Here is a 70,984-nt window from a genome sequence, read left to right as displayed (position 1 = left end):
CTGGGAGTTCACCTGGCCTGCTTCCAGGCAGCAATCGCGCCCCTTCAGTGATGAAAACCAAATGGAGAGAAGCACCCATTGAAGTAGCCCCCGGGAAGCCCCTGAGTCCACCTCCCCAGCCCCCTTGTTCTGTGAACTCCAGCCCCGGATGCAATCCAGCTGCCTGCAGTCATCCTCCACCCCGAGTCCGCCATGCACATCAGCCAAGACCTGGGTGGGCTCTAACCCCTGCTCCTGTGACTCACACATTTTCTGCATTCCACAGAGGCTGGCCGAGCGCCCGTGGCTGCAGCTGGCAGGGCCTCCGGGCTGTGGGAAGGGTCGCGGTACCGCCCAGCCTTGCGAGCCGGGTCCGAGTGCACGGACCTCTCTCCCATGCTCAGCCCTCCAGCCAGCACATCAGCGGGCTGATGGGGGTGGAGGGGGGGGGGTGCAGGTGCCCCTCCCTACCCTGCGCACTTTCCTTTTATGACTTTGTTCTCCTTCCAGACTTCTTGGTAGGACCCTGGAACAGAAGTTAGTGGGGAGGAAGGGGGAGGAAAAGCAAAATGTGCGGAAGAGCAGCTGACCCTCTGCAAAGCCCTTTTCCGACAGTTCCCATGAAGTCCCCTGTGAAACCCTACTGCACCCGGCAAAGGGCCTGCGGGACCATCTGCCGGGTCGGGGGGCAGCTGTGGGGATGGGGATCTGGGGAGACTTTCAAGTGGGAGGAAGAAAAGGAGCCTTGTTCTATCTTCTTTTGGCTTAAAAAAAAGTCCTGGCCTACTTCATCGATTAGCTGAATTCTAAGGAGATGAGCAAAATTATTGTTAATTAATTTAAATGAATGTAAATGCATCCCGCTCAAAGTATTTGCAGCACCTGTGCCCCCTGGGGGCAGGTGTGGAGGGAGGTGGAGTGTGGCTGGAGTGGGGACCATCCGTGGCAGATGGCGCCCAGGCCTAGTGTGGGGTGGAGTGTCCACCCGCAGGGCCAGCCCTCCAGGGTTCATCTCCTCCACAGCAGTGAAGTTCAAGGGGCCGAGTCAGGGGTTCTGTTCTGAGGCACAAATAGGTTTAGGGCCTCAGGAATACACACGGGGCTTCCTGAGAACTGGCGGGGCTGAGGAACTGGCCTGGGGCAGGGGCTCGGGTCAGCCCGGGCTCATCACAGGCTCCGTGTCCTCTGAGCCACACGCGTCCCTGCCTGTCTTCACCTGTACTCGGGACTGAAGCACCTCCTTTGGGGGGGAAGATGCTGAGCCCCAACTTCACAGCCTCCCAGCCTTGTGTCCCCAGGAGACAGTACCCGCGGGTCCCAACTTCCTCCATCCACCCCGGAGAAGTGCTGGCAGCTGCTGACCTGTGCGGGCTGCTGGGATCCCAGGACTGGTCTTTAAGGGAAAGACGAGACGGGCAGAGATGTGTGGACAAATGCGTCATCTACCGCCACGCGGCAGGACTTCACGCCAGCAGAGGGGGCGGGAGGGCCGCACAGTTCAGTTCATGCGGAGGCAAGAGTTCTGCAGACAGCGAATCGGTCTTGTGTGAACTGGGAGGAAAGGCGTGCTAGGCTGATGCTGTGGGGGAAAGGTTTGGGCCGCACTGCCTCCCACGGACCTGCTCTCACGGACCCAGACACGAGAGGGGGACTTGGCCCTTCCCTCCTGGACCCCCAGGAGCTTCCAGGGACCTCGTCCAGGGGTTTTCAGGGAAAGCCCTCTGCTCACTGGGCTCCGAGGATGTTCCAGTGAGTGGCTCCCGTGTCTGCGCCGGGGTAGCATGGGCTCTAATTCGGACTTCCCTACTGTCACTAAGAAGTTTGACAGTGAGCGTTCCATCTACTGGGGGTTGGACTGGATCTTTTTAAGAAATATATCCAAGTCCTAACCCCCAGGACCTCAGACCGTGACCTTATTTGGAAGTAGGGTCACTGCAAGTGTGATTAGTTACGATGAGGCCACGCTGCAGTGGGGAGATCCCGCGAGACTGGTGTCCTTATAGAAAGAGGAGAAGACACACACACACACACACACACACACACACACACACACAGAAAACCACGTGGAGACAGACATGCAAGGAGGATGGCTACGTGAAGACACAGGCAGAGACTGAAGTGAGACTGTCTTGAGCCAAAGGCCCGGGGCCACCAGAAGCTGCAAGAGGTTGGGAAGTGTTCTTCCCCAGGAAGTTCAGAGGGTGCACAGCGCACCAGCCCGTGAGTTCAGGCCTCGAGGGAAGCCGTCTCTGTCGTTTCCAGCCGCCCGGTTTTGTGGAACTCTGTTCCGGAGCCCAGGCCGGCGCACTGTCTCGGGAAGCTGCCTCCTTTCAGGAACGTTGGCTTTGAATGGTTGTGCTTGGTGGTCCCTCTGATTATATCCCCTCATCAAGTCTTCTTGATGGGTCCTGGGCACCCACGTCTCTCACAATTTGGATTGGAAAAATACCTTCTATTTGTAGAATGCTTTGGTTGTAAAGCAAACCTCTGTAACGCTTGTTCTGTTTCTTCAGTTTGTGGGACTGTCTGCCAGGAGCAAAGCCCTTGGCCAAGGTGGTTTCTAGCACATTCTCTGGTCCTCTGCTCACGGGTCCCTGCTGCGTGAGCTGAGACATCAAAGGGGGAGGGGTCCCGGCTCACACAGAAGTGCAGGGCCCTGGAGGCTTCTGTGATTCCAACCCTGCCCCTCTGATCTCAGGGATGGAACCACCTCCAGCCCACCCAGGAGGCAGGCGACCCCCACGGCTGACCACAGTGGGGGAAGCTATGCTGGCCTTGTACGTGGCCTACTCAAGATGTGATTCCCAGAACCTACCCTCCTCCTACCTGGGCCAGAGGCTCCCCTGGATGCAGCATGGAGCTATCGATTCCGTTAGAGTGAAAAGGAGCAGCGGACCTGCTGGGGTTTACTGTCAGGGGCCAAAAATGTGCCTCCGTGAGCAAGGCCAGGCGGGCAGGCAGGAGATGCGAGTGAAGAGGCGTTCGGGTCACACTCCTCTGCAGCCCAGCCACCCGAGCCAATGAGGCTTGCTTCCCGGAACCCGGCGTCCTGGGTGAGCTCTGCGTGGGGAAGCAGGGAGACCGCACAGCGGCTTCCCACCCTGGCTCAGCGTCAGAATCGTTGGGTGCGAGTCCTGAATGCGGTTCCCCGTTCCCCAGAGGTGGAATGCAGTCAGGCCCCAGACCGGGAGGCCGGAAGGAGCCTGTAACAGATGCTCTCTGGGGCGCTGGCTAAGGTGCGCACAAACGGGGTCCCCTCTTCTCCCAGGAGTGGAACTCAGCCTTGCTCTGTGGGAGAAGCCACAGCTCTGAAGCAGTGAGCTCCAGGAGAGGACAGCCTCCATTTGGTATTTCGTAGAACTGGCATGGTCCCTTCTCTCTCCAATTACCAAGCACTATCTTTCTGTGTCTTCTTAAATTGTTTGCCAGGCCAATGAACGTGATTTATTTAACGTGAAGAATCTAGATGGCAACGCAATGAATCAACCTATCCACATGCTGAGTTTTAAATCACCTTTACTGCAGCCTCGCGTAATGAGGAGCCTCGCTATGACACCTCGACAACAGCCGTTTAACCAGGGAGCGCTGCTTCGTGCCCACACTGGCTTTCCCAGCCGCAGCCATGGTAACGGAGCTGCATCACCGTGAGCGAGATGAAGGGGAAGTTAGGAGGCAGCCGTTCAGAACTGAGGTGCATGTTCCAACAAGTGGAGAGAATCATGTCAAGTTCAACGATAAATATTTCAAATCAAAATAAGGGAAAGATCGGGAAAGGATGACAAAGAGCAAAACAGGACACTGTGTACACTGGGTAAGGTGGGGGTGGCGCAGCAGGAAAAGACAGGAGTGTGGAATAAAAAATTCAGGTTTCACCCCAATGCCAACCACGGTGCAAGCTAATCCGATCATTATTTTATGATTTAAATAAGAATGAGAATGGGGAGGATTAAATGAGCAAGTGCGATGTTGTGCAGTGTAATGCCAGTCTCAGAGTAATTCATATGGGATTTCAGTTCCTCTTGTTAGAGTAAGGGTAGCACGTATCTCTGGAAATTCCTGAGATAACCCTTTATTAGAACCACGGACCGTACGTGTGGACAATGTGCGGACACCCAGACCCCCGCTACGGCAGGTGTGGTCTGTAGGCCACCAGACACACTGGAGCAGAGCCTGCGCTCTAATAAGGTTTCCAGCTGAATGACGTGCACATTCAAACCGAGAACTTCTGTCCTGGGGCACTGCCGGGGGGAGAGGCCAGGGAGAAACACGGAAGTCCCTGAGAAGATAATACATGTGTATGTATATATGATAGAAGGCAACACAGCATAACACACTCCAACATGATACCGCATAACATGCTCTAACATAGTATAACATGACACCGCGCGACACACTCTAACACAGCATAACATGACACACTCTAACACGGTACAAGACACAACATGACACACTCTAACATAGTATAACATGACACAGCATAACATAACATAACGTATTCTACCAATTTTTAATTTGGTGAAACACTCATCTTTTTACTTATTTACTTTTTAAGATTTATTTATTAGTTTAATTTTAGAGAAAAGGGGAGGGAGGGAGAAAGAATGGGAGAGAAACATCAATCTGTGGTTGCCTCTCACATGCCCCCTACTGGGGACCTGACCCACAACACAAGCATGTGCCCTGACTGGGAATTGAACCAGTGACCTTTTGGTTCTCAGGCTGGTGCTCAATCTATTGAGCCACATCAGCCAGGGAACACTCATCTTTTTACAACAAAGAGATTGTTCTCATCCGGGGAGAGCGTAGTTCTTCATCCTGCTGGATCCCACATATAAACAGACAGAGCATCGAGGAGCAAAACCAAAGTGGCTGGACATTTGCCACACGGCTAGGTGACAAGGTATTCCTCTAATCTCTGAAGTTCAGTTGACGGGGACATATGAGCAACAGCTACAAGAACAAGGCATTATCAGCAATATGAAGCCGAGTGGAGGACCGGTGGACCTCAGACAAGGAAAATGCACCAAGTACCCCACAGGCACTCACGGGAAAGCACGGTGGACCGACCTGAGAGAGTAGGTTGAGCAAGAACATGGCCCCACTACGACAGCAGGCAACTGCTCGGCCACCTCCGACTGAGGGCGCAGCCCTGGCGAGCGCTCGGCCCTGAGCCCCCAGAGCTCCCTTTTGGGGCAGGTCCCCTGGGCTGGAGACAGTGCTGGAGCAAGGATGAGGACACAGGGATGGAGGCGGAAGGTTGTTCAGATAAAAATAGGGGAAGGAAACGAAACCAGGACAACTCAGAAGCGAGTCACACCGTGCCTGCAGCGGTGGACAAACAAGGGTTTACAGCCGTTCACGTGGAAAGAGGCCTGCAGGTGACGACTGCGACTAGAGCGTCACTAACCCTGTGTTTCACATAGTCCCAACCATAAGCCTACTGTTGCTCCAGCCTGTATTTAATGTATATGGAAGCATTCTAAAGATTCAGGACAACCAAATTCAGAGATGAGCGACAGAAAAGCATCCGAGTCAAATTCCATGCAAACTTACTGTAGGAAGAAAAGAATAAGAATTTGAGTAGCGTCCCCATTAGACCAGGAAAATGTAATGTGCTAGAAGTACACAGACTGAAGCCGTACTGTGAGTTTTCAAAAGGAGCTCAGAGATGTTAAGAAGATAATGCAAAATATGAGCAACAAGCCCTTACTATGCTGTGTCACTTCCTTCAGAAAGGCAAGACTCCAGTAGTGGTGTTTGGAGGCCTTTGCACACACACGTGCACCCCATGACCGTCCACTCCTGGCACCTGTCGTACACCAGGAGCGGTCACACGTCCTGACAAGATTGTTAGCTCACTAGAGAAGACCTCAACTACAGCCAAAAGTAGAGTTATAGTACTTTGATCCTTCTCCAACTGTAAACCATTCCAAAAATCCAATATGTGTGGATTTGCTTTACATTCTTATAGCAAATACTGAATTTTTTTATAGTGACATTGTCCCCATCAATATTGACATTGACTCTTGGACCTGGACCTCAGCATCATCACCCGCCTGGTGCCCCTCACACACTGCTCCACACTCTCACTCCACCTCAAAAACCGTCATCATTGTTTCCTCTGAGACGCACCTTAACATGTGATGCTTACGTTTTGCTTCTTTACTTGCATTGTCTGCCAACTCAATAACGTAAAATTTTAAAAATGCTGCACTTAAGTTGGGATAAAGATGAAATCTACTATCTCAGCTTAAGACCCAAGTTAGTGGGTGGCGAAGGGATTCCCAGAATTGTCAGGATACAGGTTTAGTTCAATGAAGATTTTAAGCCTTTAAAAATTAATTTTACTTACTTAACACAAGGGTTGAGACTCATGTGGTATAAACGTCCAAAGCTGTGAGAGGGGCGAGGGGGAGGGGAGGGGGAGGGGAGCCTTCCCCCAGCCTGTCCTCAGCCCGAGTTTCCTCCCAGTGGCAGTGGCCGGCCTCACGGTCCTGGGCGACTCCGAGGGGGACGGCGCTGTGCGGTGAGCGCGGGACACTGTGGGTGTGGCTGGGTCTGCCCGGGCAGGGAGCAGCAGTGCTGCTGAGCGTGTATTTGATGCCCAATGAATGCGTAATTTATAATTTAATAAAGAATAAAAACAAAGAAGAAGGCACAGGCCAGTTCCGGGAGCAGCATGACCAAATGGCATCGATTTTATCCAGAACACCATTTCGTTTTTCAATTTAATCTTAGTGATAGTTTATAAAACAGTGGAACAGCCCAGATAAAAACCTTATCACCGTAGCCATCTTCTCCCGCTACCCAAATGGTTTGGAAAAACAATATAGCCAAATAACGAAATGGGAATAAAAACAGGTATAATACAGAGGGCTCCAAGGTGCAGGCCACTCTGCCTGTGATGTTTAACTGCCTTGGATGGGTCAGCTAACATTCCACTGTAAGAGAGTTTTTCCCCCTCCCTTACTAATTAATTAATTAATTACTAACTAATTTATATGGACTCAAAAGAGTTACACAGTGGTACCTTGGTACTGGTCATTAATTGATTCTGGAACTCAAAACCGATGAGTACCGCACGATGAAGCCTTTCCTCTTGAGAGGCGGCGCAGCGACTCAGGTTCTAGCAAGTGTGACGAGTCCCAAGCAAGCACCTGGCGCTGAAACATATTTTTCCTCGTCTAAATGTGACAAGGACAGGGTTTGACATGTTCTGAAGCTGGCGAGTACTGAGGTGTGACCGGACTCCATGACTATCATTTTCTGATGCTCAAATCGGCCCAGACTTGGCCAATGGGAGCCCCTTCGAAGTGCCGCTTTGGTTGTTTGGACACAGCCCATCATTCCCTCAGCGCATCCACAATTTGGGGCACAATGAGACGCACACTTACCCCCGGCCTCCCCTGCCAAGGTCCGGAAGTCAACCATTGTTAGTGATGGAGGAGGTATGTTAAAGTGACTTTCATTTCTTTTTTTAGGTCTGTCAAAATTTGTTCTCTGTACAGGGTCCAGTGCCAATAACACCCTTTTTATTACAAAATCTTTTATTACAAAAATCATAAGCAACATACCCTATGACATTTTAGGTGAAATATTCAAATTAAAACTATAAATTATTACAGTTGTGTTATTACCCTACAGCCACATCAAGCAGACCTTACTTCTGCCGGACCCTGTATTTTTAAGCTCTGTCAGTAAGTCCGTCTGCCTTGTGAACTGTACGTGCGGAATGAAATAGTAACCTAATTACTAGCAACACTTTCTTCTGCCTTAAGATTTAGTTTATCTGCTATTAATTACATATCACAGTTTCTTTGCTGATTAATATTCTCCTGGCAGCTCTACCTCAGCCTTTTATTTTCAAACTTTGTTTTATTTTGTAGCCATATAATTTAGTGTGTCTCATAAAAAAGAGGTAGCTAGATTTTTTAAAAACTTAGTCTGCTCCCAAAGTATAAGTTGGTATCTTCTTTTAACCTGACATATCCAATTCTCTTTTTAAATTGCAGTAATTGATATATTAGGATTTATTTCTAACATCTTCATTTTGTAATTTCTCTTTATTCTGATTTTCTGTTTTTACCCCTCTTTCTTGTTTTCTTTGGAATTATAATTGAGTAATTTTCTTTCTTTCCCTCTTCTAGTTTGTTAGTTATATACTACATTTTCTTACATTGTCTTTATTTTGGAGATGAAATTTAATGTAAATAGTTACTCTTTCAAAATCTAAAACTATAAGGGCACTAGAATAGTTCGACTTTAAGTATTTTCTTTCCAAATGACTTATTATGCCTCTCAGTTCTGTCTTTTAAAAAATGAATCTTTCAAGAAATTATTATTATCCCTTTATGTAGTCAATTTTGTTAGTTTCATCTATGTGTTTGCCTGGGTTTTTAAAAATATATACTTTATTGATTATGCTATTACAGTTGTCCCATTTTTACCCCTTTATTCCCCTCTGCCCAGCACACCCCCTTCCCACCATCACTCCCCAGCCTTAGTTCATGTCCATGGGTCACATGTATAAGTTCTTTGGCTTCTCCATTTCCTATGCTATTTTTAACCTCCCCCTATTTTCTACCTACCAATTATGCTTCTTATTCCCTGTACCTTTACCCCCATTCCCCCCTCCACTTCCCCACTGATAACTCTCCATGTGATCTCCATTTCTGTGATTCTGTTCCTGTTCTAGTTGTTTGCTTAGTTGGTTTGGGGTTTTTTTTTAGGTTTGGTTGTTGATAGTTGTGAGTTTATTGTAAGTTCATATATTTGATTTTCTTCTTTTTCTTAGGTAAGTCCCTTTAATGTTTCTTATAATAAGGGCTTGGTGATGATGAACTTGACCATTTAACTTGACCATATCTGGGAAGCACTTTATCTGCCCTTTCATTCTAAATGAAAGCTTTGCTGGATAGAGCAATCTTGGATGTAGGTCCTTGCCTTTCATGACTTGGAATACTTCTTTCCAGCCTCTTCTTTCCTGTAAGGTTTCTTTTGAGAAATCAGCTGACAGTCTTATGGGTACTCCTTTGTAGGTAACTGTCTTCTTTTCTCTTGTTGCTTTTAAGATTCTCTCCTTCTCTTTCATCTTGGGAAATGTAATTATGAGGTGCTTTGGTGTGTGCTTCCTTGGGTCCAAATTCTTTGGGACTCTGAGCTTCCTGGACTTCCTGGAAGTCTATTTCCTTTGCTAGATTGGGGAAGTTCTCCTTCATTATTTGTTCAAATAAGTTTTTAATTTCTTGCTCTTCCTCTTCCCCTTCTGGCATTCCTATGATTCAGATGTTGGAACATTTAAAGTTGTCACAGAGGTTCCTAAGCCTCTCCTCATGTTTTTTCAATTCTTGTTTCTTTATTCTTTTGAGCTCTGTCTGTGGGGAGGGGTCCGAGAGGGAACAATGGCACTTGCTCAGCTCTCTGCTGGTTTTCAGTCACTTCCCCCACTTCCCACAAGCAAATTGGGCCCTTCTGGTGCTGATTCCCAGGTGGGTGGGTTTGTGTACGTTCTAGGACCCTGTGGGTCTCTCCAATAACTCTCCTGTGAAGCTGGGAGTTTCTCCTGCTGCCACAACCCCAGAGGTTTTTATAGTCAGAGGTTTGAGGTTCTATTTCCCTGAGCTGGAACCCTGGGTGGGCAGACTGTCTTGCCCCCCCAGTTTTTCCTCCCAGTTTATCTGCACACGAATGTGGGACTGCCTGCTCTGCCAGCCACCACCTTGCCAAGAGTCCTCTCTGCCCCAGCTGCCCATCTCTGCCCCTCCTACTTGTCTAGATAAATGTTTCTTCTTTGACTCCCTGGTTGTCAGACTTCCATGCAGTTTGATTTTCTGTTCGTTCTGGTTGTCTTTTATTTTTAAATTTGTTATTGCCCTTCTTTTGGTTGTGCAAGGAGGCACAGTGTGTCTGCCTACAGCTCCATCTTGGCCGGCAGCCTGCCCGTGCTTTTAAAAATCTCACACCATCAACCTGCACCCGCTTTCCTTCTGCCCGAGGCACTTTCACTAGAACCGCCTTCAGTGGACACCTGTTGGTAGTAAACTTTCTCCATTTTTCATGATCTGAAATAACCTTATTTTGTCCTTATTCTTGAAAGCTATGATTTTCCTCACACAGGACATAAAACTATATCCAACTGTTATTTTCTCCTGATTATTGACAATGTCATTCTACTGCCTTCTAGCATTTTTAGTGCATGTGAGACTTCAGCTATCAGTCCAATTTGTCACCCTTTGCAAGGCAACTGGCTTGTACCTCTCTGTCTTCAGTGTGCTGATGATCACACTGTAATTTGTTCGGTGTGGATTTCCTCTGTCCGTCTGGGGTCAGAATGAACCCAGCTACTGCCTTTCACTCAGTTTTCTCCACACCACCGTGACTACTGGTTGTTTCCCGGCTCACTACGTCCCCAAGCTCCCTGACTTCTCTTTTCTGAAGCTCAGTGTCCCTGTGCTGAGACTTCCTCCCCATCTGTCGTTTAGCTCATAGCTTCTCTCTTCAGCCATGTCTAACTGAGTTTTTAATTTAAATTATTGTGTTTTTATATACACACGTTTAATTTTGCTTTTTAGAGATTATTGTTCATATGGATAACCCCTGTGCCCTAATACAAGGGTATTGTATTTTCCATATTGTTCCTATGGAAAGCCTAGTACCCTAATACAAGGCTTTCATTTTGCTTTTTTCCTTGAAATTATTAAACTGCTCATTTTATTCGCTGTGTCAGAGGACCCAGCAGCTGAAGCCTTTGGAGGTCTGACTCGGCTTGTTGAGGTTTCTGCTTTCTCTGGGTCACGTCACCTGGCTTCCATCTGTGCTCTGTGGTGTGTGAAGGTGAGCCCCTTTCTCGGAACTCCGTGCACTTTTAGGAGTTCTTTGAGACCTGGCTGATGGTGGGCACCCACGAACGGACTTGCAGGTGCTTCTGCGTATAGTTAAGGGACTTCACCACCTGAAGCCAAGTCAACCCCACCAGTTGGGGCGATGAGTGATGAGCAGGTCCACATTTTTTTAGCACAGTAAGATTTCAGATATTTCAATTTCTCCTGCCACCATCCTGGCATCGGCCATCTTTAATGGTTAGTCAATTAATGATGGGAGATGCATGTTAAATACAACACTGTGATGGTGAATATTTTATTATCCAGTTAAACTCAACACCTTAAAAAAGGAAGAAAATCAGTTTTTCTCTGCCTCCTGAATAGGCATGAACAAAAACTTCTAGCATGTCCATCCGTTGGAAGGTGCCCAAATTATTCACCTGCCTGGCAGACAGAGGCCTGTGGCCTCAGGAGCAAACAGGCAGTGACAGATTGTCCTGGCCACATACCATTTTGCCAGAAGACTGACTCTTTGGGGGTTTACTTGTAGAGGAAAATTTATCTTGTGGATCCTTCTGAAAGGAACATTAAGCAAGTTAACAGCTGATGTCTTTGTGAAGCTCTACAGAAAATTGAGAAACATTTTCACGCAGAGGGTTCTAGATAAAGGAAGCCCTGAGGAAATCGGAGCAGAGCGGACCGGGTTACTGCGATGCAAACCCATGGTGTTCCTGGGGAAGACACCAGAGGCCAGCTCTGTGCCCGGTAGTAGACGGGGCCCCGAGCGTCAGAGACGCTCAGTGCAGGTCAGGACTTCGAGCTGCGTCACGGGGTCCAAGGAATTACATGAAAGAAGCGAAACTAGTCAATGGCAACAAAATGTATTCACTGAGGAGCAAATAAGTTAGAATACAGTAAAAAATGCGGTCAGATGTGAATTTCTTCATTCTTCTTGATTTCAACCTCATACTTTGCTCATTATTTTTATGAAATTGAAGTTATCTTGATGTTTGGAATAGCATGATGATTTTCATCGTCACTTTGTCTTTACATTTTTGTCAAAGTGATCTGTGCACATAAGTGTGTGCGCAGTTTAGGGGGCGGGTGCTGTGAGGCGTAACTACGGTCCCCTGTCCCTCTCCTTCTGGCCTGACCCCTCAACTCCTGTCCTGATTCCTTTCAGGGTTCCCGGTGGTTTGATCCAACCCGCACTGTGCCCTTCTTTGTCTCTCTCCTCGACCCCCCCTCCTGTTGGGAGAGAATAAAAGGAAAAATAGAGCTTCCGGGTTGTAGAAAAGCATGTGCAGTGGGCTCCCTGCCTTTGCACCAGGGACATCGGCCCCCACAAAGGAAGAGCCCGAACGACTGGAGAACAGACGCCTGCTCCTGCTGGAGGAACCCAGATCGCAGAGGGGCTGAGCCCTCCACGGGGGATGGGCCGGGTGGGGGGGGGAACACGACCTCCCAGCTCTGCCCCTTTGTGCCGTGGCTGCGGCAAGATGGCCCAGCGGAGAGCGAACACGATGGAAAAGCAAAGTTGTTTTCAGAAAACGAGCGCGAGAGGAACAGATGCCCGGGCTTCACTGTTGCCATCACTGCATCGTCTCTGCATTAACATTTCCCCTCAAAGATGTTTGAAAAGCTTTGGAGTCCCATTCCTTCAACATGTCCTGGCAGCGGGTGGGCGGGAAGGAGGCAGCGAGGCAGCTTGTCCTGGGGAGAGGCGCTATTTCTAGTGGGGAGTGGGATCCGGCTGCCGGAAGGGGGTTGGCAACGCGTTTGTTCAAGTGGGTGGGGCGGGGTGGGAGCCCCACAGCGAGAGGTGCCGTGATTCCTCCATCCCTCCCGCAAGTACATATCGGGGCGCCCCTGGTGCTGGGCCCTGGGTGGGGTGCTGAGCAAGAACAATGACAAGGGTCTGGAATTCTTTTCCAGAAGTTAAAGGAAGACATTCTAGAGGAAACAGGATGGGTTTTATCAATGATATTCATACAGAAGAGAGCCCAGGTGAAAAGCACTCTGAACATAAATAGTTACTGTGAAATATGAGAGTTTCAAATCTGAAAAATACTCTTTGATGGCTAAATGGAAGAGCAGAGAATTTTTAAAATTCTCATTTAACTTTTTGAATAGCTACTCTTTTAGGGTTTAAGTTATTCACACAACACAGACAGTGACGGCTTGAGGAATCTTGATCCCCTGGACCCTTCCGCTCCTCCCTCACCTGTGGGTGTGACACTGGTTCCCTTTTGATGCTTTCAGAGTTCTTTATGAAAATTTAGGCACGTGTGCATGTACATTACCACTGCTTTCTCCCTTTCTTGCGTAACTGATAGCAGACTTCATACAATAGGCGCATTAGTTTTCTGGGTTGCAAAGCAAACTATATATTTACGACCTGTGGGTCGGGCGTCTGGGCCTGGCTTGGCCGGGATCTCCTAACAGGGTCCCACAAAGCGGCATCAGTGTGTTAGCCGGGCTACGTCCTCATGGGAAGCTTGACTGGGGTGGGGCCTGCTTCCCGGCTCTCGGAGCTTTTGGTCGGCTTCACCGCCTTGCAGCTGTGCAGTTGTGGCGGTTTGCTTCTTCAAATTGGACAGAAGAGAGAATCTCTAGCCTAAAGAAGAGCCTCTGATGAGCAAGTTCACCGGATTGGGTTAGGACTTCCCAGGACAAACTCCCCTTTGATTAAGAAATGAATGCCGGCCAACTCAGAGAGATACAGTGTGTGTGTGTGTGTGTGTGTGTGTGTGTGTGTGTGTGTGCACGGGCACACACACGTGTACCAAAGAGAGAGAGACATACAGGAACAGAGAGAGAGAGAAAGCGAGACAACCTGAAGGCAGCGGTACTCCCGTTGGCCTCGCTGGCCTCCGAGCCTGGGAGCCGCTCATCCTCCTTTCCCACTCAGGTTAGAGTTGGTCGCTGCCCCTCACAGGATCTCAGCTTGCATTTACTCATTTCCAAAGCGTTCAGCGAGGTGAGGCTGATCGTGCCCCCGTGTCTCCGGGTCCATGTCTGGAGGGGCACAGCGCAGCTCCCCAGAAGGCCCCGCCCGCCTCCTTCCTGAGCTGGAGGGTTTGGAAAAATGATGACGATTTGACTGTAGATTGGGAAGTGCGGTGTTAGCACTCTGGTCTATTCGGTTAATGTCCGAGTTAACAGAGCGTGCTGGCCAACTTTAAATGGCAGGAGTGATCATGTCCCGGAGCTCTCTGTTTTGGGGGAAATCGTGGTTTTCCCAACCAGGGTTCCAGCACTGCCCTGAGCAGCATTTATCCTCAGCCACACGGTGGCGAGTTCTGTGAAGTGTTTAGCAGCTCGGTCAGTCCACCCCTCCCTTGGCACACTCGTTTTGGGCGTGAGAGAGTTTCAGCTTCTAGCTTTTATTAAAATGGAAATAAACATCTCACCCTACATAGAATAGTAGGGGCAATAAGAGCATATTACATTAATCACGTTCTTCCTTTTGGACTCTTTCCACTCAACCCCGTTTAACTAGTCAGTAAACACTAAGTCACTTCTCTCTACACACCCACCCAAGTGGGGGTTGCTGTGCACACCCACTTTTATGCACTTTGCACCCAAGGACGCCGAAGTCGTGTGTGGCAGAGTTCTGCCTGCTGTTACTCACCTGCTCTCTAGAAACGTCCAAACCCTCTTTAGCTGTTTCATTTGTCCTTGCCTTGGATACCTGAGAACCTGGTTCCACCCCGAACACGGAGCTGAGACGCTTCATGAAGCTTGAGTGCTCTGTCACTCAGTTTGTGAGGCGGGGGGGCAGGTGGAGGATGGATAAGATGAAGCCCAGGGTGTTAGCCACGCAAAAGCAATAGTTTTTAATGGGAGTCTCCATGACATTTTGGAATGTCTGCATAGGCGTCATGTCTTCTTTAGGTCCAGACTGAGGGTGCTCTTTGTGGTGACCGTGACCTTAAAAACTGCTCTCTGAAATCTGAGACTCCAGGTGCTCTGCTCCTGGCCCCGTGGCTCCTGGGTGGTCCCTCCAGCCGATGGGACGTGGCCTCGTCACACCTCCCAGCACGGTGGCAGAAGCTAAGGCTCTCGTTGTGACTGCTGTTGGTACAGTCTGAGGTCACCGATTCCCATGCCACTTCTTGTGGCCCCCTATTGCTCTGGAGGCAACTGGGAAGGACCGCCCACCCACCCATCCCAGACTTCCTAGCTCTGTGGCCCTCCCTACAACCCCATAAGCTCTCGGCACAAATGTCCCTCAGGCACGGCTGAGAGCACCAGGCGTTACGCAGCCCTGGGGACCCCCATGTGCCCAGGTCTCTGATGTCATCACTAACTTGGGAAAGCAGATGACCTGGAGGCTCCCCCCTGAGGAAGAGCCCACTTGATGAGGGTCTTTGTGAGACCTCGTGAGAGTCTTGGTCTGCCTGGCCCTGAGCTGGTTCTACAGCATCTGTTCTTACCCCCAGAGACTTGGGCTGTTCCTGGGGCGAGGAGGCTCCACCTCCCAGGGTGGGCGTGGGGTGGGGTTCCTGCTGGGATGCTTGGGGACCTAGGATCGTGGAGTCACGGGGAAGCACCTCACCTCAATTCAGCGTGGAGGCTGCGCCCCAAGCCCGTCCACAATGGACTGGAAGCTGGGCTCCCTGCTCCCCTGCCTCTCCCCCTGCAGTGAGATAGAGAGGAGTGTGCATCATTCACAGAAAGTCACGTTCACGGTCAGGCTTCTCTCATCACCAAGAAACAGCCCCCTTTCATTGTGCCAAATTACCTCTTCCTGCCACTTCTTACTTCTGACTCCAAGTTCACTGCCAGAATCATAACCAACCATAAGCACATTCCCATTCCACTTCAAAGATGACCCTCTCGGCCCTGCGGACCCTCTCTCTTTAGCCCAAATGCCCCAAATCCTTTCAGCTAGTCTGCAGCAGCTGCGTTGGCACTCCTGCTTGTCTCTCTGTAACTTGTGGTCCAGGCTCTAAAGTCACAGGGGCTCTGGAACACACCCTGCTGGGCTTAAGCTCTGAGGGTGGCCCGTCCTGGGTGGGGTCTGCACCACAGCAGACCCCTGGACTTCTTGGTATTATTCCTCTTCTATTGTACTTAAGCATATTATTCTAGAGTAAGAGTTACGGCTTAATATGTAAAAGCCCTCTGACCCGGTACTGTCACACCAAGGCAAACACCAGCCAATAGAGTGGAAGGACATTCCTCAGAGGACCATTTAAAATGCAAAAATATGCAAAGTGCCCACATGCTTAGTCAGGAGGAGCCAGCCATGGCACAGCAGTGTCCTGGCATAAAGGCAGAAGTAAAAATATTTCAACATTGTAAAATGTAGGGGACTTCATAAAGTGATCTTAAATAACGCAAAGCAGCAAACAACAAACTTGTGCTTATTGCATGATTACAGTTCCGTGACATTGAGCTTGACTCTGAGCCCCATGGAGATTGACCTTGGGGCTAGTGAGGACCCGCCCCCAACCCTGTTGTGTCTGTCTGCCTGAGTAACTGCCAAGGCCCAAGCAGAGGGGGTTTGGGTAGGGGAAGTTCAGGCTTAACATGCATGGGGCTGTTTTTCCCAGAGACAGATGGCGACGTGCAGAAGAAATTAGGACAAAGGACGTTTGTCTCTTCCCTCAAGGAGTGTGGACTGGGTCTGAGGCTGAGTGTGGCCTGGGAGAATGCCACTCCATTTGTCCCTCAGAGCATGGGGGGGTCCCCGGGAGGGTGGTGGTATCCTTCCGGGTGGCTGTGGCTGCAGAGCTGAGGGGTGTCCTTGATGCCCTTCATGACACCAGGTGGCCAGAGAGAGAGAGAGAGCAGGGTCCTTCCCAAGTGTGAGAGCACCCATGGGTGCAGAATTAATGGGGTGGGGCTACAGACCGGATGTGCATATCCCCTCCAAATCCAAGTGTTGAAGTGCTAATGCCCTGGGGGAACGTATTTGGTGTGGGACCTTTAGGAGGTGATTAGGTTTAGGTGAGGCCCCGAGGGTGGGGCCCCAAGACGGGATTGGTGCCCTCGTAGGAAGAGACGCTGGGTCTCCCTCTGTCTGTGAGTGACTCCCCCAGGAAAGGCCCTGTGAGGACGGACCCAGCAGAGGGCCCTCCCCAAGGACCACCCCTGCCAGCGCCATTGGCGGACTGCAGCCCAGCACGACCTCTCCTTCTCAAAGGCCTGGACTGCATCGCACCCTCCTCTCTAGAACATCCCAACCCTCGTTAGCTGTTCGATTTGTCCTTGTCTTGCCAGATACAGTGACACGGTGGCAAGTTTGGGGGCTCAGACACTGACGTCACATCGACTGTGGCACACTGGGCTCGGTGGGAGAAGGTCACACAGAATAGGACAGCTGGGGGATGGGTGTGTCTCGCCAGTGGTGGAGAGGGGCGCTGCTGCCCATCCCGACTGGATGGGGAGCCCACGCCCCTGGAGAGCTGCCTGTGGAGAAGCAAAGGAGGCCCACCGGCATGGACGGGTTAAACAGAGTCCTGGGTGTTGCCGCGTATAATGTACATGTTTTTGCCCAAAGTTTCAAGGTAAACAAGGATGTACGTTATACACGGGTAGTACTAATTCTGTATCTATATAAATGTTTTTAATTATTTTATTGATGCTTATGCATTAAGAATGTAACTCTAGAAAGTGATAATGAGAGCTGTGTGCAAAATAATATCCTGGAATAGGATCATTGGTTTTGTTTCTAAATATAAATAAATAAATAAATTGAATTTTAAAAATTGAGACAAGAGATTTTTTTTCCCTGAGAGTTTCAGTCAAAAACACAGGTGTGTGTTATACACGACAAAATACGATAATTAATTCCGCTAGAAGACTGAATCTCATGAGTGGCTTTGTTGGTGTGGGGGTTTGGGGGGTGGGGTAGAGAGGTAAGGCCCAGAGGAAAAAATTAACAATTAGTTCTCACTTAGGCAACTTTTCTTCTTGAGATCTTATTTATCTTAAGTCAGAGCTAGCCAAGTGGGGATCAGAGCGAATCCTAACCAGTCTCCTCTTGTACACAGGGCCCATGAAGAGCAGGAGAGATGGCTGGCTGCTGGTGTGTCCCGCCAACCGCCCCGCAGAGACCTGCATGGGTTATGTGCAGACACAGGGATCTGCGTGAGGATGGATCCGTTCCGCCGGTGGACGGTCTGCGGGCCGAGCGTCGTGCTGAGTCTGGGGAATGAACACCTGCCCAGCACTGTTCCCGATTAGCCCCGGCGGGGTGTGTGCTCCAGTGTGGATGGGCCATAGACAACACGCACGTGAATGTTTAATGACCACTGGAGTTAATTAGCGCTCATGGCGTCCCTAAAAGGCAGGGCACGGTGGAAGGTGAGTGACGATGGTGGACGTGGTGCCTGTTTTCCCAAAACAGCGCCACTTGCCATTCTTCTAGGGACGAGAGGAACAACCACGTGGATGAGCTGTGGGGACAGGTCCCCGTCCCCAGACACCTGCCCGATGCCAGGTCCCCTGTGTGTGAGACCGTGGGGAGAGGCAGGGGCAGTTCTGGTCAGCACCTGGGAGTCGCCTACTGCCCCCCAACACCTTGTCTTGTTAGACCTGGGGATTGTGCGTTTGGGGATATTTGTTGAGTGTCTCACTGTTCCTCGGTTCCCAAGGCCTCCGCATCTTCCTGGGCCGACCTCACCCAGACACGCTGCCCCGATTTTTCACACTAAAACCTAATCGTGGCCACAGCAAGCTGAGACCAAGCAGAAAACTTTTTTCCTTTTTGCCTGCTGAAACTGAATTCTTTGTGGCATGGTCTCTCATAAAGAAGCTCAATTATTTTTTGAATAGAAATAAATGTTATGTGATTATATTTATGAAGCCGGGGCCTACACAGCTTACATCTGAATAGGAGGCATTATGCTTTAGAAGGTGAAGAACATCACTCCGAATTCCAAAGAATTCACAGCTTTTATCTCATCGGATTTGAATGAGCAAACCAATTTGAGCTATTCAAATCTATACAAACACACTTGCAAATAATTACCGTAATCATGGACACACCCCTGATCAGTTTCTGTCCTCGTTTCTGTGCTGTAGTTGAATTGCACACCGGGGTACCTGTCTGGTCCCAGAGCGTCCCCTGTAGAAGCTGTGACATGGGGCTCGTGAGCAGAAACCTCTCCAAAGTGACTGGGCTGAAATGCTGATGCACTCAAACCGTTTGCCGCGCCCTTGCAGCCACAGGGAGGGGTTTGAGCGTCTGTCTGCTGGAAGCTGGATCTCAGCAGAAGTGTTTGGCACTGACGCAGCATTGAGGCTTTGAGGGACGTGGCACCAGCTTGAACACCTAGCAGCCATAGTTCTCACACCCCTGCACCTTCGAAACATCTGGGAGTTTCTGAAAACCACAGTTGCCCAGGCCCCACAAGCTGACCCCGAATCTCCAGGGATGGAGTCTGGGTTCCTGCAGCTTTTTGGAAACTTCCCCTGCACTTGAGGTGCACGGGAAGGAGTGAAGAATAAGACGCAGTTTGTCAGCTAGATGAGGGTGGTCTATCGTCCTTGGCCGTTTGGAAGATCAAATCAAGCTCCTACTGGAGAGTCTTGGTAAGAGGAAGAAGCATTTTACAGTAGTAAGAAAGTTAAAAATAATTTGCATTCTACTGCCTACTTTCCCTTGCTTCAGATTTATTTTGGGGACTGGTTTGCCAAACTTGCCGGAGCGACACTACCACGGATTTCCACGAGATCCTGGGAACGGACATTGTTTCTTGCTCGTCTACAGTGAAGGTCAATCTGGCCATCGGGCCTTTGTGCAGAAACGCAAGTGTGGGAAGCCCAGTCCCTCCTTTATCTCTCCCACCCGTCACCCACTCCCCCCCAGTACCAGGTCAGCTCGGCACTGGTGCAAAAACTGGACGTACAGATGAGGCAGGTGCTCTGAAGTCCCCAGGACGCCTCTGTCCTTGCCTGGCCCAGGCTCCTCATTTCCCTCCCTCCTCCTGCTTCCCTCCTCGCTCTCCCTCCTTCCCAGGTGGGGCCACTTTCCCTCCCCCAGAGCAGGGTGCCCGCCCACATATAGCCCTCAGGGGACCCCCCACCCCCAACCACTGCAGAAGATCCTGAACACAGGGCAGCCTGTACCTCAGAGGACATTGCCGCCAGATCTTCAGATGACAAGCATTTCCCACTTCCTCAGTCCCCTCCATCTGTCACGCACTCATCCCAGGTGTGTCAGGCACCACATGCCGGCGGTGTGCTGAGCATTGGGCACCAAATGGGGATTGAACGCAGCTTCCCTTAGCTCAGAGGAGCGAGTCAGAAACTCTCTGACGTTCCCGCAGATGAAGGTGACTGTGTGACTCTGACAGGGGCTTAGAGGAGAAGTACGTGGCCCACCGGGGACTTCCACGGGGGAGGGACCTCACTGTGGGGTCACGATGGCTTCCTCCAGGGGCAAGGCCTCTGCTTATGGACCCTCTGACCTCAGGGGATGGGGACTGCAGTGTTTGTGAGTGTGTGTGAGCCAGAGGGTGTGTGAGTGTGCAAGAGGTACCCAAACTAGGCTTTGTGAGGGTCTGAGGGTGTGTGAGTGTGAGCAAGTGGGCAAGGGAGTAGAAGCGCATGTTAGTGCAAATGTGTTTACACAAGTGTGCAAGGGCAGGAATATGTATGTGTGAGAGTGTGCAATTGTGCATTCAAGGATGCATTCATACATGCTCACTCACTCGTGCACTCATACACCCTCAAACACCCACACTCACTCACACGTGCACACTCGCATGCACCCACACACTCAGATACCCTCCGACACACACTCATGGAGTGCGAGGCTGCATGATGAATGAGCAGATGGCTTTGGGACCCACCATTAATCCCAGCGGCTGTAGGTGACCTCCTGGGTCAGGCGGTACCCAGGGACCATCAGCTCTCCCACCCAGGCCTCTGCGGGCCAGGCAGAGTTGCAGAGGTGCAGGCGAGCTGGCCGGGCTGCCCCTCTAGGCAGAGCCCTGGGCCCCATAGGGTCCCCAGCATTCACGTGTCCGGGGAAGGTACTGGAGCCACCACGTGCCTCGGGGCCCACCCACAGCCATACCTCTGACCACGAGGCCACCTCCCGCCCTTCTCCCTGTCACTCACTGTGTTCTAGCCACACTGGCCTCAAACTTGTCCTTTCCTCCGTGCGCTCTGGTTTGCATTTGCTGTTCCCTCTTCCCGGAATGCTGTTCCCCACAGTGTTTTTGGCTTCCTCCCTCACTTCCCGCATTCATGCTGAGCAGCCCTATTCCCCGAGGGGCCTTTTCTCAGAAAATGCAGAGGCCCTGTCCCGTCACTCAGGAGTCCCTGGCCCACTGCTCTTCTCCTCGTGGCACTGGTCACAGTCAGGTTTGTGCCTTCCCCTCAGCCCCACCTTTGGAGTGGGCCCCACATTGCCCTCCTTTCTCTGGGTCCACCAGAACCACCCGCACATCTCTGCGGGGCCATGGCAATGGCTTTTAAGCGTCTGCCCTGAGATCCACTTTCTGCACAGCATCCCTGGTGCCTATGAAACCCGCCAGATGCTGCTGCTGCGGACTGTCAGGGGCCGTCCCTTGACCTTCTCATTCCAAATCCCTGAAGGCCCTGCGGGCGCCCCCAACCCTCCAGAGTAGCCACCTGCTGCTCTCTTTTCTTTTGATTTCTTGAAATATCAACATCCCCATCGACCAGAGGATCTTCAGTCCTTCTGTACATTCTAGTTGGGTGAGTCACACCTTCTAGTTGGGTGAGTCACACCCAACTAGAGCTCACCCTACACCCAACACCCCCTCCTCCAGTTCCCGTTCATCTCCAGGACCAAGTTCCCAAGGACCTAGGCCCTCCTGAGGCTGCCCCCCTTTGCCCACCTGGGGTAGGTCTGAGCCCCTCTGCACCTTCTCACCCGATGCCCACCTCTGCTTGTAGTGACCCTGGTACCTACACGTTTGTCTGTTAATGCTTGTCACCCCTCAAGGCTGCGAGGTCCATGGGCTGAGATCCTGTCAGTTTTGTGACCCACCACCCTAGTCTGTGTGTGAGATCTCAGTAATTATTTAAGTGAATGAACGAATGAACCTTCATATAGCTGACCTCACATCAGCCCTCTCGTTCAAGGCCTTTGAAAGCCTCCCATTTCCCACAAGGCTCTGGCTTGAGTCTGGAATCCAGGCTGCTTTTGTGCTGATTCTTCCAGCTTTGCATCCCAGGCCTCCACCCTACCCCACCCCGCCCCAAGCTCACTGCCAGTTTCACGCAGCCTGGCCACAGTGTGCTGGGCCTCTGTGGCTCTACTTTTCTGATGGAAACTTTTATCATTTTTCAAGTTCAACTCCAATTCCATCTTCCGTGGCCTGCCTTTCCTGCTTCTTGAAGCCCCTAGCATTTGTTTGCAATGAGTTTGTGCTTCTTTCATATCTTCCCTTCCCACTAGACTGAAAGAGAAAAATCTCTTAGCTGTTTATATTCTTTAAAGTTTGTAGCTCATAACTTTTGCTAAAGATGAGCTTGTCGAATTAATAAAGGCGCTACTTAATTATTGTCTTCTGTGTTATCAATTTCGCGGATCTTTTAAAGTGGGTATATTTGCCGTGCAAAGCTTCCGCAAAGGGACTCGCTCTAAACCCGTGGACGACTTGCCCTGGGCTCTCCATCAATCACTGATGTGTGGGGACCTGGTGGGGACAGCTAAGGGGAGAAACACAATTCTGCCCCAGGCGCTCCATGGCCTTTGCAAGTCCAGCCTTTGAGTCGACTTTGCAAGTGGGAGAGAGACGCAAGGTCAGGGCTGAGAAGACAGACTGTTCCCATTTGTTCTACATTATACTTAGGAACCCAAAGAGAAATATTTCTCTCATCTCAGCATTACTTGGTTATGGAAACATAATCGGGATTGTTTAAGAGACACAGGCAGCTTCTATTTCGGTCCCAGCACAGGAAATTCAGCCTTTGTCCATTTTCACAGTTTGATTTATGTGAGGTTAAAAATTCATAAGGCAGGAGCCAACCTCGAGCAAATATTGTTCTTTGCATGAGCCAATCCAAATAGACTCTCATCTCAGGTTTCCTGTTCCAAGGTTCAGTGATGCGGAGTGGAGCTGCGGCTCACCCATTTGATCTGCTGGAGGTCAGTCAGCCTTTGCCGTGACCTTGAGGTAGGGGTGGAGGGGCTCTATCAAAGACAGGGATGAAGCCACCCACATTTCCAGAACCCCCTCTGTGTCAGGCGCCTGACATTCACTATCTGTTCAATCCCCCGGTGATCCCGTGACGGAGGCCCAATTATCCTGCTGTCCCAGAAGAGGAAAGCGGGCCAGGTCGAGAAGCCCGCCTGAGCTCGTGCGGCTGTGGGCAGGACAGGAGGCTGCGTGTGGGGTTCGCGGCTGCCAAGGGGACGATGGAGCTGTCGCAGCTCCTTACCGGCCATCCTGGTACCAGCAGAAACAGGGACACTAAGAACAATACTCCAATTAATACGGAGACTTAAGATTTGGAGTTTGTGAACAAAGGATGCATGATATAGATAAGAATTATAAAACAAGAACATCTTTAAGAGATTAAAAAAATAAAGGTGAAGTCAGGAAAATCTCCCCCTAACACAAAAAGGTGGAAAGTGTGAGTGAAACGATGAGTCATAAGGGTCCTAGACAGTGGAATTAGCAGATGGGATGGGGGAGCGATTCCAGATTGAGGGACAGGAAGCAGCAGATGAAAGGACCCACTCCGTAATGGGTCACAAACAATTTCACATTAGGGCGAATCTAATGGCCTCTTTGATCAGGTGATTGAAGTTTCCCTTTGCATTGATTTCTGAGAATTGCAAAGACAAGTTTTTAGCTCATTTCTACAAAAGTAGTCAGGAATTCAATGTTTTGCATATTATGCCAGAGTATCTATTGTCAGCTCACCGCTGCCAACATCACCTCCACCATCACCACCATCATCACCCCCTCAACCACCACCACCATCATCACCACCTCCACCTCCACCACCTCCACCTCCACCACCTCCACACCTCCACCTCCACCATCACCACCATCATCACCCCCTCAACCACCACCACCATCATCACCACCTCCACCTCCACCACCTCCACCTCCACCACCTCCACCATCACCACCACCACCCCCACCACCTCCACCTCCACCATTACCACCTCCACCATCACCACCCCCTCAACCACCACCCCCACCACCTCCACCTCCACCATCATCACTTCCACCACCTCTGCCTCCACCACCTCCACCTCCACCATCACCACCTCCACCATGACCACCCCCTCAACCACCACCACCACCACCTCCACCTCCACCATCACCACTTCCACCACCTCTGCCTCCACCACCTCCACCTCCACCATCACCACCCCCTCAACCACCACCACCACCTCCACCTCCACCATCACCACCTCCACCACCTCCACCTCCACCATTACCACCACTGTCATATGTGTCTTAGACTGGAACTACATTTCCCAGAATCCCTTTCCTTATGCAGATTTGGTTGACAGTTTGTCCGTGACAAGAACTCTTGCAAGATTTGGAGAGTAAATGTGGCAGCTGCCAGCTCTGATGCCTCAAAAGGCATCACGTGTCTTCATTTGCCTTCATGTGCTCTTGTCATCACCATGAGACGGATGGGCCCAGAAGGAGAACCAGAGAGCCGAGGGGCAGAGCACCAGGGCCTGGAGTCAGGGCTGACCATACTTCTGCAGGTGTCACAAAGATGTCTGGGCCAGGGCACCATCGGATGCTGTCCTTGCCCATCACTCAGCACTTCCATGACCCTGGAGGGGGGACGCACACACGCAGACTTTGTCTTTTCTACCCTTTTTCCTGTTCTTCAAGCTGTTTGCTTTTCTTACTGCAGAACAACTGAACTTCATTGTATGGACAGCAGCGAGAGGCCTCAAACACTCGGCGGGGAATGAAGTATAAATAAGAATAGGAGTGAAATATTTTGGACAGGACTACTTTGTCCCTTTCAATGTCTGCAGTGGTTTGGATGGTTTTCCGAACAACGTTGTGTGACACGGTCCCTCATAATAGTTGGCACACAGCCATTAAGGAGACGTCTAGATGAAGACGTCAAGTGAGAATAAAGTCAAACCGCTTCAGCCATGGAGGGAGGAGGGGTCTGGAGCAGGAAGCCAGGTGGCATATTGTATTGGAAAGCTGTGCAGAAGAGTCAGCGACCCAGCTGAGGGTGACCACGGGGGCGTGGCTCTGTCCTTTTCACTCTGAGGGTCCGTGGGTATGTGTGTGCATTTACAGCAAGAATTGTCTTCTGTGTTTATTCACTGATGCCTTTTATTGTCTTCAAATTCATTTCAGTTATAAATTCTGCAAAAGGAAATCTCAAAGCCATAGCGTAATAAAATCTTAAAAAGAACTACGTTATAAATGATTACAATTATCTTCATTATTTCAGGCAAAAGTGCTAACATGCTTTAGGATGCCTTCCACGTGTCGCCCCTCGTTTTCCAAACTTGATTTCATTCCACTTTCTGTTCCTGGGATTGGAATGCAACGAAGGCCCAGTGACCTGAGAACGGAGCGTTGAGTGATACGGAGAGCAGAAGGGAATGAGTCACTGCCAAGACGCAGCCCTCGGGAAAATCAACCGAAGAGGAAAACTACATGTTGTATGCAGAGGTTGAAAAGAAGGGGGAGATGATGGCTTGGCTGGACCGTCCCTGCATCCCACAGGCACACAGCCAATCCGGGGGACTGATTTTCTGAGGCCGTCCGCGAGCCCGGGCCGAGATGCAGGGCACGCCGCACGATGCAGACCTCCCACCCCCTCCAATTCTGCCGCCTTGGACCCGATGGTGATGAACCTAGAAACGCGGGCACACAGCGTCAGATCAGCCCGGGCGATGGAAGACCCGGCTCGTGGTGTGGGGACAATGCCATCTTTCTCCCTTTTTTAAAAAGGTGACCTTGCTCCCTTCATTTATCAAAGTCCCCTGCCACAGTGGTGCAATGCAACATGGGAATGTCTGTGTCTCCCTGCCCCAAGCTCCTGGAAGATATGCACCTGGGTGGGGGCGTTGAGGGCCGGCTGGGTTTGAGGAAGACTGAGAAGGGGCAGGTGAGGAGGGTGGGGGTGGCCTGTTGCGGACAGGTGGAGAGTTAGATGAAGGCCCTTTGGACCCAGACCCCCCTCCTCTGAGCGAGCCTCAGAGAAGCGCTGGCTGTATCCCGGGACTTAGCCCACCTGCCAGCTGTAGGCCTGGTGCAGGACCGAGGCTGGGCTGCAGGGACACGCCACCGGGGGTGCTGAGCCCAGCTCTGCAGAGCAAGGCGGGGGTGGGGCTGGCCTGCCACATGTCGCAGGCCATGTCCCACACCAGGTGTGTCTGCACCGAGGGACCGGATGTGGACAGGGAGGCCCTGCTCCAGGCTTATCGCCACACCACAGGACAATGGCCACTGCAACAGAGGGCCAGGCTGGCCCCAGAACAGGGCCACTGTCTGGGAATGTCTTATCTCTGCCCTGGTGAACTTGACAGATATGTGGATGAGTCATGGCGAGTAAGCTCTTGTGTTCTTTGACCCCCTCCGGGAACGGAGGTAGGGATTCCGGAAAAGAAAAAGAAGAGATGGCCTCCAGGATAAGCAGGCACGGACCATTTGATTTTAAGGATGAAGGTAGCTTGACCTAATGGTCAGGCCAGGCTGGGGAATGAACCGTGTCTGTTCCAGATGCCGTATCTTAATTTAAGTACAGCAAAGCCTGAGAACTCCTTGTACTTCTCTAATGCGGAGGGATTCTGGATTGTTCCATAATACAGACAAGTAACTGAAAGATTAGGTCAGAAGGACAGAATTTATAAGTGTCCCCATACCTACAGAACTCGAGTCACATTCGTGGTCAGGTGAGCGGCCCAGGCAGTGGGCGCAGGGAGTGCGTCTTCCCCAGACCCCGTTCTTCAGCAGCGGCTGCTGCCCCTCAGAGGGCCACAGACCCGAGCTGCAAGCCTCCCTACAGTCCGTCCTCATTCTCAGCAGCTCCTGTACCCACTGAAGTTCATCGGTGACCCCCAGACTCAATCGTCACAGTGCTTTTGGGCGCCATCTGCAGCCCCTGACCGCGGCCATAGGCAGATCACAACTGCAAGTTAGAGGGCCGCTGGCTGTGTGGCCAGTGCTAGCAAATCAACGACCCATTAAATATGGTGCCTTTAAACAGAAACATGCATAAAACGAGGTCACGTACCAATCAGTTGACCAAAATGTTGCGACCAGACGCTCCCAAGAACTACCCCTGCGTTTCCTTGGGAGCAAGGGCACCAGTTCGCTCACCACAGGGGCCTCAGGGAACGTAACTACGTGAGCAATGAGCACGACAGTTTCTGCAGGTCAGGGGTCGGGGCAAAACCCACCGGGGGCCTCCACTCAGCTGCCAGCTGCCTGCCTTCCCCGCGGGAGCCTGGGCCCTCTTCACGCCCACGCGGTTGTCGTCAGAGGTCGGTTCCTCACGGCTACAGGACTGCAGTCCTGCTTCCGGGCCGGCTGTGAGCTGGGACTACTGTCAGCTTCGAGAGGCCACCAAGAAGTCTTGGCCACTTGGCGTCACACGGCATAGCAGCTCCCTTCCTCAGGCCGACAGGGAACCTTTCACACCAGCTGCCTAAGTGGGAGTCTCCTGGCCTCACCCAGTCATGGGAGCGGCCACCCCAAGTCACATCCCTACTCCAAGGAGGGACAGCCCATCCCCTATAACACAGTGTTGGTTAGAAGCAAGTCAGAGAGACAGTTCCAGCCGCACTCAAGGGGAGGGGATCACACGAGGGCTTGGCTCACTAGGGGTCTCATGAAGGTATTTGCTACAAAGGTGTGCGAGTCTGCCAGCAGATTCCACGCAGACTTCGGAGTTGAGATGCCACTGTCTACTCAGGAGAGCTCCAGCAACTCTGGAGTTCCCATCGATGGAAGATGCACTGTCGGGACTGGGCATCAGTGTGGGAGGTCTGTGTGTTGGCACACCTGGGTCCTGTCCCACTCTGTCACCAACTACCCGAGACAAATCACTGGGCCTCAGCATTTCCCAACACTATGTAGTGGACCACCTGGTTAGAAGTCCCTGAGTAAGGGCATTGCAGACGTTTCTAAATGACTAAACAAGTGACCTCCCAGGATCTCGGTCGGCCTGCAAACCAGTGGAACTGCGGGGCCAGTGCCTGGAGGCACTGCCTGTCCTGTTCCGCTTCTGTGGAGAAAGCATTAAGTGGCCCGTTACAGAGTGTGACTCACTGCAACGCAAACGCCCGGGTGTATGGAAATAAGTCCCTTCTCCGTCACCCAGGCCTCCGTCAGCCCCCACTGAGCCCGCAGCGTGCACATTGCTGCTGGACAGACCCACAGACGGGGCGCTCAGAAAGGCCCAAGCTGCTTCTGGAGACTGTGGTTCCAAAGCAACCGGGTGAAGGGGGGTACAGTTGGCCCAAAGTCAGTCGTTCGGTTGTAGGTTTGCTTGTCATTATGAGTAACTCCAAGGGCACCAGAATTATCTTCCGTGTGGCGCTACCGAGGCAGCCTTGGTTACCCACGCTCCCTCCTTGGTCTGGCTTAAAGACAGGGGTTGGAGGGAGGGTTTTCTCCAAGTGCGTGTGCGTGTGTGGCCTGAGGAAGGTCTGTTCGGGAGGAAGACCCATCCACAGAGCTCCTTCTCCCGGACGCTGGCTTGCAGACGGCAGCCCTTCAGTTGCGGAGCTGCTTTGTTTGTCTTGTACTGGGGGTCCAGAGCCGTTAGCCTGCGGAGCTCCTGCTTCTTCAAGGGGCATTCAGACGCAGGCGGCAGCTGGCCGGACAAAGAAGGGTCCTTGTGCCTCAGGCTGGACTCAGGGGCCTTCCTCTGACAGGCATCTTTCAGGAAGGCTTTTCCAAAGCCACCTTCCTGAACAAAGGCTCTTTTCTATGTGGATGGCTCCTAATAACCCTTGTCCCCTGTGTGGCCGTTTGTTTGTGACCCTCTGCAGAAATGCATTAGTAATCCGCAGGGTTCATTCTTCGCAGAGACTGAACCGTCCTCAGCTTCGCAATTCTGCTTGATTACACTGGGTTTTATCTCGCAGATTCCTTGTTATTTCTCTGCAAAATGAAGGGGCGGAGTTAGATGATCTCCAGGCTCCTGCTCTCTGCTCTGGATTGCTAACTCAGGATCGGAGGCAGCCGAGTGGCTGAGCTCTACCTGGACCAGCATTCCCTGTCCTCAGATGTGCTGATTCAGCATTCAGATTCCCAGGCCCCAGGCAGACCCACTGCACCGGAGCCCCAGGGAGCGTGGTCTGGGAATCTGAATGTACAACGAGCCCCCCTGGAAGTTTCCCAGGGGTGGATGGTCAGATGTGGGACCCAGTGGGTGGTGTTTGTTTGCAAGGCGAGCTGGAGCAGCACGCTACTGTGTGTGAGAACAAGCCACCCATTCAGAGCGGCGGGAGGCAAACCTGCTCGTCCTGCAGGATAAAGAGTCTCTGTCATTTCGCTGAGACACAGGTGTCTTGGTGTTCGGCCTGGGAAGAAAACACAGCAAGCAGCCGTGGAAAACGAGAAGCTCTCGGGCGAGGTGCCAGCATCCCCTCCCCTCAGCTTTTATCTGGGCTTCCTCGTCTGGGAAGGGCAGCTCCAAGCCCCACTAAAAGGATGGCCACTCGGAAAGTGCACTGGTTCACTGACGAACGTGGCCGTCCTTGTTCCGACAGCTACGCTCACTCTGTCCGTCCATCTGGAAGAGCGGAAGCTTGCTGTTGTTGAGTCTTGTTTTATTTGGGGGCTGCAGGCAGTGTGCCTGGTTATTCCCTAGTGTTCACCCAGGAGGGCACCAAAAACCCCTCTCTCAGGACAGTAACAGGCGCCCTTGTCCTTGTTCTGAGGGCTGATGGAGGAGGCTCCGCGGTCCCCGGGGAACTGAAGGAAGCGAGGCTCTGTTTCATGGTCTCAGTCTGCCAGTGGGGTCTCACAGAGACCTCGGTGGGGGCCCTGCTGTGTTCTGACTCCTGCAGGTGTCCTTCCGAGGTTGTGAACGTCCCAAGCCACAGGTGACGGTGTCCAGGGAGGAAGGCTGGCTTGAGCCTGCGGCGTGTTGGATCTGCTTCCTCGAGGTGTTTATCTGATTTGGTTCTTGTCCTTGTAAGTAACACTAAGAAGGGGGGTGAGTGAACAGAACACGGTCTAGTGATCCGGGCAGGATTAGCTCGACTGCGCCCAGGGCTTCTCAAAAAGGTCGATCGTCTCGGTAATCGTGCTGGAAACGCTCCCCGGCTTCACCCGAGACGTCTTCCATTCTGCATCTCTTTTTATGGTGGGGCCTCCGAGTTGCCAGGAGGAAAGGCCCTCATGGCTTCGGAACACGACCTGCCCGGATGGCACCCTGGTCCTGGTGCTCAGAAAGAAGTGGACAGCCGGTCAGGGCCTGCGGCTGCCTCCCCTCTGGGCTGAGTGGAGCCCTCTCCTCCGGGCCGAGGGGTCAGTCGGTACTGGTGGGAAGGGAGTGAGATTATATTTGGGCCCAGAAGCAGCCCCGCTCCACCTCAGCTCGTCACCCCTCCCCACGGGGTCTCGGGTGCGGCTGTAGGCTCAGGGGACGATCTCAGCAGCTCAGTGTGGCTACAGCTGGGGCGCCAGTGTGGTCTCTGGAGCTGAGACGGAGGGCCCACATGGTGGACCAACCTTGGCCCGAAAGGTCAGGCCAGAGAGACCACCTCAGCCTGAGCCTGAGACGTAGTTGTCCCTGGGTGTCCATCCCGGCCACCCAAGGGCCAGGTTCACTGACACTACCATGTGAACTCGGAACCTCAGCCACACGAGGAGGGGAGGACAAAGGGAGGCTGGAAGAGCCGAGGAGAGGCGGCCTGGGAACCCAGCCCAGCGACTGCAACAGAAACCTCGCGGAGTGAACGTTCACTCCTCCCGCCTGACCTCCGCGTCCTCCCTGTGGTTCTGGCCCCGGGGAAACACCGCTGGGCTCCCTCCCAGGATGCCGACCTTCAGCGCCAGGACCGGAATGTCCACTCGCTCGACTCTGCCGTGAAAGCGGTGACCCGTGGCAGTCTGAGTTCCCCTTAGACTTCCTTCACAGAAACAGGAGGTCGGCCAGAGTAGGCACCGGGCTGTGCTTGGCCAGCCCCTGCGTCGGCAGGAACCTGGGGAGCCTGGGGGCCGGGCCCCCTCCCGTTCCACGCCCCCTGCCCACATCCCTTCTCTAGTGGCGGCCCTCCCTCCTGAACAGGGGGGGCCCTCACACTTGGCCTTGGCTGTTTGGGCCAGAGATGAGCCTGACCCGAACCGGCCCAATGGGAGGCTCTCCAGGAACGGTTGAAAAGGAGGTGGCGGCCAGGAGGCATGACTCTGAGTCCCTGATGGCAGCCACAGAGTCCGCCATGTGGAGAAAGCATGTGTGCGCCGAGGGGAGTGGGATGCGCTCCCGGGGCCCCCTGGAGGCAGGGGGTGGGGAGTGGAGTCCCGTGGACCACCCGCTGCCCGGCGGTAGCTGGCCCGGACACCCATCCCAGGCCACCCAAAGGTGATGTCCTTACAGGAGACAAGTCAATTCCCTTGTCATGAGTCCCCCTTTTTGCTCTAACTCGTACGATCTGAATTTCTGTTCGTTGTAACCAAGAATATGCATGGATTCCTCAGGTCATATCTTGAGGGACCCCATGATCCCTGCCAGCCAGGATTGGAGGCTCCCCTTGGCCCCTGGGTCCACGTCTGGTGCTTGGTCTCGTGTGCCTCCTCTTCACTGATGGCCAGGCCACACTTCCTATGTCAGAGATGACACCAGCACCCACTGGCGGGACCGTGCCAGCGGTGGGCACAAACCAGAACACTGGTGACTGCCCGGCCCCCGAGCCGCTGTCTGCCTTGAGCCACTCACCCCTGGCAGGACAGGAAGCTTGTGAACAAAACTCACCCTGGACAGCAGCGTGCACCAGATGGGAGTCCACCCTGACCCACACCACTGTCCTGGACAGGGCCACGGGTGGGACGTTTGTCAGAGGTCAGGCTGGTCTGTAACCTGGAGCTAAACAGACTGGTTCCCCAAATCTTCAACCCTAGAGTTTAGATTAAAAAATGACATCACTAGCCTCCCACGGGAGCTTCTTTGCTGGTGCACGAGCCCCAGGCTGAGGCTGATAAGCAGCCTCTGCACCCTGGGCTCCTGATGTCCCAGCGACACTGGCTTGGTTCACAGCGCTCCGACACCTGCGAGCTGGGGCTCTAGTCCCTCGAAAAAACACCATCGGGAGCGCCGGCCTCTGCTCTGAGTATTGGAGCTGCAGTTGCTAAGGCCTCCACATGAGGACTGACAGAGAAAAGGCCATGAGGCCAGAAGGCCAGGCCGGGGAGAGTGGCTGTGTGACTGCCACTGCAGGGCCCAGGGCTCGGCCTGTGGGCTGATTCCCAACAGGGGCTTTGTGAGGCCAGCCGGGGCCTTCGCATTTCAGCGGGGTGGCCTCCAGCTACAGGGAACCTTAGGGGGAGACTGGAGGTTAAAGGCGCAGCGCGGAAGAGGCCAAGCTGAGCACTGAGTGGGCGTGGGTGCTGGTGCCTCGTCTGCGGATCTCCTTTCCCAAGGGCAGAGCCTGAAATGCTCTGGTGCCCATGAAGAAACATGGTGCTAATAAAAAAAAACAAGTAGAGGTCAAAACACTCGCCTGCTCCACGGCTTGCACGCTCCGAACAAAACTCCATTAACACTGAGAAGGCAATGGCGCCGTCCTAGCTGAAGGCGACTTGAGGTTGCTCATCCGGAAGGCTCCTGATGAAAACATTGCTGATTGGCTGAGGTCCCCTGGCTTCCTAGTCCTGCCTCTGCCCGTCACTCCTTACAGCTGGGATGTCACAGCTCCCTCCAACACACACACACACACACACACACACACACACACAACTTGGAGCAGAGGGGATGCTGTATAGGGACGTGGACATCAGCTGGCTCCCTGGGCAGGCCTGCTGCTTGTCTCACCTTCTTAGAAGGTGCTTGTTTGCACCTGTGACCACGTGTGAGGGAATGGACTTCCTGCAGGAGCCAAGCACAAGATACGAAGGGGATAGACTCCCTTTGACCCAAAAACACGAGACTCAGGGGCAGGGGTGGGCCCCGCTGTGCAGCAGCCTGCTCCATATGTGGATGGAGATGGCCATGCCATTGCTACCATAGGTGTTAGCTAATTATTAATAAGAAAGAGAGCAGAGGGAATTGGACATTGAACTGAATGAACTGGGAGCAGGAGCCCATCTGCTTCGCCAGGAGGATCAGCTTCACACCCCAGTGACCACACTGCCCTCCAAGGGGATTAACACTCCTCCCTCCCCTCCGGTACCAGACCGACTGGGTGGGGGAAGGGCGCAGGGGGAGGAGATGGACCACAGAGGCCTGTCAGTCTAGCTTGCAGGGTGGACCTATCAAAAGCCCAGGAAATCTTGGGAAGTTGTTCTTTTGAAAGGGCACCTGGTCCACCCCAAGCCCGAGCTCCTGTAATCGCACAGGAACAAAGAAACTCTCTCCCCCTCTCACTTGGGAGCCTGCACTCGCCCGTTTGTTCACGAGCCCTCTCACCCAGGAGCGCGTGGCCATGTGGGCCCAGCAGCCAGCGGGGCCTCGATAAATCGTCTTTGCACGTCTCAATCCCCCGTGTGCGGCCCCAGGAACGCCTTCCTTGCCGTCCTGTGGAAGAGCCTGATTCCCACCGACAACACCGTCCACAAAGCCGGTCCGTAAAGGCAGCCCGAGGCTGGCTGTCCCCGGGATTCGTGCATTCACCTTTCTTGGGGGGATTTCTCTCTGGGCTTCTGGTGGGCCAAGCCCCTGGAGAGTGGTGGGTCTTATTTGCATAAAGCAAGGCTTCCTGAGCTGTCCCCCGAGGTTCTGGCCCAGGGGCTGCACGGGGGCAAACAAGGGTAAGAACTACGAGCGGATTTCTATAAACAGTCACGTGCTTCCATCACTGCTGTTGACTTCGGGGCCACCCTGTGTGCCAGTTTTGATACAGGCATCAATGGAAAGTGGTTCCTGTTCTTGCAGCCTCAGTTTATGGGTGCAGAGAAGGGGATAAAAATAATAGAAAAGCAAAATCAATCTAGTGCTCATTTGAATTGTAACATACTATTATATTTTCTCTTATTCCAAAGTATATTTTCTACCAATTTTTTAAAAGATTTTATTTATTTACTTTTAGAGAGGGTGGAAGTAGAGAGAAAGAGAGGGAGAGAAACATCAGTGTGTGGTTGCCTCTCTCACACTCCCAACTGAGGACCTGGACCACAACCCAGGCATGTGCCCTGACTGGGGAATCGAACAGTGACTTTTTAGTTTGCAGGCCGGTGCCGAATCCACTGGCCTATTGTCTGCAAATGTTTGTGCGTAGATGAGAATCTGTGTTCATTGGATTTGGTTTCCTTCTTTACTACAAATTCCACAGATACTTGTAACACGCCCAGGCACAGTGGTTTCGGTTTGAAGCTACCTCTTTGCAGACATTTTCTGAAATGATGCGTTTCATGCACGCTCAATCTGGGTGACATTGGCAGCTTCTCTGAGAACCAGTGCAGCTTGATTCATGCCCCAGTCAAGCACATGGTCTGAGGCAGTTTGCTTCTTGTCCGGTGATTTCTTTAAATCCCTCCTCTTGTGTCCCCATCATCCTGGGCCAAGTGCTCCATCTTCTCACTGGGAAGAAACCCACCCAGCAGTGCCTTCGGGGATGGGATTTCTTGTGTCAAGAGATCTCGCACCTGGGACTCATGGGGTGGGTCGCTGGTCCGAGGGCCTGAAATGGTTCTGGGGGAGCAAGCTGTGGACGGCCTTGACAATGAGTCGAGGTCACTGATGCCTTTGTGTCCTTGCCTGACATGGAAAACTCCCATTGGCTGTGTCTCTGCTCAGTCGGGAGGGTCCACCTGCCCACCTGCCCGGCGGTGCCAGCCACTCCCCGTTGGGGAAGCACCCCAGTGGCCGCTGAGACAACGCCAGCGGCATTTTTGCCAGCAGGCAGGTGTAAATGCTGGAAAATGCAGAGGGATATTTAAAGAGCTTCTAAAGATAAAACTAGCATGTGAGCTCTGGAAAGGAATTTGAAGTCAGCATTTCTAGTGGTTCTCCAAATACAGGTTTGAATTCAGATTGTCTGAGGAAGAATTTCCAGATGACACCTTTCAGACCTGACCCAAGTGTGACCAGCCCTTGGTTTGGAGTAGGACCCTGGTGATTCCATCCTCAACAGCTTCCCAGGGGACTCGGTTACAGACCTACAGCTCCCAGTCACTTCACGAGACAGGGGCAGCCTGTCTGGCCTCATTTCGAGCTGAGACCGGCTCATGGCAGGTGTGCAGGAAGCTGGGACCAGAATGGAGGGTCGCAGAGCTGGCACCTGGGTGAGCCTGGCTGAGAGCATTCAGCAAGGTGGGCCACGAGGAAAAGCACCGATTTTGGAGACTTTCACATCAGAACCCGGTTCTGCCGGTTCCCGGCTGTGTCCAATTCCTCATTTGTGGCAGCAGAGCTGCTGAGGAAACCAAATGTCAGAGTCAGCGTGAGGCGTTCGGGGCAGGGCTGGCCACGCCGTACGTGCTTCATGGTAGCTATTTTTGTTTTCGTTACGACTCAGTGCTCTTTTTTGGCTAATATGTGTTGCCTATAAAATTTTCATGTAATAAACATTTGAAGACTCTACCGAGATGCGAATTCTCTAGCCGACGTCTGGAGTTTCGTGTTGCTTAGCACACACACGGACGCTTTTCAATTTGCCAGCCAGTAATGCATCCTATCTAATTTCAGCGCCCTTCATTACTTCGCAAAATGTCCCCTCGAATGGCCCGGTGAGAGCCAGACCCATTTATTTTTTCCATTTTCTGTCTGCTGAGCGCCCCGCGCTTCAATTTCCTCCACCCTCACGCTTCTGTCCAGTTTTCCTGCTGCCTCGCTCTCCAGCACACTCTGCGGACACGCCGGGGAACGTGCGGCGATCACGAACACGCACGCGCACAGACTAGAGAGCGCTCACTTTCACCGCGGCGGCTGGCTTGCAAGATGTCGGGGGGCCTTTTGCTCTCTCAGGCGTTAAAATACAGTGCTTAGTGCCACAGGGTGGGGCTGGCACACCCGGTCTGAGGACTGTTGTCCCGGCGACAGTACTGACGCGGTCTGATTCCTGGGGAGTCAGGAACCTCCCTCTTTGGCCAAGGCCCCCCAAATCCTGGGCTTACTCAGGGAGGCATGGCTGGCTTTGTCCCACTTATGAAAACAGCTGCCACAGCTTCCTGTGCCTGCCCCACTGTTCAGTCAGCGACCCAAGTCCTAAACCGAGCCTGGCAGTGAGAAGGCAGGGCCACCCGAGGGCACCGAGAAAGTGGGACGCAGGGACGGGAAGCCCCCTCCTTGGACAGACGCCAGAAATGGTGGTCCTTGTTCCTGTCCCCACCGTCGAGTTTCTCTCAGAAACCTGCCCACTGGAGCGCTTTGCGCCAGCGGCTCACCTGTCAGCCCCGCTGGTCCCGGGCTACAGGGCCAAGCTGCTCTCCAGCTGACCGCCTGCCCTCTGCCCTGACCCCCAATCTCCCCAGGCACCCAGGCCTAGCCCTGTTCTTGTGGCTCCGCCCCGTGACCGTGAGAAAGGCCAGTGAGGGCCTACTTCCCTGCCCTTGGCCTAAGCGGTGTGCCAGGTGTCCGTGGGTGGGTCTGTACGAACCCTGTGCTGGCTCCAGCGCCCCTCCCCTGAGGACCACCCTGGCAGCAGAGGGCTCTGAGCTCTTCTCCCAGGTGGGCACCCAGGCCCGGCTGAGTAACTTTCTGCACCGCTATGATTCTGCCAAAGAGGGGAGCCTCTGGGCATCCCCAGGAGACACTGAGGGAGCCCTCTGGGTCCCCTCTGGTGTTCCCTGAGACACAGGCGAACCAAAGCCCTTGACCCACTCTCGACAGGCATGCTCATTGTATCCCACTCACGCCCTGATGGGCGGAGTCTTTCAGCTTCGGGAACCCTCAGACTCGAACCTGACCCACTGTCTGCGTCCATGCAGGCCACTGCACCTGGGGTCAGACGCCCAGGCTGCTTCCCCTCTTCATGGCTCCCCTCTGGTGGCCATGAGGCAGGTCGGGGGGCACATGGTCAGAGGGAAGACACCAGGCCCTCACCCCCAGAGGCCGCAGAGCTCCTGCGGGGTTCCCTGCCTTCCCCAGAGGGCCCACGGGTGCCCCTGCAGGGGCCACCTAGCTGTCCCTCCCCACTCCATTTTGGATAAAAGTGGGGGGAGGTTGATGGGGGGTTGGCTGGAGAATGTCTGTCCCTCCCATCCCACATTGGTTAAGGCCACTTCCCCCTGCATCCCCATGCCACACTCCTGGTTGTGCCCCGATGGGGTAACAAGTGACACAGGCGGAGATGACAGAGGCCAGCCCCTCCCAACAGTGTCACCAAATCACATCACCCCATGAGGCCTTTTGGTTGACCACCTGTTGGCCACTTCCTAGGAACACCCATATCCCCGCGTGTGTCTGAAGCTGAACACTGTCTCACGTCTTCAGTCGTGCACTGAGGGCACTGACGTGCCAGCCGTGGGCAAGCCCCATCCACGGCCTCTCGGGACGAGTCTCTGCAGCCCGCCGAGCTGCTCCCTGTCATTGTCTTGTCACTGCACCCATCCCTCCTCCAGGAGCATCTTACCTGAGACAGCATTGCCTGTCCCACCCCTGGTCCTCCCGTCCCAACTCTTTCTAATTTCCTTTATCAAGCTCGCCGTCGTACCAATGGTCTTTCGTCTAATCAATTATCGCCTGCTTTCTGTAGCCAGAACGGAAGTGCCACAAAGCAGAGACCTGCAGTCCTATCCACGCATCTTCAGGTTCCCTGACCTTGCCTGGCCCGCACAGGCTGCCGGGAGGTTTGCTACATGAGGAAATGGCTTTGAACTCTTGGAGCACCAGGGCTCGGAGCCAGAGGGGATCCTGATTTGCTGGCAGGCAGGTGTGGACAAGAAGAGGTGCCCCGGGGCTGTGCGCACCTGTGAGCGGAGGGCTGGGCAGGCGCTTCCGGCTGCCGGACCCCTAAACCCTCCACACCAGCCTAGGGTCTGGGCTCCCCATTGCTGCGGCAGCCAGAATGGGCAGAGGGTGAGGGCGAAGTGTCCGCTCCACATCTGAGGCGGTGGGACAGACTTTGATGAAAAGGCTCCATTGGCCATGGAAGGTTTGCAATCTGCGTGTAGAATAAAGAGGAATCAGAACCGAATACACTGACGTGAGGGATTTTTCAAATTCGTGGTAAATCCTGCGATTAGCAGATTAGCATGTACCCGTTTACCTCCCCCCAGTCTCGTTGACTGAGGGGTCTGATGAAAACGTGCGTTTAGTGAGGCAATCGCAGAAACAAGTCAAGGCAGGAACCTCGTACCTCAAGAACAACAGTGGGAGGTCCGTGGTGAGCCACCCTGGGAAAAGAGGCGGGAGCGACGACCTGACCCACAGGGTCAGCTCTCGGCTGGCCGCAAACATGCCTTGACCTCACACGTGTATTTCTCAAGTCTTCTTATTAACCCAGATGTTCGTGGCTGAGATCTGTGCCCCCAGATAAAAATCCAGTCTTTGGACGCAACAAGGCAGAGCATCGTACGGCGTTTTCCTGAGGACAGGCCTGTGCAGGCGTTCGCCTGAGCTGGGACCGAGACCGGACAGGAATTACGAACGTCCCAGAAACAGCGCTGGCTGCGTGATCAGCACTGGCTGGCTCCCAGGAGGTGCCGCACTGGACTCCACTGTCTGAGCCGTTGGCTGTGAGTTTCCTCCCACAACTGAAAACGGAATGCCATCTTGTGTTAGTCCTTGAAATCCATCTGAAGGTCAGACGTGGGCAGGTGGACGTATTTCAGGACTCTCAGTGGCCCGTGTGCCCAAGGGCCCTTGGTCATAAACCCTCGGGGAAGCCTGGGATGCGGACTTGGCTTTCAAACGGCGATATTTTGAGGGTCCTGCGTCTACAAGCACTCTCTGTGAGGCCTCTGTCTCGGCTGAGCCCTGGCCCTTGTTTCTCCCAGACAAGGTGAGCCTGTGAGCCTATTCAAATACCTTTGTGTGGACACCTATCTGCCCGGGCGTGGTGGCCACGGCCGTTTTGGCCTTGCTCCACATCCGGTCACAGGAAGGGACAGGTGGGCAACCGGGACAGCCGCTTGTTTGTAAACACCAGCGCACGTTTACTGGGGAACAGCTGTACAAGAGTACAAAGCGACTCACGACCACATCGACCAGAGAAGGCTCACTGCTTTGACACCCGGGGTTGGGGGCGGACATTTTTTGGTATCTGCACCTGGGGAGCTCACCCCTTTGCAGGACGTCAGGTCCTGTGAGATCGCAATGAGGAAGTTCCTGGGCCTGAAGTCGGCTTTCCCCGGAGACTGACTCAGCAACCCCAGCTTTCTGTGATTACTGGTGGCACGGCATATCTTTCTCTGTTGCCCTACTTTTAACCTGAGTGTTTATAATACTTAAAGCGGGTTTCTGATAGGCAGTGTTTAGCTGAGTCTTGTGTTAGCACCTTCTGACAATCTGTCTTCTAATTGCTGTATTTACACCACTGATGGTTAAAAGGGTTATTGCTGGAGTCAGACAGTATCTTTCCTGCTGGAACTGCCCTCCACCCATCTTCTTCTTGACCTTGGACCTCCGGAAGCACTCCTCCTCTGAGACGGCTGTGTCCTGCAGCCCTTTCCTCTATAACCCTTGGCCCGCACACTTGGAGACTGGTCGGTGTGGGGGGAGGAGCATTCTATAATTCAGGGTTCCATCTCAGTGTCTTAGTGGGCCTGTGATGTTCACGGTCTCACCCCCTGGCCTGGCTGCCCCTGCCCCACCCTCGCTCCTGTCCCCTGCTGATGCCTTCCCAGTCTATATGCTCGGGGCCCAGACCCGGTTGCCTGTGTTTTCTCCCCGCCTCGGGTGGGAGACAATTGCACTGAGGGGCTTAAGTGCGAGGGGTCCATCTCCCCCAGCATGGAGGGCAGTTCAGGAACTCTGTGGTCTTTGGTGCGGGGGAGGGTCCACCTTTGGGGAGAAGTGTCTCTGAGTATTTTGCAGCGATGACACTGTCTACACCTTGCCAGAACCAAGAGGGTCCCCACGAGAACCTGGCGGGGTTCCTGCAGGTAAAACTGCGGAAGCGTGAGAGCCCTCGGACAGCGGCTCCAGAGCTTCCCACCCTCACCGTGGGACAGCTCAGCCACATTCCCGCGTGGGTGTCCTGTCCGAGGCTGCAGCAACTCCTGTCCTGGGGAAGCGGAGGGCAGCTCTGCCCCTCCAGGCTCTCCTGTCCCTCTGGGCTTGGGGGTGGCGGTTCGCCCTGCACCCTCACTTCTCTTCTGGGTCCAAGAATGGTCCTTTCTTCTCATTTTGTCCAGCTTTTCCATGTGACAAGTACGGAAAGGGTGACTTCCAAGCCCCTGTCCAGAGCTGAAGCCACAGGTCCCGAGAGAGCCCTATTCCACTTTCTGTCCAATTTCCTTCCCATTCTCCCTGCACATCCAGGTCTGCACCCGCAGACAGTGAGCAGAGCAGGCTGCTCTTCTTCCCTCATCAAGCAGCCCCGCCAGCTGTCCAGAGTCGATGCAAGAACTGAAACCTCTCGGCCAGCCTTGCGTGGTTCAATCAACTCATCTTATAGAAGTACACTTGGAGATCTTACGCCCCCGAACAGCCGGTCCTCTCTCCCAGGGCAGGGATTGAGTTCGCTAACCCTCGCTTGTCCTTTTAGTGCCAATGGGGAGTTACTGGGAGTGACCAGTCCTCCTCCGGGACACAAAAGTGCAGCGCCTGCCTCTGTCTCTCACGAAAATTGCTCTCTATAAAACCCCCCTTGATTCACCTTTCTTGAAAGAACTTCTCTCGTGAAATAAATAGAACCTTGCTGTTCTTGGGAGTAAGGGAATCGAAGGGGTTAACCTGGATAGAATTTGAATGTGACTGGATATGAGGTTCCCTCCGAGGTACATGCAGATTCTGGAAGCTCTGTCCCCCTTCAGGTTGAGTTGGCGCTTCCCAGACTGAGCGTCCGGGCCTGTGGCGAGGCCATGCGTAGGAAGCGCCACAGGTTCCAGCTGCTCTTTCAGAGCCACGGGGTGAAGGGCTTTTCAGGGGTGCGATGCTTGGCTCGGGGGCCGGGTCTGTCCTTGGCAGTTGCCCAGAGTAACTTTGAAATGGAGACTTCAGTTGGCTGTTTCTAGCAAGCTCACCATTCATAGGCCGCTCCTCAGTTCCCCGTGAACAAGAGATCTCAGCATTAGAAAGGATGTAAGAGATTCCTGTAGGAACTCAGGCAGCCATAGTATCCACAGGAGGCCACCGGTTCCTCGCTCAGCCTTTTCGTGCGGACCATCCTCAGGGGGGCTCTCTCGGTGGCGGTGGGGGGTGTGGGGTGGGCATCGTCTTTCCATCTCTGTCCTAGGTCCACAGAGTGGGACTTAGAAAAGGCTTTGGTTGGCCCAGCTGTGGACACAGTCCCTTTCTCGACCACGGTGGCCAGGGTCATGTTACTTTTATGACCAACAAGGGTGGGATTGGCCTCACGATCTGTAGGAGGGGGTCGCCCCCAACCACACGTCTTTACTGAGAAAAGAGGGGTGTGGCCCATCCTCTTTAAGGAGTGACATCTCCAAACGCAGATGCTGGCAAGTGTGAATGGAGTCAACTTCCGAGCTCTCCCGAGTGCAGGTCTCCATCATCTCTGGTTCCTGTGAATGCAAACCCCGCCCCCTGACCCCACTGGAGGTTGGCTGACTGGTGGAAGCCACACATAAATCGCACGTAGCTCACACCTGCCTTCAAACCCCTTGACATTTTTATGGCTGCAGGGTCACCCATGTGCCTGGGGGCTCCTTCATTCCATGCCAAAGAATCCAAGCTCTCTAAGAGGGTAGAGGGACTCATGTATAAAGTGACAATTAAGAAAATCGAGGTACCCTGAGGGTCCAGGTCACATGCCGCTTGCTGCCCGTGAGGGCCTTGATTCCATGGCTGCTGACGTCCATTCTGGGACCACTTTCCCGCTTTCGGGACAAGAATGATCACAGTCAGTGTCCCCGACTTGATAGACAGTGCAGTGACAGATTGTCCTTAAATGTGCCATCAAGACAGCTGGAGATCCGTCAGGAGAATTCGGAGCTGAGTTGGAAATGCCAGTTTCAAGACACCCAGGCAGCTCCTTCAGGCTGGCATTTTTCGTGTTGCTCTAGAGGGCGTTGAGAAATGAGGCGACAGAACACGGAACAGCGAAGGACGAGAGAGGCGCTTGCTGGCCTTCGGAGAAGGGCAGCGGGAGCACTTCCTCCCACCCCCCGCTCTTTGTGGGGCCAAACGTCCTACTACTGGGAGGTTCCATAGATGCTTTGGGGCTAAAGCTGAACTTTTAAAACTGTGATACTGTGATTTGTGAAAGGAGTGTGTGTTAGGTCTTCGCCCCATTTGGGCACAGAGCCCCTGAAACCCTCGGTACTTCCTAAGTGAGGGGAGTGATAAAGACGTTTTCCGTTGTTCGCCAGGTGACTTTGACTTTGGGAGGCCCCTAAAGGTGGGGCATGTTGATGGGAGAACCAGCCGTGTGATCAGAGGGTTGCGACTCTCAGCCCCACCCCGACCTCCCTGGGGAGAGAAGCCCGGAGGTTGGGTCAGTCACCAATGGCCAGGGAGTCAATCGATCGTGTCTGTACAATGAGGCCTCCGTCAAAACCTAAGGAGGGGTTCGGAGAGCTTTTGTGTCGGTGCACTGGTGTGGAGGTGTGCACAGAATGGCACGCTAGGAGCTGCTCACGGCAGCTGCTCACTCCTTCCCCGCGCCTTTCTCGTTCGTAATAAAACGGTGGTCCAGTAAGTAAAATGTGCCTCGGGGTTCCAGCAGCCACCCTAGTGGCTATTAGTGCAAACCGCGGAGGGGGTCCCGGGACCCTCCAACCCCTAGCCAGTAGGTGAGAAGCACAGCTGACAACCTGGACTGGAGATTGGCTCCTGCAGGGGGGGAGGGGCTGTCTGTGGGACTGAGCCTCTAATCTGCGGAGCCTGATGCTGTTTGGGTTGAGTGTCAAAACTGAGCTGAACTGTGGGACACCGAGCTGGTGTCTGAAACCGCTGTTCTGTTCTGTCAAGGTTCCCCGTCTGTGGACACGTGTGTTCAGGTTTCGAACTAAAAGGAAGGCTCTACACTAATTCATCAAGCACGTAGCGTAAAAGAGAGAGAAGAGATGATCACCCAATAGATCACGTTCCCTTGGGCATCTCAAGGGTACGTGAAGTTACACACTATGTACAGGTTTGATTCTGACTTTCTTCAGTCTTTTTTATTTTAATTCTAAATGTTTCTGGCATTGCAAGATGTCCAACCTCTGAAGAAGACAGTTATGGTCCATGTTAACTGAGGTTGCTTCACGCTGTTTCTGGGCTGGGGTAGCTCAGTGGATTGAGCGCAGGCCTGTGAACCAAAGGATAGTGATTCGATTCCCAGTCAGGGCACATGCCTGGGTTGCAGGCCAGTTCCCAGCAGGGGATGCATGAGAGGCAACTGTACATTGATGTTTCTCTCCCTCTCTTCTTCTCTTCCCCTCTAAAGATACATAAATAAAAATCTTTTAAAAAAACATGAAAGGACCTTGGTCTGCTAAGCATCCCAGGAAATGGAGACCATTTAGAGCCAGTGATTTTGTTTGTGTAAGAAGTTTCCCGCTTCGGACACACCCTCGTGGAGCCGAAAGGACCCGGCCTGGAGCGCGTGGGCCGTGAGGGCGGCGAAGCTGCGCCGACACGGCCGCGGCACTCACACCAGGACGAAGCCGCGCTGGTCACCCTTTCTCATTGGAAGGTCAGATGTCAGCCGCCCTCATCCAGTGACTTGCTTGGATTCTGTATTTCTTTTCAGTTATTAAGACACTTAAATACATTTTTGACCAAGCTGAACTTTGTGAAATTCTAACTTATGCTTATACGCTTTCTTTTTTAATTTAAAGACACTTGGATTTAATGTGCTCTCACATTGTAAGATGTTTCTTAGAACAGTGCAGTTCTTGTGAATGTTTAAAGGCTGTGAGCAAGCGTTGAGACAGTCCCGTCAAGCTCACCGTGTCCTCACCAGTCCAGTGTCCAGTGTTAACACATGCATCCCGGTCTCCGCCCCGGCCCAGGGCCGGCTGTGCCCCAAAGCTGTGAGCCTTTTCCTCTCCTCGCCTGCTCCGTGTCTAGTTCAGGTGTGATGACTCTGCAGCACTCAGCCAACCTTGACCTCTGCCTCTTCCACGCCAGAGATATTCCTCAGGCTCTTAGCAGCGTCTTACTTACTGAACCCAATGGCCTTTCTGAGCGAAGTCCTGCATGGCTCCCCGAAGCCTGGCAGACAGTCCCCAGACTTGCCTTCCGGAAGCCCTCTCTCCCCTCTGCGTGTCCAGTTTGCGTTCTCGGGGCCCCCCAGCACCTCTGTGGCAGCCGCACTCCTCCCTCTGGCAGACACAGCCCCCGAGGGTCCCAGGATGGCCCACCGCCTTGGTCTACATTCTCGGAAAACCAAAGGTCCTTTTAAGTTCAACCATCACTTCCATTCAGTGACTTAAAGATACTTCCACTGTCGTAATGACCGGATTCACATAAAATCTGTTGTGTAGAGGAGCCAAGATAAAATAAGTGAGATCGAGGCTACACAGAAAAGGGAGACAACTCTAAGGAAAGTACTGAAAAGAGTAGCACTGAAGGAGATTTAATGTAGATATGGTCACGCCGCACCGGCTGCTGGCTACAAGGCCTTTCTGACTTGCACTCACAGATCGGGGACCGGCAGACACCCCCCTGCCAGACCGCACACACACACCCCACCGGTCCAACCCCTTTGGGGAGCCAGGCTTGAGCACCCACAAACATTCCCACGTGTGGCCAGCAGAGCTGGCCGGCCCTCATTAGGCAGGGGCGGTGGGCGGTCGGCAGTGGACAGGAACCTACCCCCTCCCTCAGAGTGTCAGACGAGCTGACCCCAGGGTCAGGGTCCCGTGCTCCTCGGCAAACACAGGCGCTGAGTGCGTGCAGACCCTCTGTCACCAACTCAGGAAACAGGGCTGCAAAGTGCTCTCCGTCCTGTCTGCGGTCAGCTGCCTCCCCTCCCCAGCAATGGACAGCCCGTCTTTAGAGGCAACGTGCGTTACCAGCTTCCAAAAGCGTCCTGTTTCCTGCAAACTCGTCCTCACCTGCTGTCTCATCAGTCACTGCACTTCAGTCGCCTCCCTGTTTGCTCTGGGCGGGGGCCGGGGGAGCCTCACCCCCAGAGGGAACCTGAGTCCGGCATCATCGACACATGCCCGTGAGGCCCGTGGGAACAGGGACCCACGCAGACTTCTTCGCTAACGCCCGACACCCTGCCCGACACACAGTAGGTTCACAGCCTCTTTGTTAACGACGGGCAGGCGTGCATACGTGCATCACGTGACATTTAAACACACTGTCATGCGGTAGGCTGCCGACAGATAGTTGCCCCAGTTGTCTGCATGAATGATGTTGCTCCTCTGGGTTTAGAGCTCACTGAGGTCCTGTGTTGGGAGACCAGCCAGACAAACTCATTGCACCCACGATGCCGGCTCTGGGGGGCGTCCGCCGTGAAAATGATGGCGTCCGGGAGCGTTAAAGTGGAAAGGCCAGCGGAGCATCGCTTTCTTCCACCGCAGCAGAGGCGTCCAGATTGCCCTGTGCTTGACAAGCAGGGCTGAGACGGCGTGCCCGTGGTACAGGCGAATAAAACTGGCTTCCACTGTCCCACCACCGCTGGCTCACCTGTCTCCTGCCTGACTGTCACCTGCGTCCCGCCCGCTTGCACGGTAGGGAGCATATGTTCTTCCGAGTCCTCGGTGACTCTCAGCCTAGAGCAGATGCCCCGTGTCTTCCTAGTACAGGGAGTCACTGAACTCAAGCTAAACTGCACGTGAACTCAGTCTTGCCTCCTTTACTCTCAGCCGAGTGGGAGCTCTGGGTTTTTCTTAGTCAAAGACAGGACGTCCAGGAAAAAGTGAGACGCCACGCCGAAGCAGTCCAGGCAGAGTCGTGCAGTACTTGTGTCCTTGGGCGGTGGGGACAGGGTGCTGGGCTCCGTCCTGCTCCGGCCAGGAGTCACCCTCCTCAGGACCTCGGTCCTCACACCCCTCCCTGGTTTGGGGAGTTAATAAGGTCACAGGGGGCGGTTGCCTGCACAGTCAGTAAATAATAACTATGGTTATCTTTTCTTCTAAACGAGATCGAGCCGAATGCACAAGAATTTAAAGGTAAGAAGCTTCTGCAGAAACAATGGCAGGAGAGGAGGAGAAGAGTAAGGAGCAAGGACACAGTTTATGTGGAGCTGTGGGAACAAATTCACACTTTCCACCCTCTCACCAATTTTCCATTTTCCGCCTGTTTTCGTTCTTCAGTCAGTAATTCCACCCACCCTCACCCTGTCCCATCTCTTTCTGTTCCGTCAAGACCATGTTACAAAGTCCGGCATCTCTGAACCATCAACCGGAGCTATTATTTAGAATTGATAGCAATGCGTTCCACTGGTTTGTAATTTCGAGAGGATTTAAAGTCCCTTCCCTATTTCCTTAGATTTTCCAGGACCTCGCATGCTCCGGCCATCGAGAGACAGCCTGAAGGAGGACGGACGCCTCCCAGGGTACTTGTTCGCATGGAGTAAGGTTGTCATTCACCAGGACACCTTGAACTTGGCTTGCAACCACAGAAACGGCATCCAGGCCTGGGCAAGTACTGCTCTGGGTCAGCTTCCCATCAGATCGGGTTTTCTTTCCGGGGAAATTGAGCAGGTCCTTGGTTCCAGGCTCGCCTGTACAGGGCAGGTAACCTCAGGGCCAGCGGTCTCCCGTCGAGAGGTAGACCCCGCCGGAGCACTGGAGGCAGCGCCCGTTCTGCCTCGGTGGAGGAGGGTTTGTGAGTCACCAGAAGCAGCCTCCTGGGGAAATACTTACCCAGAGACGTCATCAACGAGGAGGGAGGTGAAGAAATAGTCCTGGGTGTTGAAAACGAGGCAAACAGGTTTTCTTTGTTTTAATTCACCTTGTCTGCACGCTCCTATCTGCAGGGGTGTTTTCATGGTGCAGTTTCTGTTTATGTTGGGATTGGATATGTCTGGGAAGGGAGGTAGGGGCTTGCGGTTCCCACTGAAACACTTCCCGTCCACCCGGAGGCCGTCTCAGGGGCCTGTCCCCAAGGGACACTGGCCCCCTAGATATGCAAGCCCATGCTGCTGGTGGCCAGGCCAGTAGCTGGTTCAGTGGCTCAACTCAGGCTTTCCTGGTGCCACTGGAACAGAAAATGCAGCTTGGGGCTCCAGGACAAAGCAGAGATTTCCACTCCCCCAGAATAAACATTTCAGACAAGTACTCCGTGCCTGTCAGAGAGAATGAAATAAATGCAGAGCTTGCTCCAACCAAGAGGCCCTGGATTCAGTTACCCTAGAAAGTATGGTTTTTATCCCAAGTGAGCAGACAGGGCAAAGTGACACAGACTATCCCAACTCATGAGAAGCTGTTGTAGAAAAGCCAGAGGGATTCCTTCTAAATTCACACTGGGGGAGTTGGGTGGGACATGACTGACTCTTCACAACCTCTTCCTAGCCAACCAAGCCCGTTCTTAGTCCCGTTAAGAGCTGGTACCAGCAGGAAGCAGAGGTGGTCGGGTTGCTGGCGGGAGAGGGGACTCAGCCTCCACCACGGTGACGTGCTCACAAATGGCGGGGTCGGGGTTTCAAGCAGCCGCAGAGCAGAAACCACTTGCCGAGACTCACATGCAGACACAGCACCAGGAGGCTAAGGCGGTTCTGCGGAAATAAGGGCATCTGTGAAATGTTCGACTACGGTCCCCTGCACGGGCTGGACTGCATCAGAACTGGGGGGAAAGTATGTGGAGAATTTACGGGCACGAGTTAATGATGAAAACAGAGTATGCTGTGATTCTATTTATAGCTCTAAGAGCACAGAATTAGAGACTCTTATAGTACTGAAGAAAACCTTGGAAGCACACAGGTCATTAGCCAAGTATGTGGCTTTTATGGGGACTGTCAGGGGTACGTACAGGCCAGTGCTCAGAGGGAGTCCACGCCTGTACGTGGTGACGTCCCCTCCACAGACGGATCTGGAGGCCGCTCACTCCCACCGCACGCCTGCCAGCTCATCTGAGAATCGGGGTGACTTTCGAGAATCCCCAAAGGAAGGCTTTCCTGGGATCTCACTCATCTCATTGGGATGGGGCGCGAGGCTGGGGCTTTCTCACAAGACGCTAGTGACACCCTGACCGAGACATTTCCAAGAGGGGTCCCGGGTTCTCTCCTGGGTTCTGGTGCCCACTCACTGACTTGCCCTGGAAGAAGCCATGCTGAGGGTCAGGGTGGACCTGGGTGAGCCTCTTCCCCGCTGCCAGTGTGGGAACTGGGTGCTCACCGGGGCCTGGAATCATGCAACAAAATCGCTCTTTGTGCTCACAGATCCTCACTGTGGCGAGTCTCGGGCTATCAGGCGGACCCGGCCGCCTCTGTGAGCAGTGCCCAGGGGAACCGCCTCTGTGGAAGGGGGTGGAGAGCAGGGCTGCGTGTGTGCCTTCACGTCCACGAGCTTCTGTTCAGCTGTCGCTCTTCGTATGAAGGTTCCCTAGGTGCCTGCCCGGAAGCCCAGGTGCTCCCCTTCTGGTCTCAAGAAAGGAGACAGGGGGCCGGCAGTGACGGGCTTTTCACAGACCTCTGCTTTGTATATCAGACTTCTGCAAAAAAAACAAAACAAAATGAAACAAAAAGATCAATCCATTTTGTCTTTGAAGTTTCAGGGGCAAAAAGGTGTTGGCCCACCTGGGCTTTGAGCAGGCCATGCTGCAAACGCAGATGGCTGCGCCCCCAGGGCCCGGTCCTGCGGACGGTCTAGTCCCTGGCTGTCCTGACCGTTCCATTGGTCAGCCTCAGACCCTGGACTGCGGCACCACGGGGCCCCCGGCTATCGGTCTGCGTGCTTGTCCTCCACCCACCAGAAACCAAGAGCTCCGTGCTGAGACTGGGACTGGGAGGGCGGTCAGCGTGTGTCACCTGGAAACCACCTGGAAATTTAATGGGAACACGAACTCACCTATTAAATGATAACTCTGACACTCTGGTGAGGGGCCAGTGGGGCGCCAGTGAACGTTTAATCACCGGATCTTCTGCAGGAGAAGGGAAAGCCCCAGTTTGCAGCATTTGCTGATTGCTGTGGTGTAAATGTTCCCGGTGAAGCCTATCTAAACCTCCCAAGGTTCAGGGAACGCAGGGCTGGCAGGAGGCGCACGGTTAGCGGTGCACCATCCTGCGGCGCATTTCCGTACGACTGACCTCACGGCAGAGATCGTTAACCTGCAGTCACATGCCCAGGCAGGGGCGAGTTTTGGACATTTATTCCCTTTGCCCTTGACATAATGTATTGAACCGTAGGTTGATATTATTTCATTTACAATAATGGCTGTATTTAACAATGAGCTTGCCACATCCTGGAGTGTCACAGTCTGCTGGTGTGAGCTGGGTGCGGTCAGCACTGGCTCCAGGACACCGCTGCAGGAGACCCTCTTGGGAAGTGACTTCAGCCTCGAGACTCGTAGAATCCCTGGATGAGGAAGCACTTGGCCTTCAGGGGTCAAGAGAGAGCCCGCAGCACACGGCAGCCTGAGGGTGGATGGGAGGTAACCTCTCACTGCTTCTTCAGAAGCGTGTACCGGAAACTTCATCTCAGATTGTGAAATGAATGATGTTCATTCAAAGCAAAATAATAATAGTAATAACAATAATAATAAGTACGAGGGCTGAGGAGGTCTTTGGGGGGACTTGCCACGCCCCTGCTATCTGAGGGCAGGTGCAGAGAGACCACGGCCCGTTGACAAAGGCAGGCGTCACAGGTAGACTCACGGCAGGGGTCCAGGTCCTGGGATGCTGACCCAAGACTTGTGAAGGCTTCAGAACAGACGTTCTTCTCAGCTGCGGGTGAGGAGGGGTCTGGGCGGCTTTGTGGAATCACGGACACACGGAGCCAGCTGGCAGTCGTCCCGAGATTTGAACCAGTGATGGGAACCAAAGAAGAGTCTGGGAAGTCTGTATCTGTCAGTGTTTGGTCTCGGTGAGCACTTTGCTGCCAAGTATTTGTTCTCCCTCTCTTGTTGTAGGACGGACAGAGCCATCCACCTGGCGCTGAAGAGCCACATGCCAGACACCGAGAACGGGGGACACGGAGCAGCGCAGTGGAGAAACGCTGGCCACTTCATCGTGAGGGCACCGCCCCGGAGAACGGAAGCTAACGCTCCAGAGCCCGACCTCCCTGAAGGCATGTGGGTGATTCCACAGGGCAGGTCACAGGGCGCTGGGGACAGGGGCTCGGGGTGGAGCTGGGAGCCGATCAGTTGGAGGTGAGGTCAGGATGACGAATCACCCCCCCAGGAGTTGAGGACAGCTCTGAGGTCTGTCCCTGGGTCCCTCTGCTCTTGTGGGAAAGTAGCCAGGGGCTCGCTCCACCTCAGGGCTCAGGGGCTGAGATCGAACTCAGGTCAAGACGTGACCTTTAGCCCATAGTGGTGTGACCTATGACTGTCAGTCAGGTCCGGGCTACTGTCTTCTGCTGCCTCGAGGGTCTCAGTGGTTGCTGATTATGGGAGGAGATGGATAAGTCTCTGAGGGGATATATATATATATATATATATCCCCATGATTTCTAGAGCTGGGATCTAAAGCTAAGTTTAATAAAGTTATAAGGACCCTTGGTTTGACTCTTCTTGGGGTTTTGTAGTTGACTTGCTTTTAAAAACAACAAAATAAGCATTTCAAGCTTCTGGCTGAAAGGCTAAATGTTGAAGGGCTTTGCTTTTCCCAAATATGCTTCTAGAAGGGCGAGGCAGTGGCTGGCTCTATTTGGATGTCTAGCCTCAGGGGCTTTGCATTAGTCCCATTGTTTATTCATGAGCTGTTGTTCCGTGAAAACTATAAAGTACATCTATTGCCTTAGGGCGGCTGCATCATAGAAACTCACTAAGCTGAGCATCACGGTCTCTAAAATTCTTAAATAATCTGGAAACACGTGTTGTAGGTCAGACCCCACTGCCTGCAGGGCGACCTTGCCTTCACCACCCACGCAGAGGGTGGCAGGTGCACCCAGGTTTCCCTTAACTTCCCTCCCACAAGTGCCCTTTGAGTTTCATAAACAGAGCTTGCAGGGTGCGGTCCTGAAAATGGTCTTTTGTTGAGCCCCCTCCCCCCTCCATTGTACAATTCACTTTAAAATATTTAGATGACTTTCAAGTCCTACATCCCCATCTTGCATCCTCTGTAACTCTAGAAAACTGGCAGCCAGACAGCCCTGAATTATACATGAACACAAACAATGACTCAAAACCCCAAATTCCTCCTTCACAACACAAGGTTGAGCGGTGCCTCTGGACAATAACAGAATGTTCCAGGGTGAAAAGTTGCAATAATGTTTGCGTGCATTTGTCAGCTGTTGAAACACGCCCACCCAGGTGAACCAAAGCATCTTTCAGAAAGGAATTCATCAAAAGGGGCTCCAGAGTTATTGGGAACTAAGGGAAGTAATTCAAGGGGAGACTTGCGGTGAGTGCTTATAAATAGAGGCAAAGTTGAGATGTCTGTGATTTTAACTTAAAAACAAGATAATTTGTATCTCTTTGACCTGCCTTTAAAAGTACTGCTCCTCTTTAACCATCCCCACCCCAACTTCTTTCCTTAGAGGGTTTCTTTGATGGAATTCATGTAATAGAATTAAAATCCAGGCCTGTCCTAGGCAGAGACATTGTTTATAGAAGGCCTTGTGTATTTAATTTGTCTTGACGTTGATGTGTTAGGTCCTTGACGTTGATGTGTTAGGTCCGGGGTCCAGAGGACAAGTCTGAAATTGTCAGTAGAGTAAACTTGGACCTAGAATCTTAGATTTGGCAAGCGTCTTAAAGCTTATTTATTACAGCCTCCTGCAGTCTTACCCACAGCCAGCCCTTGCCTGGGCCCTTGACAGACGGGATTATTTGGTGATTCTCAGATGTCACCAAATGGACAGGCACCACTCAGAGAAAAAGAATCCTGCAGGAGCGAAGGATCAGGGAACTCAGTGGCTGCTGTTTAGTTTTAGCCTTGTGTTCCTGGGCACGCTGAGCTGACTGTGCTTTTAATTGTTCTTACACGTGTGTATTCTTTTATTTTTTCCTTTTCTTATGCACTCTTTCTTTTATTGTAACAAAATTACAACATGCTCCCAAGGTCAAACCGTAGAGAGGTTTAAAGAATAGTCATGAGAATGACTTTCTGCTACTGCCGTATTTTCTTACAGATAATTTTCACAACCAATTTTTACACTTTAGTTGCCGTATTACACGTTTAACCTGTTCTCTGGCAATGGATCCCAGGCTCCTTGAGAACATTTATAGAGAAGCTGTTTCTATACATGCTGACGTGAAATATGTCCATTCTAGTGTTACTGTTGGTATTTAACTAATTATTAATGAGGAAAGGGAAGCAAAGGAATGAGACAGTGAGTTTAATAAACTGGGGAGCAGGAGCCCTTCCCGCTTCACCAGGAAGATCAGCTTTACACCCCGGGAACCACAGCACTGTCCTTGCGGGGGATTAACACTCCTCTCTGCCCATCTGGTACCCGGGGCCCAGGGGGAGGTGCTTGACCAAAGAGACCTGTCAGTCAAACTAGGGGCTGAGGACCCATCCAAAGCCCGTGGAGGTTTGGGAAATTGATTGGTCTTTTTAAAAAGCAAGCACCTGGTCCCTCCCAGACACCAGCTCCTGGTCATAACCTCAGGGAAACACAGGTGCTCGCTTTCCTTCCCTTTTTCTCTCTTTGCCACCAGGAGCACGCACACCAGTTCGTTTCCGGGTAAGAGCCCGCTCACCCGGAAGCACAAGCCTTGAGCGAGTCCCACAGCTGCCGAAGCCCGGGGCGGACCACGTGCGCTCTCCAGACAGGCCCGGCTAGAGGAGGAAGCAGGGACTCTGGGCTCCTGCTTCATTCTGGCCTTGCTGAGGACAAGGCTGGACTTCATCCACGGCCGTCAAGAGAGCGATGGGACATTGGAGACCCAGGGGGCAGCTTCTGGTTCCACTGGAATCAACCATTTTGCCACACTGCAGTCTCCAGGCACGGGTGCTTGGGGTGCTTTTCTCGTGATCCTGTGGAAGAGCCTGGTTTCCACCGACAATGCTAGTTTTATACAATTTTATTTTAAAATTTGTATAATTTTAAAATAATTTGCGTTGTAAACATCTAAAGGACAAAGGTTTGATATCATACCATATACGTTTTTGCTTTACAACTTTCTTTTTCGGGAAAATAAAATCTAACATTACAAACCTCTTGAAAGAGGAGAAATATTAGAGAAACAACCAACCAGTTAGTTAATGTGTTTGATAGCTAAATTCAGTTCCATGGCAGCCGAGGAAACAAGAAAACCATGCCGAGTGTTATGTTTCTCATTTCGTGGTGGTAAGGGAAGGCTGGCATGGTTTTTTAAATAAAACATTTTTGCCCTGGCTGGTGTGGCTCAGTGGATTGAGTGTGGGCAGTGAACCAGGGGGTTGCCAGTTCGATTCCCAGTCAGGGCACATGCCTGGGTTGCAGGCCAGGTCCCCAGTAGAGGGCAAGTGAGAGGCAACCACGCACTGATGTTTCTTTCCCTCTCTCTTTTCCTCCCTTCCCCTCTCTCTAAAAATAAATAAAATATTTAAAAGAATGAATGAATGCAACCAGAAACTTAAAAAATAAAATAGAAGAGACTGAAGTCTATGTGGAATCCCTTGGGCTGACCCTCACACACATGCTGGGGTGCAAGACCTTCAGGCAGACAGTGCCCGTGTGGTTCTGCGGGGTGGAGAGGCCCGCTGCCCGCGGTCTTGTAACTCTGCCTCCACGAGAACAGGGAGGCAGCAGGAACCTCGAAACCTGATTACGGTGCTTTGGGTAAGAACAGCAACGCTGGCAGCTGGGGAAGAGGAGGTGGTGTTGGGGCAGGTTGTGAAAGGGACCCGTGGCACCTCCGGCTCTGTGCAGGGCAGAGAAACGCGTGAGAGGCATCTGAATGACGTGAACAGATCACCGGATTGTTTTGCTTTCGGGGTGGGGGGCAAGACGATGCTCCAGGGCTGCTTCTCTTTGGCAGCAGGTGTATTTAAGGCAGGTGCCTGTGGGGATTTCCCGAGTCCTTAGCACACAAGATGGTGTCTCTTTATGAGCCAGTAAAGAAATAAGGAACTCCAAACCCATGACAGATTAATCACACGATTGTTTCAGGCAAGGGAGAGGAAAGAAAGAAGGCCCTCATTTCCTTGAGGTCCTCCTTTTACGAGGCTCGTTCTCGGGAGACGGTTTAACCGGCTTCACGGACACCCAGGGGTGAAGACAGCTTTGGTTTGCTCCAGGTCCCACGTTCCAGACCCAGAGGTGGGGACACAGGCAACCTCATCTCAGACTCAGGGCCCGAGAAGGGGGAAGCCAATGTCGGCTTCCAACGAAGAAGCAGCTCATTCACAGGAAACTACGGACCAACTCTCTGTGGAAGGACGTGTGGCAGTTAGACACACGCACAGGGAGGGGCATGGAGCATTCTGGAACCCCCTGATCCCAGGCATACGAGTCAGGGCAGTGTCAGGACAGGGAGGGCAACCTCACCGCACCCCGCCACTCACACCCCAACCCGCAGCGGACCGATGCTGGTGTGCCTTTCAACGTGGGGCCCCCTTAGCCCTGCAGCGTCGGGTCACCCAGGAATGGAGCGCACCCGACTTCGAGGTTCCCGGCAGCTGCCTGGCGGCCCTGGCACCAGCAGCCGGTGGAGGAAGCAGGCAGAGAGAGATTCAGGATATTTCCTGCATTCGGGGTCCTCTTTCACTGTCTCCAACCCCCCCCGCGCAAGCGACACTGCAGAGAAACTTAATGGGAGCCACCTGACACCCAGACGTAGATGCTACATGGCCTTTCAAAGCTCTTTCCTCTGACAGACACAGGGAATGGGCCAGAGGCCCAAGGCCGTCTTCCCTCAGCTTCATCCATGAAGCAGTTGCCATGGGGACTGTTTGTAATTAGCATTTCCTGCACTGATTCTGGGGACAGAGCAGTGCTTTAGACGGGAGGACAACATCTTACGGCTTCTTTCAAGAGCAGACGTTAACTCATTCACCGGCACATGCAGTGTGTCGGCCTGGAGTGTGAGCCGTCGGGGCAGACCTGACCTTGTTAGAAGCGCTGCGTCCGGCGAACACTGTGAGCCAGGCGTGATTGCTTTCTCAGATTCCAATCCTTCCCGTGCAGACAGCCGGAAACACCGCGTCCCGGTGACATCACGTTGTGAATGACTTGCCCTGGCCTGCATGGCTTGGTGGGCTGGGTATCGTCCCCCAGAGGAACAGTCGAGGGTTTTCGTCCTGGTCAAGTCTCACACCAGAGGCAACTGATGGATATTTCTCTCCCTCACATTCTCCCTCCCTTCTCCTCTCTCTAAAAAGAAATAAATAAAATCTTAAAAAATTTTTTTGAATAACTTAGCTCAGTCTGGCTCACTTTTGGATGGGCCGCCGGGTTCTTCGTCAATGTCGCCTTCGAGAAGTCCCGCCCAGGGAAGTACCCAGTGAAGGAGAAGCTGCTGGGAACTAAGACAGTAAACGAGGAGACGTACCCCACATGGCAGGCCAATCCATGAGCCATGGCTTGAAGGTACCAAATGCCCAATTGCTTTCTCTTCCTCCAAAATAAAGCCGAGAAATGAAATATTTTAACAGAGGAGAACAGCCCCGCAGGGAACGCAGTTGAAAAGAAGCGACGTGTACACAGAGTGACTGGCCGATGGGCGAGCGTTGCCGCCGAGGGAGGGGGAGCCTGGAGACCTGGCCGTCACCCACAGGCAGGGTGCAGCAGGATGGGCTTCAGGAGCCACACTCCACTGATGGAGATTTGGGTGACGGCCCCGTTCCAGGGTCTGACAGATAAGCTTTGCCCCATGGTCAAGTCCGAGGGGCCTCAGCCCCCTCCAGCCACAGGCCCAGTGGAAGGCCTGCTCCTGGGCCCTGGAGGGGCTGGTAGAAGGCGCGCTGTCCGTGCAATGGGCACGGGGAGGGGAGTGTAGAAGGTCCTCTGCAGACTCCTGCTGGTCCCCGGCTCCTGTAGTGCAACGACCCACGGATACTGGGGCCCTGGGGTGGAGCGAGGGTTCCTTTTGAAAAAAGCAGTGGTGGGGCCCTGGAAAGAGGCTCAGGCAGGCAGAGTGCATTGGGTTTGTGGGGGTCTGTTCCCCCAGGGTTTGCAGGGGTTGGCATTCTGTCGTGGCGTCGGGTCCCCAGCAGAAACTGCCCTCCTGCCCAGTGTCTGGTTCGTCACGACCAGCAAGCTCGAGCTCAAGATGTTTGTGGGGACCCCCCTCTGCTCCCCAGACACAGATTGGGCAGGGTATGTTTCAGATCCCAAGGACCGTGCTGAGCTGGTGGGCAGGTGTGGTCAGATCCTAATGTCAGTCAAAAGTGGGAGTCAGGCCCCGATGGGGAAGCCCGGCCTCTCTTAGGGGTCCCGAGTGGTACCCTTGGGACTGCGTCCTGGGCACAGGACATGAGGACATGTTTCCTGGGTCGGTGGCCAAATCTGGGGGCACGTTGATGAACGGCCCACCTGTGCCCCAGCCCTGGGAAGGGGACAGATGAGCTTTAGCCCACATATACCGGTGGTCCAAGGTTCCGGGCCCAGGGCCTGTTCGCTTTAGCTCTGCCCGCGTGTCTCCCCCGCCCCTTGGCATTCGCTGTGGCCGGGGAGAATCCGGGGCAGTCTACCTGCCATCCATTTTTTTTTAGGTAAGCTCAAAACAGGTCTTTTATTGTTTTTGAAATTTAAAGAAATGCCAGCCTTGTCTTGGCACCCATCTCTTCTCATTAATGTCCCTTCTCAGCAGACAAGTCCGTTCCCAGGTCAGGGCGGTTTTCCTCTGACTCCTTGTGTAACAACTGCCTCACACTCATTTCCGGGGCCTTCTTTGGTGGGAGTGGTTTTATTCATGGTCTGGATGCCCTTTATTAGTTCTCTCCCTCTATTATCTTACCTTCCTCATCTTTTAAACCTCTGTTCACTTCCTCTGTGATCTTATAAGGCTGTTCAAGTTCATTTTTAGCTTTCCTGATTTGATTTTTTTCTACAAGGAACTCGGTTTTTTCTCCCATGTGAATTTAATACCTGCCTTCATTCTTTACATCTAGAATCTTGTTTCTAGGACTGTGCCCCTTCTGTACCACATCGCCATGGAGAATTAAACAAGAGCCTGTCTTCCTGAGTCACGCGGGGAGCACTGAGCAGGTGTTCTGGGAAAGCTCCCCCTGCTTCGTGGGGGGAGCCTGTTCCATGGGAGGTGCTTTCTCTGGGTTCAGGGACCTGGGTTTGGGGTCAGGGACCTGAACATCTGCAGGGCTGGGCAGGCCAGAAGTGCATGGAGCTGCTGGGTGGCGGACCCTCAGAGCTCCGATGGGCCAGTAGCCTCTGAAAGTCCCCATTTCTGCCGGACGAATGAGGCCAACCCAGTGGGAGCCAAACACAGGTCCTTCCTGGTGGGTGTCTGCCCTGGGGCTCCAGTTTTCAGCAGTAAACGCATCTCCCATGGGACGGAACTTTCCATGAGCTTCCATGTGGTCCCTGCTGACTCATCCTGGCGAGAAGAAGGCTCTCCCAGCCCCCAGGAGAGCAGGCAGGGTGCACAGGTCATGCCGGCTCCCCATCCACCCACCTGGAAGCAGTTCCATCAGATGCTGACTCTGAAATGGCAGGGGCAGTGACCATGAGAACGAGGCCGTCACTGCACAGAGCGCCCACCAGGCCCAGACGGGCCGAGGGCAGCAGCGGGATCCCATCCTGCACCATGGAGCCCTCAGTGAGACGCATGGGATGCTGTGAGCTCTCAGTAAATCACTGTTTCATCGTCGTTACTAATGGCATCTGTGCATGAAAACCACAGGCTGGGTCGCTCTGAGGGGCGGCTCCCACGACTCCCGGACACACCAGGAGGCACCAGGCTGGTTCTCGGGTCCAAAGGCCCGCTCTGCGCATGGGCGTGGACGTCTGAGCTGTCCCAGCATGGGACGTGCGGGTTCCTTCCGACACTCTGTGCTCTTCGACGGGAACAGATCGCCTTTTTGAGCACGTCCCACGGTCAGGCCCCACAAATGCTCCAGGCTCATCTTGTCTGCTTCCTGCCCCAGTCCCAGGGCCAGCCACGGTTTTGGGGGCCTGGCTTCTTCTGTGGGGATTGAGGGGTGATGTTGGAAACCAGCATCCAGAGGCCATGTGGGTCATTCTGCCGTCTTCGGAACTGGCCCTGGGACGAGATGATGGGCAGGCAGGGCCTCCAATCACAGCTTTGTGTGGGGTGTTGGGGCCCCAGAGGCCAGCGCTCCTTTCTCCACCAGCGCAACATTAAACAGCAAGCTGCCAACGGTTTGGGGCCGTTTGAGGACTTCCTGCTGGGACGCAGTAGCTACTCCCGTTCTTTTTGCTGCAATGACATACATTCCTTTGTGTGAGAAAGACACAGGTCTGCTAAGAGCTGCTTGATGAAAACCGCCGACAGTCCCACCTTCTTATAGCCGCTGTTCCGAGAGGTGCAGAGTGTCGTCTGCTGTGAGAGAAGCGACCGTGAGCAAGGCACAGAGGGAGGGTCTCCTAAGGCTCCTCTAATCTGGCAACTGGTCCAGGGTGACCCTTCCTGTGATGTCCTGGACGGGAGGACAGCACAGTCACGAGAAGTGGCTGGAAGAGGTAGAGGGAGGTGGCAGTTCAGGGGGCAGGGTGGGGGCACGGCAGGCACAGAGGGAGGCCTGGGGCAGCGAGGGTGGGGCTGGGGGGTTGGGGGGGTGGGGGAGCAGGGGCGTTTGGTAAAGTAAACGCAAGCACAAAAGACAGGCCTGAGAAGTCCTTTCTCATAAACTTCTAAACGTGCTGCCTGCAGGAGGCAGCTGCTTCAAAGCCCTGCCCTGGGTGGGAGCCATCCAGGAGGCCCCGGTCGTCTCCACGGGCAGGTGTGTGCCGGGTTGTGCTGGGTCATGCTGTCCCCAGTGCCCGCTGCTGGGGCCCTGCGCCTGCCTGAGACCAGTGCCTTTGCTTTGACTCCGGAGAAAAAGAGACAAACAGAAAGCTGCTCCCAGGAGGCAGTCTGGCAGCAGAAAGGGCCAGCTGGGAGGTGACAAGGTGACAGCTGACAAAAGGACAGGGCAAACCATGAACCGGAGCAGAAGGGAGCCTGCTGAGAGCTCCTGGTGGAACCGGCCGCACAGACGTGAGCAGGTGAGGCCAGAGGGCACCCGGGGTTCCGAGTGGGGGGGTCCCAGGACGCAGAGCCATTATCTTGCGTCCTGGTATCCACTCAGGCACCAGGTGGGTGCCCCCTGGAGCTGGGTCCACCTGGCCTGGGGGCTGCGTGACAGCCAGTCCCAAAGCATCGTCTGTCCTCAAAGTAAAGGGCAGAGGGCGAGATTCAAAGCTGCTCGGAAGGGAGCTGTGTCCACTGGCCTTGGGGTGGGGGTCCAGTCCTGGGGTCCAGGCCCGGGTCTCTCGCACACCAGCAGTGGGACTTTGCACGGTTAAGCTGACAGTACTGAGCCTCAGGTTCCTCATCTGCAAGTTGTGGGGGACAGTTTTAGGTTCCCTGCTGTTCGTCAACTCCCATTTTGACTCTTTGACCAAGCCTTGCGGTGGCAGTTCCCCTTCAAAGATGCAAACCGTGGGCCCAGGTCCCTCACCACACGGAGAGGGTCCCGGGTCACAGTGGCATCGCCCCCGGCCCAGAGGTCGGAACTTCCTCGGACTCCCCACGTGCAAGCGTCTAGAATTAGGAATCACCGCCTTAACGCCGCAGTTCTCAAACTGGGGCATCGATAAATCCGAGGCCTTCGAGAAACACAGGATGCGGGGCCACACGCTCTGCTTTTCTGACTCGGTGGGCCCAGGGCGGGGCCTGCAAACTTACATTCCCAGCAATTTCCTAGGTGCTGCTGCCACTTACCTGCAACTGACCCCACAGGAGAAGTAGAACGTTTAAAGGGGAGTGCTTCTTTCCACATAAAAAAGCAGAATTGCACTTTTCATTCCCTCCCTCCCTCCCTCCCTCCCTCCCTCCCTCCCTTCCTCCCTCCCTCCCTCCTTCCCTCCTTCCTTGTCTCAACACAGAAGAATATGGAACCTTTTGCTAAATGTGTGTGGAGTGTGTTTGCTAATATCCAAAATTCCAGTCCAGGCGACCTCACCCGGATGTGAATTCCAGGAGTAAGACTCAGTCTCTGGAACTGACGGCACCTGCAGGGAGGGAGGCTGTGAATGCCCAGGAGGCCTGGGCAGCGGGCGGAGGCTGGAAGGAGGACATGGACAGCACCGAGGCGGGCAGCGTGTCCGCTGACGTGTGAGGGACGGAGGACACCTGGGGACATCTTAGAGATTGAAGCATGTGTCCTGCCGGAGCAGTTGAGATGAGCCCTAAGAGGTCAGGCAAGAGCCCCCAGGGATCACCCTTGTTCTTCAGGTAACGGAAGTTTCATACTCTGCCGATCCACCAGCTTTCGGCCCCGTTGCCTGCGCATCAGGCAGAGGCGAGCAAAGCAAAGACGTTCGTCACTCTGACCTTATTTGTAGCGCTGTTCATAGCGTGTGACCTTGGAGGGGACAGTGCTGCTCCTTGGCTGCACCCTCCACATCACAGACACAGCCCAAGGGGCACAGGGCAGGCGGTTTGTGGGGGGACAGGCAGGAGCTGCACTCGAGCTGGGACCGTGTGCCCATCTGCATGTCTGTGACTGTCTCCTGAGCTGGCCACTAGGTCAAGTGCCAAGGACACACAGGCATCGAAGGCAGAGTCTCTGTCCTCAAGACAGAGGTCTATTCAAGGACCACAGCACGAGCAATGAGCCTGTGTCACGGGCAGCGTGTTCTATCTGAATCCCTGAACTTGGTCGTCACACTCAAATTCACACAGGCGAGCGACATAGCGACCAGATGGGAGTGGCCACGTTCTCGTCATCAGGGAGGCTGGGAAATCGCACTGGCCATACCTACTACCTTCCCTCACTGGCCACTTTGGAATTTTCCTGTTCACTTTGAATATATTTTCTGCCTAATCATGATGGTACCAAAGTCACACTGGTAGCTAGGTCACATAAAGAAGTATTTGTTGGGTTTCTACATTTGCATTGGAAGGAAGAAAGGAAGAGAGGGAGGGAGGGGGGAGAAAGGAGGGAGGAAAGACTCGCCCCGATGAAGTCTGGGATTCCAGAAAGAGGGGCTCGAAGGCAGAGCCCGCCGGCTGATGCCTGCGCATGGTTTACACCACGTGAACCTCTGGTCAGTTCCGCAGGATGCAAAGGGAGATGAGACCCCCCGTTTCGCCTCAGGGACTGCAGTCTGGGCGACCCATCTGGTGGGCGAGACCGGCTTGGGAACCGAATCACGTGGCAACGTGATAAAGGTCTCGACAGAAGGGAGACCAGGGCCGGGTGGCAGATGGAGGGCCCATCCCTGATGACAAAACAGGTGGCACCTGGGAAGTCTCTCGTAAGGAGGATGTCAGACGGCGGTTGGAAGATGAAGAAGCGTCCCCAGGTGGACACGCGGCCTCAGGTCTCAGCAGTGTCACAGCCGGCCTGGGCCACTGCCTGATGAAATCTTCTAAGACAGCTCTGGAAAGTGACTGTGCATCATGGAGAGACCTCGTTAGAGTGCGGATTCCGAGTCCGGAGGGTGCGGGCAGGGGGTGGGGTCCCAGGGGCCACACTATGAGCAGCCAGACTTCCTTCGAGTGGCCTCGGGGGGCGAAGGCCAAGCACACCTGCCCAGCGCCGGGAACCCGGGCAGTTCTGGGTACGGCGGTGACCAAGACCGAGACAGTGTCTGTGCCCACGGGACTGAGGGTCTGATGACGGAAGGAAAAAGGACGAAGCCCTGCGCTGTCGGTCTGGCCCAGACGCCCCAGAAGCAGCGTGCACTCGGGTAATTTCCTTTTCTCACGCGTTCTTCGTCTCTAAGTGCCCTTGGTCCTGGGTCCCCTGCCCTTCTGCTCTGCCGGCATTGCCGGGGGCCCTGGGAACCGGCCTCGCCGCCGTGGCTGCCCCCAGCCTGTCCCGTGAGACGGGTTCGCTCTGACGTGGCTGCGATTCAGCGGCGCCGGAAGGTGCTCTGGAAACAAGCAGCAGGTCCACACGCCGTCCACTCCACCCGCGGCCACCGACCCCGGACACAGGATCAGCTGACATCACTTACAAGGAAGTTGGTAAAAACCGCAAGCAAAGTAGTAAGCGGGGAAAAGGCAGAAAATGTCTCTGTGCGTTGAGTTTGATGCGGACACTCGTCCGTAGGGTCTCAGAGGAGGAGGGTGCTGTCTGGGAGGCACACATGTCGGAGGAGGGCTGGGGGATTATTCTAGAAAGGCTCGGCTCACCCCAGCCCTGGGGCGCCCACGGAGCTTCCAGGGTGCCGGGGGCTGAGCCACACCTTCCCTGGGGGTGGAGACAGAGTTCAGAACAAGCGGGGCTGTGCCACATGGGGACCGTGGACCTGTGTCAGTGGACGGTACGGAGATCCTGGGTCATTCAAGCAGGGTGCTAAATTTGGGGTTTAATTCTGTTGGCAAACCACGAGGCAACCCCTAGCTGAGGCTGTAGCAGAGGGGTCAGGGAGCAGGGGTAGTGGTGCAGGTACCTGCGAGAGGTGGATCTACCCCCTGACTTAGGTCTTGGGCAAAGGGAAGGGAGGAGGCTCAGACTTCTCTCCGGCGACAGGAGAAAATAAGATGAAGAACAGGTTCGGGGAGGAGGGAAGGAGTGTGGCTTGGAACACACGGTTTGGGGCGCTGGGGGCGTCCAGGCAGCTGGGTACATGGTTAGTTCTGTAGGCTTGGGGCTCTGGTCAGTGTTCTGGGCCAGAGCAGTGGTTAAGTACCGTATTTTTCAGACTATAAGACACAACTAGGTTTTAGAGGAGGAAAATAGGGAAGAAAATTTTGAAGCAAAAAAACGTGGTAAAATATTTAATACCATAAATAATATAATATTTCACCAATGTAAATGTAAACAACTCAACAGCAGCTTAGCAACCATTATTCCTCCCAAATCTGGGGGAGGGCAAGTGCATCTTATAGTCTGAAAAATACGGTACCAGCATCAATAGATGGTAATTCATGGTGAAGAGTTAGTGATCATGACCTTCCAAGAACAGGTCTCACCAGGCTAGACATCTACCCAAAGGGCCATTCTGTGCATGACAGGAAGGCAGCCGTGGACTCACTCCTATGACCTTCCCGTGAGGCCATGACCGGCCGGGACATTTGGAACAGAATCTGTAGTAAACAAAGAAACAGTAGCCCCTTGCTGGGGCCTCCGAGAGGAAGGAGGGGAGCTACGCACTCGGCCGTTTAGGCCCCAGGGGTTCAGAGAACACGAACTGGGACTCCGGGTGTCGGGGGCTCAGTAAACCCTGCGCCTCGAAGGTCACGAAGTGGCTCCCCCGATCTGCCCAGGTGCTGCATACCCTCACCAAACACCACATAGGACAGCATGCACCTGGACAGGGGACATGCCGAGTGCACGCCAAAGCTCCAGGCGCATTTAGGAAACAATCACTGTTAAGTGTAAACCCTGCAACTGGGAAGCTAAGGCCGTGCTGACACCATGCATTGCGTCAACCATTCAAAGGCTTCGGGTCCGTGAGAAAAATGCACCACGACTTCCACAGCCCTCTGAGCCACAGGCCGTCCTGCGGATGCAGGTTTCTGTGCAGAGGCAGCGTGGGGCTGTGGTCCGGCCGTGGTTGGAGGACCTTCCTCGGGGCTCATCAGAGTGGGGGCAGGTGGTCTCTCCACTGAGGCCCTGTCCAGGTCCTCTGTCATCAAGACCCACCTGCCCTCACTCCAGGTGACCTTTGGCCTTGACCTAGTGCATACTGGGTGGCCATGGCCCCGTCACACGCCACAGCCAACACCCATGGAGGTGCTTCAAACCACAGAAGTGCTGACCTGTCTGCCGCCTCCCTCCGGACCGAAGCAGCCTGTCCGTCCCCAGGTCCAGCCAGAGGTGGCTTCTGGCTGTGGCCTGCGGGCTGGCCTCTCCCTGTCTGCACGGGCCCGTCCCTCCACCCTCTCTCGAGCCAACTGCCTCCGCGGGTTCCGGGTTCATGGTCCCACACAGCTGTCTCTAACGCCTGTCTTTGCAAGGCCAAGGTGCCTGTCCTTGACCCACACTCTGCATGAACTCCTGGTTATGGAAGTGAAATTCACATAATGCAGTTCTGACCCCTTTGAAGTGCATGATTCATCCGCATTTGGTGCATTCACAACACTGCGTGACCGCTGCTTCTTTCTAATTCCAAAATGCTTCCAACACCTCGAAAGAAACCCCTGTCCTTATTGCTATAGACTAAGTACTTGTGCCCCCCCCCAAAAATTCACATGAAACCTAATAACCGCCTGGTTGGCATTAGGAGGTAGGACGTTGGGGGCTATGACGTTGTGCGGGCAGAGCCCTCCGAATGCGATTAGTGCCCTGGTAAAGGAGACCCCCAGGGCTGCCTGAGCCTGCCACCCCCTGGGGACACAGCAAAAAGCCAGTCCTCACTGGGGAAGTGGACCCTCTCTGGACCCTGACTCCCCGGACTCCAGAATGTGAGGAGTGGATTCCGTTCTCTATCAGCCGCCTGTGAATGGTATTCTGCGATAGCCGCCCAAACGGACCAGCACCCTCTCAGCAGTCACCGTCCTGTGCTCCTCCCCAGCCCCCGACAATCACCACCCTGTTGTCTGCCTCTGTGGATTCACCCATTGTGGACATCCCACCTGCGTGGAACCCAGTGGTGTGCAGTCTTTGGTGACCTGCTTCTTGCACTCCTCCTGAAGCCCTGCGGGTTAGCCTCATGTAGCCCACGACAGTAGGTTGTTCCTCCTCACGACTGAATGATACTCCATTGCATGGCTCGACCACGTTCTGTGGATCCATTCATCTGCTGATGGAAATTGGGGCCGTGTCCACTTTTTAGCTCTTTCGGATAATGCCGCTGTGAGCAGACCCTTGTGTATATGTCTGGGTTGTTGTGAGCAGAATCGCGGGTGCGCATAGTCAGCCTGTGTCAAGGCTGTCAAGGATCGACAGGAGGTCACACCTCCGGTGCCCACCACGGCACGCCAGGCAGTCTCCAAGTCTCAAATTCCAGACTCCTTGGACAGACAATCTGATTGGCCCAGCGGGGGTGGGCAGTCATGTATGGGGGCGTAGGGTCACAGTTGGGGGGACGATGGGGGTGCAGGCATGTGGGGCGGGCAACGATTCACAGTGTCACCCCATCTTACATGATTATTTCTAAAACGCCACAGAGTGTAAGTTGTAACATCACCGCAATAATAATCTGGTTGATTCCGAATGAACAAAACGAAACACGCAGCAGGTGTATGAGCAGCGGCTGCCCGAATAGCCAGCTCGCCTGCGCATCAGGGACATCGAAGATGCGGCACCGAAGCCCCCGCCCCGCACAGGGCAGGGGCGGCTCCTGGCGGCTGGGCGCCGTGAATAATGGGTTTCTTTGCCAATACCAAAAGGGATGGTCTGTTATTAAAATACACTGACATTTTCGCCCACGATACACACCCGCTGTATGTTGGAATAATAAAGACCAAATTATTTTTCCCCAGAAACGGGAGGATTTGCACATATGTCAGAGTGAAAAGAATACAAGCTGTTTCACACAGTGAATAATCTGTAATTATTTTAAATTGTTCTGATCACGCATTCAATCTGGGGGTAGAGTCGAGTTGCTTAAGGCAGACAGGAATCTGGAGGTAGAGTCGAGTTGCTTAAGGCGGACAGGACTCAGTCCCTCGGCTCAAATGCTGGGGGAAATCCTCAGAAACAGAACCTCACTGTTCTTTAAATCAGCGATTTGTTCGCCATGTCCGATAAGAAAAGAAAATGTACTCATCGCTCTGGTGATAAAAAGTAATAACTGTTCTCGAAAAACTTTTAATACCTGCAAGGCCAGCTGTAAAAATGCAATGCTGTGTTTTGTTGCAAATAAATGTTGAAGAGGAAGATTTTCCCGAGGCATTCTAGACTTTTGGTAAAATGTGATCCCTAACGAGATTTCTTATAGAAAGGCAGGACCTGTTTTACCCGAACTCTTTAGTCAGTTCCCACTTTTCTTCCACTATAAACATTGTGGCCATGGCTGTTTCGTGCAAAAGTCTTTGTGTTTTGCAGCCCTTCCCCGGGTTAGATTTCTCGAAGTGGACTCAGCAGTTCAAAGGCTGTGCACGCATCTCTAACGCCAAACACTTTCCAGGGCTCTGGGACGATTTACAGCCCGAATGCCAGGACCAGAGGCTGTTCATCTGAGCCACCGCTCACGGGTGTTTGGCATCTTCACTTTTCAGAGACTGTTCGTGGTTTAGCTCATAGAATTGCACTCGGTTGTTGTTCATACGGTTTTCACAGTTGTGCTGCCATCTAACCGGCTTTTTGGGGGGGGGATTAGTGACACTAGTTCAGATACTTGTCTGGATGCTCATTAGTCTCTGTGTGTGTATTTGATCATGTACTTGTCCATTTTATTGAGGTTGTGGTGCCTTTTTATTGATGTGTGTGAGCTATTTAAATATTAACGATATTTTCATTTTTCATATGTGCTTGAAACACTTTTTAAAATTGGATATATGACTTTTAGTTCTATTTCTGGTATGCTTTGACACATATTCTTTAAAAATTTGATGGATTTAATATATAAATTGCTGTCTTTGAAATCAACATTAGCATTTAAACTCGGAAAATCCAGCGATGGTCACGGACTCGAGAGATACAGTCAATGCATGTTGTAAATCGTTAGTTAGCAGTTAGACGTTTTCGGCACATGCTTCCCTGACCCACTGGATTTATTGCGCAGTATGTCCTTAAAGTCTGGGTCTCAGTGTCTCTTTTGATACATTGTTACAACTCATTTCTACCTGGGTCATCATTCTCTCTTCCCAACAGGCTGCATTGTCTCATGGAATCCACCTGGCTTGTGAGGGGTCTCACCCCCACCGTCGACGCTTGTCCCCAGCAAGCTAACTTTATCACTGTGCCTTTCCCGCGGCTTTAACAGAAAAGAGGAAAGTGGCCCCTGAGATCGGGGGGCTGCCCGCTCCACAGGGGACACAGCCACTCTGCCTCTGACCGAGGTGGAGCAGGACCAAGACCCCGCCAATCTCGCATCTGGGCAGGGAGAGGACGTTGTCCAGCCCGCAGCGATGGCCGACCCCACCCTGGCCAATGGGAGCAGCTGCTGTCTCTTTACCGTTCTCTGCTTGGGCCTCACACTCCTCTTTCCTAGAGGCGCTTTCTTGTAACATTCACCAATAGGAATGTCCCCACGTCCCCACTTTCTGACAGTACCCAGTTCAGAGGGTGCAGCTGGGAAGACATCAGCCTGAATGGCACTCGAGGTCCAGTACCGCTTCAGAGTTCATTGGAGCCAAGCTCATAAAGAATCACTTGTGGAGATGCTCCACCTTCTGGGATCAGGGTCTGTTTTTCCCGTTCTCTGAGACCTCAGGGCGCCCCCTGGTGGTGAAGGGAAGGCTCTCAGACCCTGCCTGAGGTGTGGGGGCTCTGCTCTCCCCTAGGACATGGCCACCTTTGTCCCATCCCTGGGTGTTCTGCCGACTCCTGGAGCTGAGGGTACACGTGCTGTGTCCTGACCGCTTTCCAGGCCCCACGGTGCGCATCTGGCCTCCCTTGGCCCGGTAGACCTGCCGGCACCTCTGAGTCTCTCTCTGCCTTGTCCCCCAGGTGACACAAGCAGAATCTTGTTCAGGCCACAATGGCGGGTTCTTCAGGGACCTGCAGGCTGTGGCCCCTCGTCCCCGGTCACAGAGAGGCTCAGATGTTCAGGGCAGGCACCCTCTCTCTGACCATGTCCCTTGGCCTTCTGAGACCTGTTGGGCCACTCACTCTGGGGGGCTTCCCAGAGTCCCCAGAAGGCATCAGGGCTGGGACCCCTCCAACCTGGATACTCCCCGAACTCCTGGCCCACCTGCCCCTGGCGGTCAGTCCTGCCGCCACCTGTGCCTTCCCCTGGCCCCAGACAGGGAGGGGTGGGCGCTCGGTAGGAGGGAGGAGACAGTCTGCGTGCGCCCGCCCCAGCTCCAGGCTCCAGAGAGTTCCACGATCCTTCCCCAGTCATGCCTGGCAGCCAGATGAGAGTGCGCCAGTCCTGTTCTGAATTTCATAAGCTGAAATTACTCTTTCCTTAGATCCTCTCTGTTTTCATGTTAATTCCAGCCCTGCCTGCCCCTCTCTCTGGGAGCCCGGCGGAAAGATGTTCTGCTCAGGGAAAAACAGCAGAAAAAGCACTTTGATGGTGCCCGGGCTGTTTCTCTCATCTGCTCATCCTCGCGCCCCTCCTGGGAGGGGCCAGGGCTGCCCCCAGGCTGCACGAGGTCCCCCCACAGCATCCCACTGGGCGATGAGTTGTTGAGTTCAAGTGTAAAGGGAGCAGGTGAGTGAAAAAATCCACGTGTCTCTCTGTTTTTCAAGTTGGGAAGTATTGTTTCCCCAATCCACCCAGGAGACCTTTCTTCCGTGACTCTTAATATGGCCGACATAGGAGTTCTGCATAAACAGGTGACCGAGGACCTGTGTGCACTTACGGCAGGCGGCTGACGGGGGCTGCTGAAGGTTCACCCACCTCCACCCCCCCACACACACACGTGGGAATGTCCCTGAGCTTCAGCAGACACATCCCTGTCCCCGGACGGCTCCCCACCCATGTCTGCTGCTTCCGTGCCCGCGGGGCTACCCGGCACAGTCCCACTTGCCTTTCCAAGCTCAGGGAGCCCAGAAATGTGGGGGAGCCAAAGCCCCGGGATGAGCCCTCCGCACGGCAGGTGAGGGTTGTGGAGAGACACCCTGCTTTCCCTCCCGTGGGAGGGACACCAGGGAGGATGCTGCCCACGGTGGTACGGGGGTCCCTGGGGGGTCCCTGCCGCCACTGCCCACAGCAGCGACTCCTGCATCAGTGTGGCCTTTGGCTTCTCTGGCCTACCTGCCCCGCTCCCTCCCTCCGGTGCCCAAGATGGCCTCGTCCCACATGCCTCCCTGGACTCAGGTCTGTGCACAGGTTGGCCCGGGGGGAGCCCCAAACTGAGACACGAGTGGGGGATGACCCTGTCCTGTCCATGCGATGGATGAAATCCTAAGGGCTCTAGGTCACTGGTCACTTTGGGGGGGCAAAGCAGGACTGATTCAGAACCTTATCTTCATGAAGAGGGTCATGGAGAAGCTACACACGAAGTGAAGAGTGTGGAACTTCCGTGCATGGAAGAGCGCTGGGGGTGGGGCCCCGAGCCTGCCCCGCCCTGTGCCTGGGTGGTCCGGCCCCTCTGCAGACTGACTGGTTGCTCTGTTTGCTCACTGGCCCCCCTGTGTGTCCTGCTGCCCAGGCCCCGAGGGAGGGGACGGGATGGCGACCCTTCCCCAGTGCAAAACTGTTGGGTAGGGTGTGAGGTGGTCAGAGCTGTGTCTTATGTAAAGCTATAGCACAACCCAGACATTTCTAAAAAAATATATATATATATATTTAGGCCTATGTGAGATGTTTTTCACCTGAATTCTGAGCCTTCGTCTGGTCAAGATGGAGGTGTAGGTAAACACGCTTCACCTCCTTATACAACTACAGCAGCAATTACAACTAGACCACAAAACAGATACCACCCAGATTCATCAGAAAATTGAGCTGTATGGAAGTCCAACAACCAAGAATTTAAAGAAGCCACATTCATCCAGCCAGGTAGGAGGGGGGGTAGAGAGGTGGAGGGGTGTGGAGAGATAGCAGAATGGACGAACCCACATCCACGTGTTGTGGATGAAAATCAGGAGAGATACCTCAGGAGTGCAGGATCCCAGCCCCAGACCAGACCGCCCAGCCCAGGGTTCCAGCTCCAGGAAGGTAAGTCCCATAAATCAACCAGTGGGGTTGGGGCAGCAGAATAAACTGCAACATTCTCAGGAGACTCCTCTTAAAGGGCCTGCTATAGACTCAGGACTTACAGAGACCCACCCCCTCTGGGATCAGCACCAGGGCAACAGCTGGAAGGGCAGCCCAGTGGCAAATGGGGAGAAAGTGGAGGGACTGGAAATGGGGCGAGTGCTGGGAGACAGCTTCTTCCTGGGCAAATATCCAGAGGCCAGGCAGCAGCACTGCCCCCTCTCTGAGCCCCCCACACACAGGGCCACAGAATGGTGAGGGGTGCCCCACCCTGGTGATTACCTAAGGCTCCGCCCCACACAATTTACAGGAGCCTTTTCTACAACAGGCCACGCTACTAAGACAGGGAGTCAAAGCAGCTCCACCTAATACACAGAAACAAACACAAGGAGGCTGCCAAAATGAGGACACAAAGAAATATGGCCCAAATGAAAGAAGAGAATAAAATTCCAGAAAAAAACTAAACGAAATGGAGATGAGCAACCAATCAGGGGCAGAGTTCAAAATACGGGTGACTGGATGCTCCAGCCGCTCACTGGGCACTGCAACCACACAGAGAAGACGCAGGCAGCAAGGAAGGTCACACCACGTGAAATAAGGAAAAATCTACAGGGAACCGGCAGTGGACGGGATGAGCCAAGAATCAAATCAATGATCTGGAACATGAGGAAGAAAAAGGCATTCAACCTGAACAACAGGAAGAAAAAGAATTTTAAAAAAACAAGGAGGACGGACTAAGGAGCCCCTGGGACCTCTCCATCAGCATCCGATCATGGCGCTGCCAGGAGAAGAGGAAGAGGGAGAAGTGGAACTTATTTGAAAAAATATGAAAGAAAACTTCTCTAATTTGGTGAAGGAAGTAGACATACAAGTCCAGGAAGCTCAGAAAGTCCTAAACAAGTTGGACCCAAGGAGAAACACACCAAGACACATTGTAATTAAAAGGCCAAAGATTAAAGACAAAGAGAGAATCTTAAAAGCAGCAAGAGAAAAACAGAGAGTTACCTACAAAGGAGTTCCCATCAGACTGTCAGCCGAGTTCTCAAAAGAAACTTTACAGGCAAGAAGTACCCAAAGTGATGAAAAGCAAGCTGATTCCTCTATCCAGCAAGGCTGTCATTTAGAATCGAAGGGCAGATAAAGTGCTTCCCAGACAAGGAAAAGCTAAAGGAGTTAATCATCATCAAGCCCTTATTGTATGAAATGGTA

At 53.5% G+C, this 70,984-nt stretch overlaps 1 long non-coding RNA gene across 1 annotated transcript; it reads left to right on the top strand.

The window, feature by feature from the left end:
- The first annotated feature begins 51,279 nt into the window (after positions 1 to 51,279).
- On the top strand, positions 51,280 to 53,536 carry LOC128625849 (uncharacterized). Its single transcript, XR_008389685.1, has 3 exons — positions 51,280 to 51,357; positions 51,728 to 51,941; positions 52,620 to 53,536. It is a non-coding gene; the product is annotated as an uncharacterized LOC128625849 (long non-coding RNA).
- Positions 53,537 to 70,984: the final 17,448 nt, after the last annotated feature.

The sequence above is a fragment of the Artibeus jamaicensis genome, unplaced genomic scaffold (genome assembly GCF_021234435.1).
Source record: "Artibeus jamaicensis isolate MK-2021 breed Jamaican fruit bat unplaced genomic scaffold, CSHL_Jam_final contig_944, whole genome shotgun sequence".
Classification (NCBI taxonomy): domain Eukaryota; kingdom Metazoa; phylum Chordata; class Mammalia; order Chiroptera; family Phyllostomidae; genus Artibeus; species Artibeus jamaicensis.
This window is presented reverse-complemented; position numbering and strand designations above follow the sequence as displayed.